The sequence below is a fragment of the Urtica dioica genome, chromosome 1 (genome assembly GCF_054948205.1).
Source record: "Urtica dioica subsp. dioica isolate 48M chromosome 1, U.dioica_male_clone48M_v1_H2, whole genome shotgun sequence".
Classification (NCBI taxonomy): domain Eukaryota; kingdom Viridiplantae; phylum Streptophyta; class Magnoliopsida; order Rosales; family Urticaceae; genus Urtica; species Urtica dioica.
In genome coordinates, this window is record NC_142756.1 from 53,936,408 (window position 1) to 54,008,496 (window position 72,089).

General features: G+C 43.2%; 2 protein-coding genes across 2 annotated transcripts; one reads left to right on the top strand and one right to left on the bottom strand.

Moving 5' to 3' along the window:
* Positions 1–10,026: 10,026 nt before the first annotated feature.
* LOC149408124 (uncharacterized) lies at positions 10,027–14,403 on the bottom strand. Its single transcript, XM_089628310.1, has 2 exons — positions 13,847–14,403; positions 10,027–10,649 (listed from the first exon to the last, which is right to left on the bottom strand). The coding sequence occupies exons 1-2, from the start codon at positions 14,180–14,182 to the stop codon at positions 10,461–10,463; spliced, it is 525 nt and encodes a 174-aa protein (XP_089484436.1). The 5' UTR covers positions 14,183–14,403; the 3' UTR covers positions 10,027–10,460.
* Positions 14,404–30,335: 15,932 nt separating this feature from the next.
* On the top strand, positions 30,336–42,021 carry LOC149408125 (uncharacterized). The gene is made up of 6 exons (XM_089623941.1): positions 30,336–30,591; positions 40,136–40,257; positions 40,350–40,426; positions 40,525–40,719; positions 41,623–41,683; positions 41,812–42,021. Exons 1-6 carry the CDS (start codon positions 30,336–30,338, stop codon positions 41,980–41,982), a joined length of 882 nt encoding a protein of 293 aa, XP_089480067.1. The 3' UTR covers positions 41,983–42,021.
* The last annotated feature ends 30,068 nt before the right edge of the window (positions 42,022–72,089 follow it).

Below are 72,089 nucleotides of genomic sequence, written 5' to 3' on the forward strand. Positions count from 1 at the left end.
GTGACTTCGAGACATAAGAGGTTAAATGGTTTGTTCTTATATTGTCTCTAGAAGTGCACTGGTCAATTCAGACATCATAGATTCTTCTAACAATCATACTGAGGTCAATAGTCCTTTGACCCTAAGATTGCGAATATATCGTTTTAAGCAAACTACGAAGAGTTTGTTCATGCAAATCTACATTTGTCTCTTCGTAAGTTGTTAAGTTTGTTTATGGACTAAAAGACTAAGGTTTTATCATAAAGCTTCAAACAAAGAAAGAATGAACGTTTCAACTTTATTAATGAATAGGCAATTACAAGCAAGAGTCTTCATGAGACTTTATTACATCAAATGTACAAAATAAAGACTACAACTCTTCTTGTGGGCACCATTGACAACAAACTCCCACTTGACTCAAAGAAGGTGTGTGTAGTCCTTCATGCCTAATCCCTCACGATGTTGGTCGAAGACCTTGTTCACTAGGGCCTTGGTGAATGGATCTGCGAGGTTGTCCACCGTTGAGATCTTCTTCACTTCCACGTCTCCGCGCTGCACGATCTCTCGAATCAAATGGTATTTCCTCTCAATATGCTTAGAGCACTTATGGCTTCTAGGTTCCTTTGAGTTACCGACAGCCCCACTATTATCACAATAAAGGGTCATGGGCTCGTCGACGTTTGGAACAACTTCCAAATACTTACGGGACTTTCTAAGCCATACAGCCTCTTTGGATGCTTCACAAGCAGCCACATATTCTGCTTCCATTGTGGAGTCAGCAATGCAAGATTGCTTAATACTTCTCCACACAACAGCTCCACCATTAAGGATGAACACAGATCCCGAAGTGGATTTCCTGGAATCCTTATCCGCTTGAAAATCGGAGTCGGTATATCCCGTCATAGTCAGGTCAGTACCTGAGTATGTAAGCATCAAGTTCCTAGTTCTTCGAAGATACTTAAGAACATGCTTAACAGCAATCCAGTGCTCGGGTCCAGGGTTGGATTGGAAACGACTAAATACGCCAACGGCGAACAGATGTCAGGTCTAGTGCAAAGCATAGCATACATGAGGCTTCCTACGGCAGAGGCGTAAGCAATCTTCCTCATGTCTTCAATCTCTTGTGCAGTCTTGGGAGACTGGTCCTTAGAGAGTGAAACTCCATGCCTAAAGGGTGTTTGACCCCTCTTGCAGTCTTGCATCGAGAAGTGATCCATCACCTTATCAATATAAGATGCTTGAGAGAGCGACATGGTCCGATTTTTCCTATCTCGAAAGATTTGGATTCCCAGAATGTATGCGGCTTCTCCTAGATCCTTCATATCGAATTGCTTTGCCAGCCAGACCTTAACCTCAGATAACTTACCCACGTCATTACCAATGAGTAGTATATCATCGACATATAGTACCAGAAACACAACTTTACCTTCGTGTATTAACTTGTAAACACAAGGCTCATCTATTGACTGTTCAAAGCCAAAGCTCTTTACAGTTTCATCGAATCTAATATTCCATGACCTAGATGCTTGCTTTAATCCATAAATGGACTTAAGCAACTCACAAACCTTAGTCTCTTGACCTTTATCCACGAAACCGTCTGGTTGAGCCATGTAAATGCGCTCGTCAAGATTGCTATTCAGAAAGGCTGTCTTGACATCCATTTGCCAGATCTCATAGTCGAGAGCTGCAGCTATGGATAGGAGTATGCGGATGGATTTAAGCATCGCGAATGGCGAGAAGGTTTCTTCATAGTCAATCCCTTCTTGTTGGGTATAACCCTTCGCCACAAGTCGTGCTTTGAACGTCTCGACGTTCCCACCAGGACCCCTTTTCTTCTTGTATATCCACTTACACCCTACGGGTTTAATCCCTTCAGGAAGGTCTACAAGTTTCCAGACTTTGTTGACATACATCGAGTGCATTTCAACTTTCATGGCGTCAAGCCAAAGGTTTGATTCAGAACAAGCCATCGCTTGGCTATAGGAAACAGGGTCATCCATGTCGGAGACGGCTACAAGAGAGTCTCCATAAGACATGTACCTGTCAGGCTATTGAACAGCCCTCCCACTACGTCGAAGTACTACTTGACGAGATTCTGATGAGTTAGGTTGTGTTTCAGTTGGGGTAAGAACAGTTCTTACAGATGAGGTAGAAGCTTCCTCACCCAACTTTTCTTCAAGCACAATTTTGCTTCTAGGTTTCGCATCCTCCATGAAGTCCTCCTCAAGGAAACGAGCATTCGTGCTAACGAAAGTCTTATCGTCCTCGGGACTATAGAAAATGAAACCTTTGGTTTCCTTTGGATATCCCACAAACAGGCACAATTCTGACCTACTAGCCAACTTGCTAGTCTTTTGCCTCAGCACATGTGCAGGGCAACCCCAAATTCGGATGCGGCCAAGATTCACTTTATGGCCAGTCCATTGTTCATAAGGAGTACCAGGAACCTTTTTAGACGGAACTTGGTTCAGAATGTAAGCGGCTGTTTCGAGGGCATATCCCCAAAAGGAAAGCGGGAGTGATGAGTAACTCATCATTGATCTAACCATCTCCATAAGAGTTCGGTTTCTTCTCTCTGACACTCCGTTTTGTTGAGGTGTGCCAGGTGCGGTAAGCTGAGAAGCGATACCTTCTTCTTTAAGAAAGTCATCGAACTCTCCACACATATACTCACCACCTCGATCAGATCGAAGGGTTTTGATCACTTTGCCAGTTTGCTTTTCCACTAAAGCCCTAAAGACCTTAAATACGTTAAAGGTCTCGGATTTGTGTTTAAGCAAATAGACAAACCCATATCTTGAGTAATCATCAGTGAAGGTAACGAAATATTCGTATCCTCCACGTGCCTGTTGGATGAGCGGACCACATACATCAGAATGTATTAGTTCCAGCAACTCAGTGGCTCTTCGACCCTTATCGGAGAAAGGTCGCTTAGTCATTTTTCCTTCTATGCAGGATTCACAAGTAGGTTGTGAACCTATTGCAGAGGCTTGGAGTGGACCATCCCTCACAAGTCTCTTAATCCTATCTAGACTGATATGACCAAGTCTTAAGTGCCAGAGGTATGTTGATTTTGTTAGATCGGAGGATTCGGAAAGTTTGATCCTCTTTGGCTCCCTAATTAGATCGTTATCTATTTTGGTGTCTAAAAGAGAAGGTTGAATGTGATAGATGTAAAAAAGACCATTCTTCATACATGCATCAGTGACAAAAGAATTAGAAAAAGAAATACGAATTCCATTCTTTATAAACTTTAAATAATAATCTTGCTCGAAAAGTTGAGCAACAGATACTAGGTTTTTCCCAAAGGAAGGAACATAATAAACATTATTCAAATTTAAAGTTCGATCTTCAAAAGATAGCGTCACGGATCCCACAGCCTTCGCAGACACCACGCTCTCATCACCCCACTTGAAGCAGAAGTCGCCATCCTCTAAGCTTTTGCTTTTCCTAAAACCAGTCAAGGAGCAGCAAATATGGTTAGTAGCAGCGGAGTCAATAATCCACGATGATACATTATCAGCTACTAAACAGGCTTCAGTAACAAGTACAATACCTTTTGCTTTGGTTTTGAGGTAGGCGGGACAGTTCCTACGCCAGTGACCAGGCTCGTTGCAGTGGTGGCACTTGTCTTTAGACTTGTCCACCTTCGGAGCCTTTGGAGCCTTCTTCTTCGTTTGAACCTTAGGTTGGTTCCTCTTCTCGTCATTGCGAGGTCTCTTCTTAGATCTAGAGGTGGAGGCAGTAGCATGTACTTCTCCTTGAGCCCTCTTTTTCTTAGTGAGTGCCTCAGCGGTTTGAAGTTCCTTCATGAGCTCGGTAACAGTGTACTCCAGCTTGTTCATGGAATAATTCAACTTGAAGGTATCAAAGGTTTCGGGGAGAGTTTCCAAGATCATATCTATTTTAGTCTCCCCATCAATCTCAGATCCAAGAATCTCCATTTCGTTTAGATAGCTAATGATCAGCATCATATGATCTCTAACGGGAGTTCCAGCCTTCATACGACAGTTCATGAATTGTCGGACCGCTTGTTGCCTAGCTTGACGTCATTGCCCTCCAAACATCTCATGGAGATTGTAGAGCATATCGGTGGAAGTTTCATAATCACGATGTTGTTGTTGCAACACATTGTTCATCGATGCCAAAATATAGCACCTCGCAATCTCATCGGATCGAAGCCAGGCCGGCAGAGCGTCTTTCTCCTCTTGCGTCGAATCTTCATTCGTTTGAGGACAGGGGGTGGTGAGAACCCATTTGTGCTTGTCGATAGTAAGGACTATGTCGAGGTTACGTTTCCAGTCGACGTAATTGTCGCCTTCGAGTTTATTCGAGGAAAGAATTGTAGAGAGAGGGTTGAGAGACATATTGCCTATAAAAGTTGAAAAAAGTTTATGATTAGTCTTTGGTTTAGGATTTAAGTTTTATTAAGACTTTTATAAAATCCAAAGGTGTTATAAACCAAACGATAATTTACTCCCTCAAGAGAAGGCCGCAAAAAATCTCCCTTTATAAGTAAATGACACATCATTAATGCTTAGCCAAGATGTCAATACATCAGCTTTGACTAGCCACCTTGTAAATTGGTTTGATCACTTATATCCTTTCGCAGAGCCTCAAGGGAGGATTACTAGGGATTGAGCCTAAGTGTATAACCAACCACTTAGTCCAAAAGATCAGCTTTGAAAAACAATCTCCCAAGGGGAGGCCTTGTCATCATTGCATCACTCTCGGACGTAGCTCATTGAGCAATGATCGAGGCAATAACGCCTTGGAGTACTCACATTTAAGTGAGGGTCGCAAGAGCGGCTCTTAGTCCCACGTTATTGCATCTTTCATTAGTGTTGGGGATCGTGGGTTACAAACAACGAATATAACCCTCCCACTTAGTTTTTGGAGTTGGTTCATCGACTCTTATAAGTTCGGAAACAGATTTCCTAGTTAGAGAGCGACAGAGCGGACAACTAGAAGAGAATCCTAGATCGACATGTTCAGAGTAGTATTAGTGCATAAAGGCACAAGGTACATACTCGATCTTTTCCTATTTTCTATTTCGGGAAAGTGTGTGAGGGAAGTGTGAACTTCAACTCACTCGAACACTTGAGAGTTTGAGATTACACATCTTTTTATTTTTCGGCTTGTCTACAAGGAGACCTCCCACTCAAATTTTCAAGAGCATATAGATTTTGAACATATGTGATATAGATATAGTTTTGAAAACATTTTGAAAATTTATTTGATTTGGATGACAAAATATTTTCAAGTTTGAAAGTGAAAACGGTTTTTCAAAATTCAAACTAGTTTTGTAAAAATTCAATTTCAATTAAACTTTCAAAAATCAAAACATTTTAATCTTACACATCATGTTTATAATCATATGAAAAACATTTTTGCTCAAGAAAATTTTCTCATTAGAGTTCTATAACTCATGGTAGTGGGGTTTGAAAATCCGGATTTCTAAAAAACTGGAGTTTCAGACAGCCGCGCACCTCGGAGTAAAATCGCCATATCTGGCGGCTCCGATGTCGTTTTGAGCCGAAACCGGTGGCATTGGACAGAGAACAGACAGAGCTTTAATTTGATTTAAGAATCATTAAATTTCGATTTCTGAGCAGAGAGTTATGCCACTTTTAATGCGGGTTTACTCCAGCTCGAAGAAAAAGAAATAAATTAAAGTTTGGTCCTTTTTAGGTGCGAAAAAGAATCAAGTGTAACGGAACGTTTTAAGATGTTGTTTAAAGATTTTATTTATGTTTTATTAGCAGGGTAATAACATAGAATAAAAGAAATAACAACAAGCATAAAACGATTCAAATAAAAATAAGAAACTAGCAAGATATCAAAACTAGTCACAAAATTTTACTCGAAATTTCTCAAACCTTTAAAACACGTTTTTCAATATAAAAAATTAAAAACTTTTAGAACTGATTCTAATGTGTTTTAAAAACATCCCAAACTCATAGAAAATCAACATGCTTTTTAATTTAAAGACAAGAGCATTAAAAAAATCTAAGATTACAATTCTAACTTGTCACAAAATTAGTAAACTTTCGAAAACGATTTTCAAGCTCATAATTTTAAAAACATGTACATGCTAATCTTTGACCATAGCTCTGATACCATTTGTTGGAATTGATCTAGGGTTTAAGAAAAAGATTAAACGCTTCGGGAAGCGGCGGAATTTTAAAAAATTTCTTTACAAGTAAAAACAGTTTTTACTAACCTAGACAAAGAGCAAGTACATGTAATTAAAAACTAATATGAGCTAGAAGTTTACTAACCTTTCTTGAAGCTTGAACTTTGAAGAAACTTTTGGAAAGTTTGCAACGCTCGTCTCCCCTCGCAGCACGTCTCTCTTTCTTTCCTCGGCACCTCGAGCAACCACGAAAGTTTCTATCTCTAAATCACTCGAAAAGAAGGAATCAGTGAGTGGGCACTTTTAAACACTACGACTTAAGAACGAGTCTCGAAGTCGTAGAGCTAAACACTAGGTCGAGTGAGGACCTAGGTGCCAAGACAAGAAAAAAAATCGAAAATAAACTAGAGAGAGAGAGAGGATTTTCGGCCACAAGTTCTAGAGAGCGAGTCTCTCAAATCTCTTAAACTTGTGTGGTATGAAATGGAATGAGAAGAATGAGGCTCCTATTTATAGGAGAGGTCTTACCTTCAATAAGGTAGTTTTCTCTTCTATAGAATATCACATATTCATGAGCAAAATAACCCTTATTTCTTATTCCATTTGGACGCCCAAGGCAGCCTTCTAGAAGGCTAGGATTTGTTTCCTTTTTTGTTCCTTGGCTTGCCTATTACTCTCTTGGCCGAAATACCTTGTGCATCCTTATGCAAATTTGTTTCCTCTTTTTCTTTTGGCAAGTATCTAAATACATTTATGCACAAAATAATTTCCCTTTCTCTTTGGGTAGTGGGCGCCTATTATGTCTAGAAAAAGGCTTCTAGAATTTTCTTCACTTGTTCATGACAACATAAGAAAAGGCCCATTTAGAATTTTCAATAAAATTCTTATGAAATGAAATTAATTCACAAGGCCCAATGATCAAGTTATGGCCGAGTGACATTAAGTCATCAAATGAACTTGTCAAAAAATTTATTGACATTGATTTCATCCTTTGTCTCAAAAGACAAAAATACCCTTTTAACTATTTTCGTTCTTGTTTTAACTTAGCTTCCACTTTAACTATTCCTATCGATGTGATTCGTGACAGTGACCTCATGGACCCAAATGAACAAAGCTTGAGCTAAACACTTGGACTCAAAAGTTCACAAACCTTTTCCAAGTTTAGCTTAATGCCAACTGACTCCACTATAGAGCTGACACTGAAAATCTCTCGGTTCAAATGAATTTATTTTCTACTCAAGAATTCGACCTAATTATGATGAGCGGATCCACAGAATATTATCTATGTTTACCCTTCATGACTGTCATCAGCTAGTCGGGATTTACTAAATTACCATTTTACCCTTCTAGCTGTTATTTCCTCAACTCCTTTGTCGCTTGTGAATAAGTTAAAAACAATGTATTGACGAGGAGCTAACAAGTCACATTGTTTCATCCAAAAGAGTCAGGACTCAATTTGGACACTGGCCAGTTCATTTATTCACACTCCAAGGAACAAAGCATGAGGTGACATACATTGCATTTCAGCAATCTTGTACATGAATTCCATATCTATGAGAACTTCACAAAGTTACTCATGACATTCTCACAACTTAGTACTTCACCAATAGGCCCTGTTCGGAATCACATAGTGAGTCCGAACTCTGACTTTCTCAAATGAGAATACTAAGGTGTGAAATGGCATGTCTCATTTCAGGATTAAGGTAAGCACAATGCAATTCATACGTAGTGACTTCGAGACATAAGAGGTTAAATGGTTTGTTCTTATTTTGTCTCTAGAAGTGCACTGGTCAATTCAGTACCTTCGGAAGATACCTAGAAGAACTATAGAGTCTCCAACTCTCAATGCCCCGTAACCAGACATCATAGATTCTCCTAACAATCATACTGAGGTCAATAGTCCTTTGACCCTTAGATTGCGAATATATCGTTTTAAGCAAACTACGAAGAGTTTGTTCATGCAAATCTACATTTGTCTCTTCGTAAGTTGTTAAGTTTGTTTATGGACTAAAAGACTAAGGTTTTATCATAAAGCTTCAAACAAAGAAAGAATGAATGAACGTTTCAACTTTATTAATGAATAGATAGGCAATTACAAGCAAGAGTCTTCATGAGACTTTATTACATCAAATGTACAAAATAAAGACTACAATTCTTCTTGTGGGCACCATTGACAACACCGAGGGCGCAAGGCGCGTGCGGACCGAAGGCCCGGTCGGGGGAGCAGGGCGCGCGCGGACTGGCATGTGCATGGGCCGGGAGCCCGATATGCGATCCGGCCGGCGAAGTCCAGCCGGCGCCGTTTGTTTTTGTTTCTTCGATTTCTCAAAAACGACCGGTAACAATTATCAAAGTGATATACTACGCTAGGTCTATTGAGGACCTATGTGCCAAAACAAAATAACAAGAAGAGAGAGAGAGAGAGAGAGAGAGAGAGAGAGAGAGAGAGAGAGAGAGAGAGAGAGAGAGAGAGAGAGCGGCTAGGCTAGAGAGAGAAGCTCTCAAATCTCTAAAACTTGTGTGTTGAACATTGTGAATGAGGTGTGATATTTATAGGAGGAGGGATAGCCTTGAAGAAGTAGTTTCCTCTTTTCTATTGAATATCACATATTCATGAGCAAATCCCTTGTTTCCTCTTTCTCCACTTGGGCATGTAACCTTGTGCCATAAGCACTTGGATTTGTTTCCTCATTTGTTCTCTGCTTTCTTGGCCGCCCATATGCGTCCATGATGCTATGGATTTGTTTCTTCTTTTTCTTTTGGCAAGTATCTTCATACAACAATGCACAAAATAAAATCTCTTTCTCTTGATGGTGTGTACGGTTTTGGACCTTCTAGAACATGTTTCTAGATGAGGACCAGTTCGGATCCATGACCCATATGGCTAAGGAGGTTGTGGTTGTTCGGACGAGCCCACCAGTGACCATTGATTAGGCTGGTACTTCAACCTCTCCACCTCCTGCCCACAAACTGACGACCATAAAAGTTTCTCTGATTCACCATTTCTCTCTCTCTCTTTTTTTTTTATATGGTTCATTTGGCTACCAAATAAACTACATCGACATACTATTTTGCACGGGTAGGGCAGTATGGTTTCGGTTGTTTTATTTTTTTTAAATATAATCTTATTCTGCTAAGTCCCCTATGTGGGTGAACTGGTAGAGTGCTATTTTGCCAGGGTGGGCCAGCACGTTTTGATTTCCTTTCTGAGACTTGAATACAATTTTGTTTTTTGTTACTTTATAAATTTCTTAGCTCGTAGCTCGATTTATAATTGTTGACTTGTTGAAATCATATGCGGGTTTAGCCCTGGCATGACGGTATGCGAACGTTGATTTCGGCTTGTGGCTATCATGTCCTATTGTCCTCTGGTTGCGGACTTAGAAGTCCAACTGTAGATGTGCGAGTGAAAATTCGGCTTGTAGATATGCGGGTGTGAGTAGCCCGCTTAGAGAGATGCGAGCGTACTAATTCGGCTTTAAGCGCGCTACGTCTACCGACGTACCCTTGTAGCAGGATCAAGTTATGAGCGTTCCAAGAACGCAGGACATGTATATCATTTAAGGTTCCCAGCTCGTAAACTCCGGGTTTGACGACGTTGGTTACCCTATATGGTCCACTAATTTTGTGGGTGAGTTTTAAGTGGGAAAATTACAAAATTATTACTTTTTTAGCATAACATTTTAAAAATTAGTGTAATTAAAGTCCTTGAGAAAGTACATATTTTCAAACTATAAATAATTATTTTTTCCTACTAAATTAAATTATAAACCATTATTAGTTAAATAGAGTACAAAATAGTAAACAATTTTTTTTTTAAAAGGGTCAACTACATAGAAAAAAAAAATTCATTGACCATTTACAAATTTAAAAAAACATGTTATGAAAGCTTTAAACATGCTGTTTCATGGCAAACTAATTTACAAGTAACACCTACAAGAAGCAATTTCCACATTCATTTCAAATTTCTAGTTCATGAAATGGGTCAGTATTTACCAATACGCGTTCTCCGGTAGATCGCATACACGTACTGCCAGTCACAGCATCACATTAGTCACATATGCCTATATATGGCCCATAACGACACTGAGCTGAGTTGGCCATAGATCTCTCATGAGTTATGACACACAAAACTATGAGTGACAAGACAAAGCCACAGCAACATTTGGATTCCTGCGTATCAGGCAAAAAAAATAGGGATTCACAAGCAGAAAAAAGAGACAGAACCCTCTTTTGGCGCGTGCGAATACCTAGCTACTACAATCAAACTGTTGCATGGTGCGTAGGGTTTTCTTTTAATTTTCCTCTATATCAATTGGGTTTTAAGCAAACGAGAAATTAAACACTAATTAACAATATTTTGTTGATGATAATTCTGTATTACGAGACATTGAGGCATTGCAGTAGTGTGTTGTTGCTGAAAAGGAATTGACATGTCCTCTCTAGAGCACGGTTGTGGCGCAGGATGAGCGATGAATGTTGGGGTTTCCTCTCCGGGCATCAACACCGACACTTCTTTCGCGTAAACTGTCATCTGATCAGAAACAAAAGGCCTTGTTTAATTCTTAATCGCTTCAACGCAGTTATTAATAGCATTAGTTAAAACAATATAGATAGAATCCGTTATTAGAATAAAGATAAAAATAATTTACATTTTGTTATCTGACAACGTTCTCTTATACTTGTAGCATTAAACTAGCTAATTAAATGAACTAGGGACATTTGAAAATATTTACGGACATTCATAAAATTGCTTTAATGAATTGATAACTAGCTTCAATTAATAAATAAAGGGACGTCTAAGACTAATATCTGGGGAAAAAAGGGCACACGTGACTATTTTTTGTAGGAAATTCCATACCTTATTGTATTAGAGAATATATATATTGAATCCCCATGTTTCATATTTTTAGAAATAAAGGTAAAACTACATATGCTAAGATAAAGAATTACTAATAACCAGTAAATCAAATTTAAATAAACATAGAATGCCATTTATAAAGAATTACTAATGACCAGTAAATCTAATTTAAATAAACATAGAATGCCATTTATATCTGAATAAACCAAGACCTGGTGATTATAACTCCCTAACCAAGAGATTTCCCAGCGAAGCAAAAAAGAGAAAGATTTCCGACGTGGGAAAGTTATAGGCTTAGAGCATCATAGCATAGCATGTGAAAAAAATATTCTTTTGAAGAAAGAACATGGTACAGTCACTAATATATCAAAGAGCGAGGACCGTATCAAGTCACTTTTCAAGCATGCAAGCTTGTTCATAATATAATGAAAAGTCATTGGTGATGTGATGGTGAACATTATAATTTTCTTTTAATTTCCACCGGAAAAGGTAAAGCAGTTTATTAAACCGCTGTCACAACAGGACACTGTAACAAACTTTATATAGTTTTGGACATTTTTTTTTTAGAGAGGGCTTTATAAGTAGTCAATCATACAAGATCGGATATTTACAAATATGGGGCTGGACAAATATAAGTATTTATTTCTAGAACAACACAAACACACCCCAAAAATAATTAAATGTGGACAGTGCGTCCGTCGTGATTCGATCAAGCGTCCTCTCCTTGGAAGGAGAGTGGTGTTACCACTTGGCCCAAGCTCGGGTACTTTTGGACATTATGTATACGTGAGGAGAGCAGATAACCATAATAGTTGTAGCTAATTATTTATTTTCTATGAATTTTGTCATCAAATTCCCAAACTCTTCCCATAAATCAAGGATTAAATTTTTTGTCATGGCATATGACATTTTCCAAGCAAAGATAAGTTCTGCATATATTAAATATTTTTTCAGAAAAGACAAATGAGTTGGTTTTGGGCCTTTTACGCCTAATAGCAACAGTTCAAAAAAGTGGGGAAAAAAAAAAGAAAAGGTGGAAAACAATCACATGTGGAGTACGTTGTGTCCAGGGAACATAATATAGCAATGGTATATAAATATTGTTTTTATTTCCTTCTTTTGTCACATATTGGTTATATAAGCATGTGCTTAGCTCTAAGTTTTGTAAGCGGTCAATCGCTTGCATATTACAACACCAGCTATTTTGTCCTTACATATAAATAGGCGTGTTCAATGATTCAAGACAAACCTTGGGATGACACAAATATGATTTTCATTATTGATTTAGTTTGGGCGATTATACTGTTTTAATTGGGAATTAGAAACCCCAAAAAAAAGTTTAAAAATCCCAGTTATTGGAAAATACAATAATTTGAGATGAACAACAAATTAACTGATATAAATTTTGGAGGAAGTGTGTTCTACACTGATTTCTAGCTATTTGTTTCGTTATGACTATTATTTATTTTCTTTTTTTCTAAAGGAAGAAAAAAATCTAATAGCTTAGTCCGTTGATTACTTAAGACAAAAAAATGAGCACTGAAGATTCTATAAATATTCTATTTGGATAAGCTTAGTGTAAATCATGGTTGGAATATTATGTAGGACTTGAACAAAGCCATATGATGATGAGGTTCCTTTATTAGCGTTATAGACCATAGGAAAAAGAAATTTCTTAACCCTTAAAAAACAGTATATGCATATGAATAATGAAAAATAATAGACCATAAAAGACATTAAAAATGAACTACTGCGTATATATAATTATATTTAAGTAATGTATACTGATTTAACTACCTTGTCCTAAATATATTAAAAATAAGACATAGATATCGAACATATGTTTATTTGCCAGACTGATATATATTTATATCTGTATATATATATACACACATATAAATATACATGTAAAAAAGAAAAGACAAACATAAATTATATTGAGTTTACATGGTGTGATTTATGAGTATATAATATCAAGGTTTATATGATTCGGAGATCTTTGAAATCAAATTAGGTTGCGTTAAAGTGCCGGCTGTTATTATAATACCTATACTCTTCTGCATAATGCGACCCACTATTGATTTTATAGGGATAATTATTTATAAATATATGTAGTCATTATTTTTCCATATGGGGAGATGAGGAAATAATTTAGATCAATTGGATCAACGGTTGCCTAGAAGATACGAAAATAAGAAAATAATAGGACAACAAAACAAAATACAGAGAATGTTTAAGATCTGATTGATAAGAAAACAACCGTGTCAACTTTGTATAAACATAAAAAAAAAAGGTTTGAATTAGAAAGGATTGTAAACCATGTATAAGAGTAAATTAGAAGTTAAATGAATGACCTGGGAAAAGAGTAGAAACGATAATTTACTTTTTGGGTGTTACTATATATGCCGAGTTGCCAAGAAAACCTGTGGTGTATGAGATGGACAATTTATAATGATAGGTCTTTGTCAAACTTTTTGACTCATATTCCTTTTCATTCTTTCTATGTTACTATTATAACCAAAACGAAAAAAAATGAACAAAAAAATAAAATAAAAAATGAAAACGATAATGAAGCTATTCTTTTTATCCCTAGCAAATGGATTTGCAAGTTGTTCATAATAATATTTTAGGAATATAATGACTAAACAAAAAAGCTTCTAAGTTCTTTTAATCACCAAATCACCTCTTATCATCCACTCATGTAAAAGTTAATATAGAACAAAACATTAGAAAAACTAGCCGTGACATACTTGAGTAAAAGAACCGTCAAGATCATTTATGTCTCCTAATTTATTATTTACCTATTGATTGCATTACCCAAAAACCAATTTTCCGTGAATGGATATGAAAAAGATATAAAGAGAGCTTACTTTGGGAGAAGGATAATCAAGTTTTCCATGACCATACACCATTTGTTGTTGCTGCTGTTGCTGTTCTAGGTCTAAGCGATTTGTACTGCTTTGGTGAGGATTATTATTATTATTATTGGAAGTCGAAGAAGATGAAGAAGGAGATCTTGACCTGAGAAATTTCTCAAATATAGCCATTAGAAGGAACATTGAAATGAGGATGGCCGTGGCTACGAACCCAAACGACACCGCATTGACCGAGTTATCAACGTGCCTCCAATAATCTTCTTTCTCTGCACTACTGTTCTCACTATTCAACCCTACCATTACAGGATGTGCCGGAGCTACACCTCCCATATTTCCCAATCGGTTCAACTCTAATTACTAAAAATACATATACGTATGTGTGTCTGTGTAACTAAAACTCTCTATGTGTTTGTCTTTCTCAAACTATGCAAAGGAGAGAGAGACATACTAGCTAGCTTATACTGTGATGACAAGGGAAGTGATGGTTGGAAGACTTGTTTATTTAAGGGTGCGTGAGAAAAAGGATAAATTGGTTTAATGTTGTCACACTTGAGAGACAATATATGTATATATATATATATATACATACACACACACACAACACATATATATACCCCTTTTTATATTTATTTTTATTTTTATTTATTTGTTGAAGAGTTTAATTAGAGCTTATAACGAGGAGGTAATTACTCAAGGATCGGAATACGTGTATCTTTAGAAAGAAAAAAAAATGCTTGTATCACTGGCTTTATTTTAGTTATAATACTGTGAAATTATTACATTCAGGTCAAATGTAAACACAAACTAGAGTGACCGGAGTGACAATGATCATATAACAACACCATTTGAGAATATGTGTTGAGGTACATTCGTAAATGACATCGAAGAACAGTGGTTCTATTTTACAGAGATGCCGAATTCGGATTACACTGACGACGAATTGAGTGATATATCAAAATTTTGGTAGAGACTAATTGCTTTTTCTTCCATATTTCTCACCCGTTTTGGAAATGAATACTGTGTTCGATACAAATGTTGGATGGATGGAGTGAGATTAGGATGAATGTCTAATCCATTTTACCATAAAAATTAATCTCTCCCAAATTCGATGGATTAGGAAGGATGAAATTTTTTTAATTAATTAAAAGGGATAAAATACATATAATTATTGTTGTCGTCGTTTTTCGGACAACGATTTAAGAGCCACAAGCGGTTAGACCCAAGGCCGGACCAAGTGGCCTCGCCTGGGCTCGAGCGTGTCGGACCTGGTTGCCCAGACCTTCCCTTGGCTGGCGATGGTGTCTGAGCTCGCCGGGGTACCTGGAAAGGATGAGAGAACCGTGAGCTAAGAAGGGAAAACAGAGGGGGTGCCTCTGTTTACCTCTCCGACGCTCAACATTAGTGGGATTGAGGTGGAGAATAGAGGGTTTAAGTGTTTAGGGACCGAGACTTGAGAGAAACGAGCGAGAGGTGAGTTCGGCAGCGTTTCAGTCCTCAAGAATGGATTACCTGGAGAAGGTGAGAGGCGCCTGTATTTATAGGCGACCAAGGGGCCATTGGCGGGCCCCCTTGGCCGAGGATAACACGGGCTCGGGCCTTGGCCGAGGATAGCATAGGGTGGCGTCACTGGTGGGCCCCTTGGCCGAGGATAACATGGGCTCGGCAGAGGATAGCATAGGGTGGCGTCACTGGTGGGCCCCTTGGCCGAGGATAACATGGGCTCGGCAGAGATTAGCATAGGATGGCGTCATTGGTGGGCCCCTCGGCCGAGGATAACATAGGTTCGACCCTTGGCCGAGGATAGCATAGGGCCGAGGATAGGCTCGTGAGGCCGAGGTCAAGCTCGTGAGGCCGAGGTCGAGCTCGTGAGGCCGAGGCCGAGCTCGTGAGGCCGAGGTCGAGCTTGGTCTTGGGCCGAGGCTATTGGGCCGGCCCTTGGCCGAGCCGGCCCATGGGCCGATCAATGGCTGGGGCAAGTTTGATCGCTGTTTTGCCTTTGATTTGCCACGATGGGGGTCGGGCCGATAACATTAGCCCCCCGAGTTTATCGTCGAGTGAAGCTTGTGCAGTAAACTCAAGATTCCCGTCATCGTCGGCCCACCGAAGCGACCTATCGCGAAAAGGTTCGACTCGAGCCTCTTTCACTATTTATTTTTCCTTTCTCTGGTTTCTTTTCTTTTTTTGCCTTGCTACACGTGCCAATGGTCCCCACCAACCACCTGTCGGGGCGTGGGTCCGTTGAAGATGACCTCTTCCCTCTGCTCGGGGATCAAGATGTAAACCTAGACGACCTTTGGGCACAATTCTCATCCCTTGTGGATACCCAAAACGCAGCGCCCCCATCACCGCCATCGGGCAACGGGTCGGTTGGGATGGCTGGAGGTGATCTTCGCTCAGTCGATGCGTGGCTGGCCGACGTGGAGGAGGGTACGCGCACCGGAGACGTCGCCAGAGGGGACCCCGACGTCGTCGGGGACGCGCGCGGCCTGGGGGAAGGTGCGCCCGCCGAGGTGAGTCCGCGCGAAGGTGGGCCGACCCCCGTCGGCCTTGTCTGTGCTGGAGGCGTTGCCGGGAGAGGCCCAAGCCGCGCTGGTGGAGCGCCCGCCCTGGAAGGAGTCGCGTCGGCCAAGCCGGGCGCAGGGAGAGTTGTGCCGGTCCTGGGTGGCGATGTCGGGACTGTCCAGCAAGCGGGCGGCGGCGAGGGAAGCCCGGGTACTCTGGGCCCGGCCTCCCCCGAGGAGGGATGCGCCGGTGGAGGTCGATCGGAGGCGGAGGGCGTCGATGGAGGGCCGCCGGAGGCGGGCGGCGTCGTTGGCGGCAACGTCGGCGCCAGAGACGAGGAGCGCCAGCCGGACAGCGCCGGCCAGGGGGCGGCGGCCGAGGCGCTGGTTGCCCTAGCCCTAGGGGTCGGCGGCGTCCCACCTGGCGAGTCGAGCCATGCCGCCGGGCCAGGCGCAAGCGCCAATGGGTCGGGTAAGAGCCCAAGGAGCCCGGGTGACCTGGGCGCGCGAGGGGACTCTCTGGCCAGGCCGGGCACCGACGGTGGGCCCGCTGCCGGGCCGGACAAGGGGGAGACAGGGCCGGCTGGCTCGGGCGGCCGCCGTAAGGGGTCTGCAATCTGTGGTGACCTGGACTGCTCGGGCGTTGATGTCCTGAGCTCGTTCTCGATCGTCAGTTTCACGAGTTTGAGGAAGCGTTACGACATCCCGGATTCGGTGTTGATCCTGAGGCCGTTGCCCGACGATCGCCCGACTCGCCCTCCGAAGGGACACGCGGCCATTCACGAGGCGAGTCTTCGCGGGGGGCTACGGTTACCCTTTCAACCGGTGATCCAAGAGCTATTGATTCGGTTAGGGGTGCACGCGTCGCAGATGTCTCCGTTCTTCTACCGGGCGGTCGTCGCGTGCCATATGATGCTCTACCGAGCAAAGAAACGGGCAGTCACCGCAGACGATATCCAAGATCTCGTGGTCGTTCGCGGGGTCCCGGGGAAACCAGGCTTCTACTGCGCGTGCCCTCGGAAACACATCTCCATCGTTACCAAGGTTACCTCGAAGCGTCGGTACCCTTGGATGTGGGTTTCCGAGTCGGCCTTCGGGTCCGCGCCCTTGACGTTTGGGCCCGCGGTCGACTTTCCCTCCGTTGGGGACGTAGAAGATTCCAAACTTGTATCCGTGATCAAAGCGATCCCAGATTCGAGGCGGCAGGGGTCACTGTTCGAGTCCCCGGACCTGATGGCGAGGACCGGGTGGTTCGTGCCTTGTGACAACGTCCCTCCGTGTCTTGGTCTCGGCGTGGAGGTTACGGAGGACCCTGTATCAGAGGCGTGGGGTTCGTCCGCCCCTCCCCCCGACGCGGGGGGTACTAGCCGTTCACATGCTCTCTCGTTATCGCGCTTTTTGTTGTATTACGCTTATCGTGCGTGTTCTAACTTACTGTCGTCTCTCTCTCTTTCAGATACCATGCCCAGACGACATCGGCCGCACACACACGTGCCGAAAGTGGCACCTATCGCTGAAGCTACGACCGCGGCTTGCCCCCGAGTTGAGGTTCGCCACCGTGGGCGGGGAACGAGGCAGTCTCTTCTAACAAGCGATCATCGTCGTCGAGTTCCTTCGGGCCACCCTCTAGCCACAAGCGCGCCCACACATCGACGGTGCCGGATAGCATGGATTCGATGCTCCTGGCAGAGGCGGCGGAACTGAGGGATCAGTGCTCCCGAGGGATTCTTGGGACCTCTCTGCAGGACTTCAAAGGTTTGCTGACGGCAAGCGATCTGGAGCATTTCTAAAACGGGATCGGCGATGCCCGAAAGGTACGATACGCCTGCTTATCTCATGCGTAACCATTATGCTTATTTCGATTATACGTATATCACTTGTCTCTGCAGATGCTCGCACGCCAAGAGTGAAGCGGTCGCATTCTCCGGGACCTGCTGCGGCGCATGCAGATTATGGAGAAGGACAAGGAGAGCACGGCGGCCGCCCATGCTGACGCTCTAGCGGGAGCCTGCACCGCTCAAGAATTTCAAGCACTCGAGGAGGAGCTGAGGCGAGCTCGCGAGGAGTCGGCGACCGAGAAATTGCTTCGCACGGCCGGGCAGGCGTCTCGGGAGAAGGCGGAACAGGCGGCCGACACCTTCTTAGGGGAGACGAAGAAGCTCCAGGCGGCGCTCTCGAGCCGGGACGAGGAGCTGAACATCGTCCACGCTTGGCTGTCAGTGAGTGAGATCTCCCGGGTCAAGGCCGAGAGGGAGAGGGATACTTTGCGGGCGGAGGTGGAGATCCTTGCCGAGGAGAAAGACGACGCCGTGCAGTCCAAGACGGACTTGGAGGATGATTGGGACCTCGCGCTGGAGGCGGCCCGTTATGAGGCAGCCAAACGGGTCCGAGATGCGACCGTGAAGGAGAACGTGTCTCGTGGGACCACGTTTTCCTTCTTCGACGTCATGTTTCCTCCCCTGGATTACGAGCCGACTGAGGACGACCTGCGCCCCCCCAGCCCCCGCGGAAGCCGCCCAGTCGACGAACCGTCAACTCGACGAAGAAGCCATCGGCGGGTTTGGCGCCCCCTGCCCCGAGGAAGACGAAGAGCAGATCGACTTCGGCTCGGAGTAGCCGAGTTTTCTTCGGTTTTCCGCGCACTTGTTTAGCGCTTGCGTCATATTTTCTTCCGGAATTTTGTTATGTCTTTCTTCCGTTAGAAGTTTGCCGTCTTCTCATACTTTTCTTTTTGGGTTGCTCGTACAACATTGTTTGCCTTAGTTAAAGCTTTTTCGTCTGTTATGCGTCTTATTTTCTCGACTTGCTATGCTTAGCGTAATCGATTCGCGCATTGTGATTGGTGCGTGTCTCACGAGCCCGGCTTGCCTTACCTAGCGTAACCGGTTTGCACGGCTTACTGCCGCACTTGGCGGCGAAGCTTCCCGCGGATGCTGGCTAGACCAGATTCGCCCGGCGGGTGCGACCTTCGGCCATCCATTCGTGACTCGTCGCCTGTCGGTGTGTGCGAGCTGGGTGGCCGTCGCGCTTGTCTTCCGGCGAGTACGCTACTTATCGGCGTGCGTATCGGGACGAGCTTGCAGTTCCCAGTGAGCGTGGTGCTTGTCGGTACGCGCGTCACGTTTTGGGTTTTGACTACCGAGATCGACGGTCCGGTGCGCGGACGCGATCTACCGACGCCCCGTTGCCTATCGGTGTGCGGGGCGTGGAATTGTGCGAAAGCGTCGCGCGGGGGTTGGAAGTCCGGTGCGCGGATCCGACTTGTTAATCTTTAGCTACCTTTCGGTGCGTAAAACCTGTCATTGTGCGAGCCCGACTAGACGAGGTGACGAGCTCGACTAGATGACGTGACGAGTTCGACTAGGCGAAGTGACGAGTCCGACTAGACGAAGTGACCAGCTCAAAGTGACGAGCTCGACTAGGCGAAGTGACGAACCCGACTAGGCGAAGTGACGAGCTCGACTAGGCGAAGTGACGAGCTCGACTAGGCGAAGTGACGAACTCGACTAGGCGAAGTGACGAGCTCGACTAGGCGAAGTGACGAACTCGACTAGGCGAAGTGACGAGCTCGACTAGGCGAAGTGACGAGCTCGACTAGGCGAAGTGACGACCTCGACTAGGCGAAGTGACGACCTCGACTAGGCGAAGTGACGAGCTCGACTAGGCGAAGTGACGAACTCGACTAGGCGAAGTGATGAGCTAGACTAGGCGAAGTGACGAGCTCGACTAGGCGAAGTGACGAACTCCACTAGGCGAAGTGACGAGCTCGACTTGGCGAAGTGACGAACTTGACTAGGCGAAGCGACGAGCTCGACTAGGTAAAGTGACGAGCTCGACTAGGCGAAGTCAAAGTCCCAACAATCCGTTAGCCCCCCAAGTTTTTCGGGTACTCGCAGAGGAGACGAGAAATTGTTACAAAATAAGGTAAAGGTTTCGAAGCGAAATGTAATTCGATTAAATGTTGAAACAGTTAAAAAATTACATTCCCAGGCCGTTTGGCCATACTTGAGATTTAAAAATGTCATTTCAAAAATTGAAAATGAAATGGCATAACAAAACATAGAGTAAGCGGGAACGGGCATCTATTGGTAGTACCGCCGAAGGTGTTCCGCGTTCCAAGGGTGCGTGAATACGAGTCCTTCCAGGTTCTCGAGTTCGTACGTGCCGTTGTGGATGGCTCGGCGCACGCGGTAGGGACCTTCCCAAGTGGGGCCCAAGACTCCCGCCCCTTGCATTTTGGTGTTTTGGAACACCCTCCTGAGGACGAGGCTTCCGTCGGCGAACTGCCGCAGCTTGACCTTGGAGTTGTAGTATTTTTCAACCTTCCTCAAGGCGGGTGAGCGCGTCCGCCCTCCTCTCATCTATGAGGTCCAGATCGAGCCTGATCGCGTTGTTGTTGGCGGCTTCTTCGTATTCCTCGATGTGCAGGGTTGGCAGCTTGGTCTCGACGGGTACCACGGCCTCGACGCCGAACGCGAGAGCGAAAGGAGTTTCTCCGGTCGCGTTTCGCGCGGTGGTTTGGTACGCCCATAGGACCATGGGGAGCTCGTCGGCCCAAGTCCCCTTTTTCTCCTCCAGCTTCTTTTTCAGATTCTCCTTGATCGTTTTGTTGACCGCCTCTACCTGACCGTTGGCTTGAGGATGGCGAGGGGAAGAGAAAGTCTTGCTAATGCCCAACTGCTCGCATACTTCTCGGAGGCGCGCGTTGTCAAATTGCTTCCCGTTATCGGTCACAATCGATGTGGGGATCCCGAAGCGGCAAACAATGTTCTTCCAGATGAAGTTCGTTGTGTTTATCTCGGTGATCTTTGCCAGCGGTTCGGCCTCTACCCACTTCGTGAAATAGTCGATTGCCACGATCGCATGCTTGTATTACCTCAGAGCCATAGGTAGCTCGCCGATGAGATCGATTCCCCACTTTGCGAAGGGTCGCGGCACGATGATCGGGCATAGCGGGGCAGGCGCTTGGCGCGGGATGTGAGCGAACCTTTGGCATTTGTCGCATTTCTTGGCCCACTCATGGGAGGTCTTTTTTAAAGGTTGGCCAAAAATATCCGAGTCTCAGTAGCTTTAATGCCAAAGATTGCCCGGCGGCGGGGTTCCCGCACACCCCTTCGTGCACCTCGCGGAGCGCTTTCTTCGCCTCGACCTCGGTCAGGCAGCGGAGGAGGGGCATAGAGTAGCCTCTCTTGAACAAGTTGTCCTCCCTCATCGTGTACTTCGGCGCCAAGCTTCTCAGCTTCTTGGCCTCTTCTTTGTCTTCGGGGACGACTCCTCGCTTAAGGAGTTCCACGAGCGGTGTCATCCATGAGGGAGGCGGAGTCTCGTCAACTACCCCTACGTTGCCTCTCGAGACGTAGGGTTGGGTCAACACCTCGATCGGGACGCTGCCTTCGCCCTCCTCGTCTATCCCGGACACGAGGCGAGCCAGGGTGTCAGCGTCAATGTTCGCCTCTCGAGGAACTTGGACGATCTCGAACCATGACAGGGCCTCTAGGTTCTTTTGGGTGTTGGACAAGTATGCGATCATGTTCGGCTCTTTAGCGGCGTAGTCGCCCTTCACCTGGTTCACGATCAACTGCGAGTCGCAGTGGATGCTTAGGTTTCGGACGCCTAGCTTGTTCGCCAACTCCAAGCCAACGATCAGAGCCTCGTACTCCGCCTCGTTGTTGGAAGCCTTGAACTCGAACCGCAGGGCATATCTCAGCTCTTCCCTATCGGGATTTGTGAGCACAACGCCGGCGCCAGCCCCCCGGGCGTTTGACGCACCATCTACGTGTAAGTCCCAGACCGGCCCTATCGGGCTGTTGGTCCTCTTCTTTAACGACTCGCCGTGGTCGTCCTCCTTGTCTTTCGTGCTCTTACTACTCTCATCGCCCTCGTCGGCCGGGGGCGCGCTTGTGAATTCGGCGATGAAGTCGGCGAGGGCCTGGCCCTTGATGGCGGTTCTCGGTTGGAACTCGACCCTGTACTCGCCCACCTCTTGGGACCATATCGCCATTCGAGAGGAGGTCCCTTTTTGAAGGGCCTTCTCGATGGGATGTCCCGTGCAGACCATAATGGGGTGCACTTGGAAGTAGGGTCGGAGCTTTCTCGCGCTCATGACAAGGGCGAGGGATAATCTCTCGATTTCCGGGTATCGGGTCTCGGCGTCGAGGAGCGCCTTCCTGACATAGTAGACCGGCCATTGCACCTTGTCTTCTTCGCGTATGAGAACCGCGCTCACGGCCTTGTCGGAAACCGCGAGGTAGATGTACAGGGTTTCGCCATTCTTTGGCTTTGCAAGGAACGGGGGGGAGGCGAAGTAGGCTTTCATTTCGCGGAATGCTTCCTCGCACTTCTCCGTCCACACGAACCCGTCGGTCTTCTTCAGTGCCTTGAAAAATGGTTGGCACTTGTCGGCGGCCTTGGACACGAATCGCGTCAGGGCGGCGATCCTTCCTGTCAGACTCTGAACTTCTTTCACTTTCTACGGCGACCTCATTTCTAAGATCGCCCTAATCTTCTCAGGGTTAGCCTCGATCCCGCGGCGGCTAACCATGTAGCCCAAGAATTTTCCGGACTCGACCCCAAAAGCGCACTTGTTGGGGTTGAGCTTCATCTTGTAGCGTCGCAGGATCGCAAACATCTCTCTCAGGTCTCGAACGTGGTCGTGGGTCTTGAGGCTTTTGACGAGCATATCGTCCACGTAGACTTCCATGGTTTTGCCAATTTGATTGGCGAACATTCGGTTTACCAACCTTTGATACGTCGCTCCCGCGTTTTTGAGGCCAAAGGGCATGACCTTGTAACAGTAGAGTCCGCGGTTCGTAACAAAGGTGGTCTTGATCTGGTCCGGCTCGTGCATGCGGATCTGGTTGTAGCCTGAGTAGGCGTCCATGAAGCTCAACAACTCGTGGCCCGCCGTAGCGTCCATAAGCTGCTCGATCCTCGGGAGGGGGAAGCTATCTTTCGGGCAGACCTTGTTGAGATCTTTATAGTCGATACAGATCCGCCATTTCTCGTTTGGCTTCTTGACCATCACCACGTTGGACACCCACTTGGGGTGTTCCGCCTCCTTGAAGAAGTCGGCGGCGAGAAGTTTGTCGACCTCTACACTGATGGCTTGGTATCTCTCCCCGCTGAACGTCCGTTGCGGTTGAACGCGTTCGGCTACTCTCTTGTCGTCGTTGAGACGGTGAACCATTATCTTGGGGTCAATCCCCGGCATGTTGGCGTGTGTCCACGCGAAGACGTCCTTGTGCTTGCGGAGGAAGGTGGCGAGCTGGTTTCGGACTTCTGACGGGAGCCGGGCGCCTACCCTGACTACCTGGTCGGGTTTGGCGTCGTCCAAAACGACGGGAACAAGGTCGTCCAGTGTCTCCACCTTTCGACGCTCGACATCGTCCCTTTGATCCAGCTCTCCGAAGATTCCTCCTTCCTCTATTTCGCACGGGAACTTGTCCCCGAGCTGGAAGACGGTGCCCACCATCTTCCCCTTTTCTTTCCCGTCCACGCCTTGGATGTAGCACATCCTTGCCATCGATTGGTCTCCCAACATCATGGCTATACCTTTGTCAGTTGGGAACTTCATCATCAGGTGGTAAGTGGATGTAATGGCCTTCAATCGATTGAGGGTCGGGCGGCCGATTATGATGTTGTTGGCGGAGGGTTGGTCCACGACCAAGAACGATACGATGTGGGTGATGTCGAGCCCCCCCGGTGTCCCGAAGGTCACCGGGAGGTCGATGGTTCCCTCCGTCATGACCCTCTCCCCGGAGAAGCCGAAGAGTGGAGTCGAGATCGGGGTCGGTCTCATCCCAGATAGCTTCATCCTGTCCAGCGCCGCCTTGAAGATTATATCGGCGAAGCTCCCATTGTCGATTAGGATTCTCCGGACGAGGTTGTTGGCGACCGGGGCTAAGACGACTATCGCGTCATTGTGTGGGTGGAGGACTCGCGCCGCCCCTTGGCCAGTGAAGAACATGGACTCGAATGGGGCCGGAGGAGGAGCCTCGTACGTATGGTTGATGTAGTGCGCTATTTTCCCTTGGGAAACTTCACGTGCGTACTTCTTCCTTTGCGTGGACGAGTCCCCAAACTCCGGGCCGCCCATGATTGAGCCCACGATGTGCAGTTGTGAGCTCTCCGGTTCTTCGATTGCTGCTCGGTCCGTGACGGTCACCGTTGCCGGACCCTTCCTTTCCTGCCGCGGACGCTCACCGTGCGCCGTGGCCGTCCCGATCGTTCTAAGGACGTACTCTTTCAGTTTCCCGTCTTGAATCAGGGCCTCGATCTGACGCTTGAGTTGATAGCATTCGGATGTCAGATGCCCGTGATCTTGGTGGTATTCGCATAACTTGTTTCGATCCCTCTTTGTAGGATCCTTTGTGAGAGGAGTAGGGCTCCCTAGCTTGTCGTGGTGCAGAGCTAGGATCCGCTCCGGTGGGGTGTTCAAGGGGGTGAACGTCGAGAACTTTCGGAAGCTATCGACGTGTGAGGGTCTCGGCCCGGGGAGGGAGCGGCCGTTAGGGGCCTGACCTCCCTTGTTCCTCCTCTTTCGAGGGTCGGGACGATCTCCATCTTGGTCATCGCGGCGTCGACTACCTTGCCCCCTGACTTCCGGCCATCTCGGCCATCGAGATAGTCCTCGATTCCCATATACGTGCGGGCTCTCGTCATCAGCTCCGTCATGCTCCGCGGGACTTTCCCAACAATGGATTTGAGGAAGTCGCTCGTGCGAACTCCCTCGGTGATCACCGTGATGGCGTCCTTGTCGTCGAACCCCTCGACTTTGTGAGACTCCTCGGTGAAGCGAGCGAGGTATTGCCTCAACGTCTCGTCTCTCCCTTGCCGAATGGAGAGGAGGTGGGTCTTCGTCTTCTTTTGTGCCACGAGCGTGGCGAAGCGGGCAAGGAAAGCCTCTTGCAAAGCCCGGAAGGACGGAATGCTCCCGGGTCTCAAGCTCCGGAACCATTCAAAGCCCGACCCCGTGAGGGTTGGGCTGAAGGCTTGGCATAGGGTCGTCTCCGGCTGCCCTTGCATCGTCATCCACGTCTCGTAGTGTTGGATGTGGAAGTTCGGGTCAGTCCGCCCATCATAGGGAGGGATGGACGGCAATTTGAAGTTCCCCACGCAAGGTTGCGCGACGAAGGGAGAGTACGATTCCTCGATCCCTCCATACGGCCTCTGCCTCCCCGACTCCCTCATCTCGATGATTTGGTTTTGGAGGCTCTGAATCATCGTGACCATGTCAAGCCCGTTAGCAGGGCTGACCGCCGGGGCCACGGGAGTTGCCGGCTGGCACTCGTTGGACGCTTGGTCCACGATATTGGCCTGAGGTTGGCCGAGAGTTCCGGCGGGGAGCGCGTCCCTCCGAGAGTTGAGCCTTTGGCGGAGATCCTCCCCTCGGGAGTTTCTCTGCGCCGTCAAGCGCTCTCTAAGGTCCACGCTCGGCGCGTGGTGGGGCGAGTTCGCCCTTGTTCGGGCCGCGCAGCGAGCGCTTCGGCTATCGGCCCCATCATTGCCCAGAGTCGCTCTCTCCTCGGTGCGGGGTCGTGTCCGGCCGCCTCTTGAAACCGAAGGGGCGAGTCCCTGGGAATGTGACCGTGCCTGTCGTCGCGCCGGACGCGACGGACCGGCCAAAGCACCACTGGGACTCTCGGACTGCGAGTGGGCGAGGCTAGGAGTCGCCTCGTCGGTCCTTGACTCCCCCACATAGTCGGGGTCGGAGTCGTGATGGGCGGATCGATCCTCGACATCGTAGCCGAGGAGATCGGCAATGAGCGAGCTGTCGACGCCGGGACGGTCTAGAAGCTCTGCAAGCCGCCAAGCCGTGTCCTCTCGGAGCGTGGCCTCGGGTGTTGGAATTGATCTAGGGTTTAAGAAAAATAATTAACACTTCGGTAAGCGGCGGAATTCTAAAAATTTTCTTTTCAAGTAAAAAACAGTTTTTTACTAACCTAGACAAAGAGCAAGTACATGTAATTAAAAACTATTATGAGCTAAGAAGTTTACTAACCTTTCTTGAAGCTTGAACTTTGAGAAGCTTTTGGAAAGTTTGCAACGATCGTCTCCCCTCGCAGCACGTCTCTCTTTCTTTCCTCGGCACCTCGAGCAACCACGAAAGTTTCTATCACTAAATCACTCGAAATAAAGGAATTAGTGAGTGGGCACTTTTAAACACTACGACTTAAGAATGAGTCTTGAAGTCGCAGAGCTAAACACTAGGTCGAATGAGGACCTAGGTGCCAAAATAAAAAATCGAAAATAAACTAGAGAGAGAGAGGAAGGGGCGGCCAAAGTTCTAGAGAGAGAGTCTCTCAAATCTCTTAAACTTGGATGAATGAAAAGTGTGGAATGAGGCTCCTTTTTATAGGAGAGGTCTCACCTTCAATAAGGTAGTTTCCTCTTCTATAGAATATCACATATTCATGAGCCAATTTCCCTTTTCCTTCAAAGAGTCACACGGCCAAGACTTGCCAAGCAAGTCCTTGGATTTGTTTCCTCTTTTATTTGCTTCTCTCTTGACTCATTTGGGCGCCCACCTTGGTTTCCCCTTAGGGGAAATTTGTTTCCTCTTTTTCTTTTGGCAAGTATCTTCATACATTCATGCACAAAATATTCTCTCTTTATTTGGGTATGTTGGGCGCCTATACCATCTAGAAAAAGGGCTTCTAGAAGCTTTTCCATTTGTTCATAACAACATGAAAAAGACCCATTAAGAATTTTCAATAAAATTCTTATGAAATGAAATTAACACACAAGGCCCAATTAATCTTATTATGGCCGAGTGTTACTTGTCATCAAATGAACTTGTCAAAAAATTTATTGACATTCATTTCATCCTTTGTCTCAAAAGACAAAATTACCCTTTTGACTATTTTCGTTCCCGTTTTGACTTAGCTTCCAGTTTAACTATTCCTATCGATGTGATTCGTGACAGTGACCTCGTGGACCCAAATGAACAAAGCTTGAGCTAAACACTTGGACTCAAAAGTTCACAAACCTTTTCCAAGTTTAGCTTAATGCCAACTGACTCCACTAAAGAGCTGACACTGAAAATCTCTCGGTTCAAATGAATTTATTTTCTACTCAAGAATTCGACCTAATTATGATGAGCGGATCCACTGAATATTATCTATGTTTACCCTTCATGAATGTCATCAGCTAATCGGGATTTACTAAATTACCATTTTACCCTTCTAGCTGTTATTTCCTCAACTCCTTTGTCGCTTGTGAATAAGTTAGAAACAATGTATTGACGAGGAGCTAACAAGTCACATTGTTTCATCCAAAAGAGTCAGGACTCAATTTAGACACTGGCCAGTTCATTTATTCACACTCCAAGGAACAAAGCATGAGGTGACATACATTGCATTTCAGCAATCTTGTACATGAATTCCATATCTATGAGAACTTCACAAAGTTACTCATGACATTCTCACAACTTAGTACTTCACCAATAGGCCCTGTTCGGAATCACATAGTGAGTCCGAACTCTGACTTTCTCAACTGAGAATACTAAGGTGTGAAATGACATGTCGCATTTCAGGATTAAGGTAAGCACGATGCAATTCATACGTAGTGACTTCGAGACATAAGAGGTTAAATGGTTTGTTCTTATCTTGTCTCTAGAAGTGCACTGGTCAATTCAGTACCTTCGGAAGATACCTAGAAGAACTATAGAGTCTCCAACTCTCAATGCCTCATAACCAGACATCATAGATTCTCCTAACAATCATACTGAGGTCAATAGTCCTTTGACCCTTAGATTGCGAATATATCGTTTTAAGCAAACTACGAAGAGTTTGTTCATGCAAATCTACATTTGTCTCTTCGTAAGTTGTTTAGTTTGTATGGACTAAAGACTAAGGTTTTATCATAAAGCTTCAAACAAGGAAGATTGAATGAACGTTTCAACTTTTTTTATTAAATGAATAGGCAATTACAAGCAAGAGTCTTCATGAGACTTTATTACATCAAATGTACAAAATAAAGACTACAACTCTTCTTGTGGGCACCATTGACAACATCGGGGTCGTTCGTCGGGTCTTGGGGCTGGCTCTCGTTATCACGAGGTTGCCCTTCAAGACGGTGAGTGAGGCTCCGGAGATCGTACCTTGAGCTTGTCGCTCGAGTGCCGGCGGAGGTCGCCGGAATGTGACTCATCTCTCGAGAGTCGTAAGAGTAGTGAGAGTGTGGAATGGAAGGGAGAGAGCGCTAAGGTCGGTGGTCCCCTCCTTCTAGCGCCAAAATGTTGTCGCCGTTTTTCGGACAACGATTTAGGAGCCACAGGCGGTTAGACCCAAGGCCGGACCAAGTGGCCTCGCCTGGGCTCGAGCGTGTCGGACCTGGTTGCCCAGACCTTCCCGTGGCTGTTGATGGTGTCTGAGCTCGCCGGGGTACCTGGAAAGGATGAGAGAACCGTGAGATAAGAAGGGAAAACAGAGGGGGTGCCTGTGTTTACCTCTCCGACGCTCAACATTAGTGGGATTGATGTGGAGAATAGAGGGTTTAAGTGTTTAGGGGCCGAGACTTGAGAGAAACGAGCGAGAGGTGAGTTCGGCAGCGCTTCAGTCCTCAAGAATGGATTACCTGGAGAAGGTGAGAGGCGCATGTATTTATAGGCGACCAAGGGGCCATTGGCGGGCCCCCTTGGCCGAGGATAACATGGGCTCGGGCCTTGGCCGAGGATAGCATGGGCTCGGGCCTTGGCCGAGGATAGCATAGGCTCGGCCGAGGATATCATAGGGTGGTGTCACTGGTGGGCCCCTTGGCCGAGGATAACATGGGCTCGACAGAGGATAGCATAGGGTGGCGTCACTGGTGGGCCCCTTGGCCGAGGATAACATGGGCTCGGCAAAGATTAGCATAGGATGACATCATTGGTGGGCCCCTCGGCCGAGGATAACATAGGTTCGACCCTTGGCCGAGGATAGCATAGGGCGGAGGATAGGCTCGTGAGGCCGAGGTCGAGCTCGTGAGGCCGAGGCCGAGCTCGTGAGGTCGAGGTCGAGCTCGGTCTTGGGCCGAGGCTATTGGGCCGGCCCTTGGCCGAGCCGGCCCATAGGCCGATCAATGGCTGGGGCAAGTTTGATCGCTGTTTTGCCTTTGATTTGCCACGATTGGGGTCGGGCCGATAACATTTATCATATAAAGATAAGGCCAGTATAGTAGTTTTATTATAAAAAAAAAAAAATAAAAAAAAATTATCACTATATTTATTATTTATACCCATCATCAACAAGATGGATTATAATCTTTGTTCAAGTAAATACCAATTAGTCTCGCAAAACTTTTATCCATTTTTCATAAATAATTATCATATACGCATGATATATTAACAATACCCCCTTATTAAAAATTGAATGTTGAATTATCCAACTCCAGTTAACAATAAAAATATAATAATATAACAATTTGTTTTTCATTTGAATTTTAGGTATATCTTGTCGAAAACTGAACAAACACTTTTTATAATCAAAATAATTCTAATGACTACAAAAATAACATGATACGTTCGGCTGCATACAAGCATGCATATCGTAATACTTTTATTATATTTTTTAACTTTATAACTCGCGAGTCGTATTTTTATAAATTTCTAATATATATATATATATATATATATATATTACAACATAGATTATTAACAATAGTATGATTAAAAGATCTTCCATAATAATAATATGCTACTAAATGAGTTTTGGTCCAGAACCATTTAGTAGCAACTTATTGTTTGACCGAGCTAAGTAACGTCTTTGTTTATCTTTTTTGTTTTTTTACGAAAATTAGTTAAGCTTTGTTTTAACTCTTCTTTCTTAGCAAAACTTTATCTTAGGAAACCGATGAAGTAATTTCTTTACATGAGAGAATTGACACACTACTGGAAAGTGAGGGAGAAATCCCGTAATCAGCAACCGTAAATTAGTACCAATGACAAAACTTTGTTTGTTTTCGGTGTCCTGTTTGCGACCTCATCAACGATATTTGAAAACTAAATGAATGCTTTTGATCTCGATGGGCTCAAATATCAAACGTACAGTGATTCACGTAGAAAATTATTGTACGGTTATGATTTAAGCTTAATCACTGATTTTTGGAGTGTGTTGCATTATTATGACCAGTCAACGTCTTGGTCGCTGACCATAAAACCTGAATTACGTGCACGAGATTCTGTGTGGCTGAGGCCTGAAGTGTGGGCCCAGTGTGTGAGGTCAGTTCAAGTTCAGAAGTGGGCCCATGGACCCGTGCGAGGTTTGGTTTAGGCCCATGTGCAACAGCCCCTTCCCTTTTCTGTTCAGTCATCTTTCTCTTCTTTTCATGCTTTATCTTCTTACTTTTCGGTATCAAATAATTAATCCTTTGTTTATGTGCCATGACGGCACTGCAATTCGAAAAGGGATTAAAAAAAAAAAGTCTTGGCAAAATTAAATTAGCTTGTAAATACCGTACTAGATATTTCTCACTTTTCGAACCGTTGCAAGAAGTAGGTTATAAACTGATATTCCAAATACAGCAAAAAAATTAAAAATATTTATAAATTGATTATTTATGCAAATACTAAAGGAAAACTTGATAAACCAAGCACAGTGTAACATCTGATTTGAAAACCAAGCCATACTTTAGATCCTTTAGGGAAACTAAGCATTTGACCATGTGAATTGTCCAAATTACCTTTAAATTAAAAATCTTTTCAAAATCAAGCCTTTCTCTCCACTCCCATTCCCTTCACGCGTGCCTTTTCAATTCAAAAACAATAAAAAAAAAACGTTCAGCCCGCACAATCCATCTCTCTTCACTTCTCCCCGTCGGTCATCCTCATGCACGCACGGCCATCGTCGCAAACCCCCACGCACGGCAAACCCCGACGCACGGTAAACCCCGAAGAAAAATGGATAAGTTTCGATCCCTAATTCGATGATATTTTGTAAGAGATTTGTTTGATTTCTTGAAAAAAAGAGTTTGAGTTCGTCATGTTGGATCCAGAAAAAAGTTCGAAATTGTTGTCTGTAATTTCGAACTTTATAGCTGTTATTTCCATTGCATTTCCAAGGTTACGATGCCCACGCCCTAATTCGTTTAAACTCAAATTTTTAGGGCCTTCTATGTAGTTAACCAGTTGAGAGAAGAAAAATGAGTAAGTTTCGATCCCTAATTCGATGATATTTTGTAAGAGAGTTGTTTGATTTCCTGAGAAAAAGAGTTTGAGTTCGTCATGTTGGATCCAGAAAAAAGTTCGAATTTGTTGTCTGTAATTTCGAACTTTATAGCTGTTATTTCGATTGAATTTCGAACTTTTTAACTTGTACAGATTTGACTTCTAATGTATACTTTTTAACTTCTTAACAGGTACGCAGACTTCGTTCACCCAAGTACCATCAAATAAACAACATATATTAACGTTTAAACCTGTTAAGAAGTTAAAAAGTATACATTAGAAGTCAAATCTGTACAAGTTAAAAAGTTCGAAATTTAATCGAAAGAATACCTATAAAGTTCGAAATTACAGACAACAAATTCGAACTTTTTTCTGGATCCAACATGACGAACTCAAACTCTTTTTCTCAGGAAATCAAACAACTCTCTTACAAAATATCATCGAATTAGGGATCGAAACTTACCCATTTTTCTTCTCTCAACTGGTTAACTACATAGAAGACCCAAAAAACTTGAGTTTAAAAGAATTAGGGCGTGAGCATCGTAACCTTCGAAATGCAATCGAAATAACAGCTATAAAGTTCGAAATTACAGACAACAATTTCGAACTTTTTTCTGGATACAACATGACGAACTCAAACTCTTTTTTTTTTTTTTTTTTCAGGAGATCAAACAAATCTCTTACAAAATATCATCGAATTAGGGATCGAAACTTAACCATTTTTCTTCGGAGTTTGCCGTGCGTGGGGGTTTGCGACGATGTGCGTGCGTGCATGAGGATGACCGACGGGGAGAAGTGAAGAGAGATGGACTGTGCGGGCTGAGCATTTTTTTTAATTGTTTTTTAATTGAAAAGGCACGCGTGAAGGGAATGGGAGTGAGAGAAAGGCTTGATTTTGAAAATATTTTTAATTTAAGGGTAATTTGGACAATTCATATGATCAAATGCTTAGTTTCCCTAAAGGATCCGAAGTATGGCTTGGTTTTCAAATCAGATGCTACACTGAGCTTGGTTTATCAAGTTTCCTATACTAAAAATATACCGAAAATATCAAAATTCTAATTATTTAAAAATATTTATATTGATTTATTTGTTGCTAATACATCTTGCATTTTACAATTTTTTTTGTGATTTACTCATTCGGTAACGGTTTACGATGCTATACGAGTTACCTATAAAGTTAGTCAAATACCACGATATACCATGGTTAATATGCGATATACCAATAAAATTAAAGATGTTCCAACGTTACCTTAATCAAAGATACCTAGGCAAAGCACATGCATTCAATAACAAGGTCGTATGACCAGGAAAGTATTGATTTCCTTATCTAATAGCAGTATCATTATCAAAGACAACATTCCCAACATTCTCATTCTCAAGATTCAAGGCTATTCCTTTCTCATCGCAGGTTCCTTCAAATTCAACCATTTCCCCAGCTTGAATCTCGTTCAATCCATAAACACGTACAATCCCATCTCCAACTGAGACTAACCGCAGTTCGCAAAGCAGTATTATAGCAATTGGTGTGATGCAATCTAATGTAATCACATTCCTTAAAAGTTTTATTAAAATAATCATATTTTTTTAGAATGTATCGTTGTAGAATTTAATTTTAAACGGACTTCTGAGTTTTGAGTTTGATGCAAACAAAAAAGAGATTATTTGGAATGTTACATGATAGTGTAATTAAGAAATATAAAAGATTATAAGAACTCCTTCAATGCATAAAATGGCCTAATTTTAACAAATCACCATACTTTTTTTTTGTCATCCACCACTACTACAAATGTTAGATTCAATAACTCATATTTTACAACGCTTACAACTAAGTGTTGTAGAAACTTGAGATTCTACAACACTTAAAATAAGCGTTGTAGAAACTGGGTGTTTCTACAACGCTTATGGCTAAGCGTTGTAGAAGCTTGGTGTTTCTACAATGCTTACTTTAAGCGTTGTTAAATTTCACCATATTTTAGATCTCCCACAACGCTTAGACTATCCGTTGTAGAAGCCTCGCCGCGGCGACATGTTTTTATCGTCGCGTTGAGAACTTTCTACAACGGATAATCTAAGCGTTGTGGGATTAGTAACATTTAATGAACCTCGTCGTGACGAGAAGTATTCCAGGGAGCCCTTTTTTAGGAAGATAATCGTGTCACGACGAAGGCTATCTCTCGTCGCGGCGAGGCAAATTATGGATTTACTTTTCAGCAGTCTCGCTCTGGTGAGAAATAGCCTTCGCTGCAGTGAGAGTTCTACAACACTTACTCCCGCTCTAATTTTAGACTTATTCATTTTTTCTTCTTCATTATTCTTCTCCACTCTCTCTCTATCTCGCCACCCCCCCCCCTTTTCTCTCTCTCTCTCTCTCTCTCTCTCTCTCTCTCTCTCTCTCTCTCCGCCCTCACTCTTCTTCTCCTCCCTCACTCGCTCTCCGCCTTCACTTCTCTTTCTCTCTCCGCTCTCACTTCTCTCTCTCCGGTGCACCCTTCTTCTCCTTCCTCACTCTCTCTCTGCCATCACTATTCTTTTCCGCGCCCACAAACTCACAAAACCCTAAACACAAACCAACAAAACCCACAACCACAAATCCACAAACCCACAAAATCCACCACCCACTCACACAAGCTTACGCATCTCCGGCCACAACTCCGACTCTCTCTTTCTTCCACGCCTCTGTGCTCGTCGTCTACACTACAGGTTAGTTTTTGGTTGAGAATTATGTATAATTTAGGTTGAAAATAAGTGTTTGTTTGAAATTGAGAGTATGGATTGATATTTAGGGTGAAACACCATATTTGTTTGATATTTAGTTGGAATTGAGTTTGCATTTGATATTTAGTTGGGATTGAGATATAATTTTTATTTGTCTCATGTTGGAATTGATATTTGAAATTGTGATTGAATTTGATTTGGAAATTGAGATTATGTGTTGAATTGTGTTTCTTAGATTTCATGTCGTCCATTACTACTATTTCTAGCGGTAGCGGTAAAAGAAAAGTTAGAACACAACTACCTCAAAATATACATCGTCGCGACAAGAATTGGGGCAGAACCCAAATATTTCTTACTGAGGCGGTGTATATTTTTCGCCGCGGCGAGACAGTTCTACAACGGATGTCTTATCTGTTGTAGAATACCTCGCTGCGGCTAGAAATATGCATCGCCGCAACGAGAAATTCTGGAATTTTAGAAAATTGGACAATGAAACTGTATCGTTGTAGAAGATTCTACAATGCTGGATTCTACAACGCTTGATAAGCATTGTAGAATCATTCTACATGCTTTTATGTGTTGTAGGATCTCAGTCAGCCACTCGCCCCTCAGCCAGTCGTCCATAGACCGACTGGGTCTCAGCCACAGACCACATGATGTTGGCTTTGATACCCACAAGAAGAGTAGTAGTTATTACTTATATGCATTTAATGTAATAAAGTATCGCAGATACTCTTGCTTGTAACTGCTAAATAATTAATAAAGAGTTGAAACTTTCATTCATACTTCCATGTTTGTTTGAAGCTTTATGATATACCTTAGTCTTTAGTCCTTAAACAAACCTAACAACAAATGAAGAGTCAAATACAGATTTGCATGAATAAACTCTTCATGGTTTGCTTAAAACAGTATATTCACAATCTAAGGATCAAAGGGCTATTGATCTCAATATGATTGTCAAGAAAACCTATGATGTCTGGGTATGAGACATAGAGAGTTGGAGACTCCATAGTCCTTCCTAAGTATCTTTTGAAGATACTGAATTGACCAGTGCACTTCTAGAGACAGTATAAGAACACACCATTTAACCTCTTCTGTCTCAAAGTCACTATGTATGAATTACATCATGCTTACCTCAATCCTAAAATGAGACATGTCGTTTCATAGCTTACATACTCTCATTTGAGAAAGTACGAGTTCTAGATTCACTATTTGATATAGACAAGACCTATTGATGAAGTAATAAGTTATGAAGATGTCATGAACAACTTTGTGAAGATCACATAGATATGGAATTCATGTACAAGATTGCTGCAATGCAATGTATATCACCTCATGCTTTGTTCCTTGCAATGTGAATAAATGAACTGGCCAGTGTCCAAATTGAGTCATGACCTTTTTTGGATATATTAATGTGACATGTAAGGTCCTCGTCAATACATTTTTTCTAACTTATTCATAAGTGCAAATGAGTTGAGTAAATAACAACTAGAAGGGTAAAATGGTAATTTTAGAAATATCATCTAGTTGATGATATTCATGAAGGGTAAACAGATAATTTTCAATGCATCCACTCATCACAATCAATTAGAATTTTGAGTAGAAAATATATTCATTTGAACCGAGAGATTTTCAGCGTCAACTCTTTAGTGGAGTCAGTTGACATTAAGCTAGAACTTCAAAAAGGTTTGTGAACTTTTGTGTCCAAGAATGCTAGCTCAAGCTTTGTTCATTTGGATCCATGAGGTCACTACCACAAGTCATTAGAGTAAGATTTGTTAAACTAGTAGCTAAGTCAAAACACGTTCAAGTGTTGAACTAGACGAATTTTACGAAGATTGTCTAAAGGGTAATTTTGTCCATTAGGATATAAGATGGTATAAATGCCAAAATAAGATATTGGACATTGTCATATGATGACAATGTGATTTAATCCACGTGGCCATGAATAGGATTTGTGCCTTGAGGATTGAATTTCATTTTATCGGATTTTATGTGAAAATTCTATGTGGGCTTTGTTGGAATTGATCTAGGGTTTAAGAAAAAGATTAAATGCTTCGGGAAGCGGCGGAATTTTAAAAAATTTCTTTTCAAGTAAAAACAGTTTTTACTAACCTAGACAAAGAAGCAAGTACATGTAATTAAAAATCAATATGAGCTAAAAGTTTACTAACCTTTCTTGAAGCTTGAACTTTGAAGAAGCTTTTGGAAAGTTTGCAACGCTCGTCTCCCCTCGCAGCACGTCTCTCTTCCTTTCCTCGGCACCTCGAGCAACCACGAAAGTTTCTATCACTAAATCACTCGAAATAAGGGTATTAGTGAGTGGGCACTTTTAAACACTACGACTTAAGAACAAGTCTTGAAGTCGCAGAGCTAAACACTAGGTCGAGTGAGGACCTAGGTGCCAAGACAAGAAAAAATCGAAAATAAACTAGAGAGAGAGAGAGAGGATTTTCGGCCACAAGTTATAGAGAGAGAGTCTCTCAAATCTCTTAAACTTGGATGAATTAATTGTGAGGAAATGAGGCTCCTATTTATAGGAGAGGTCTCACCTTCAATAAGGTAGTTTCCTCTTCTATAGAATATCACATATTCATGAGCCAATTTCCTCTTTTTCCCTTTGAGACACTCGGCCAACACAAGGCTTCTAGAAGCCTTGATTTGTTTCCAATTTTGTTCATGGCTTGCCTTTTCTCTCAACATGGCCGATTCCCTTAGTCATGCATATGCAAATTTGTTTCCTCTTTTTCTTTTGGCAAGTATCTAAATACATTTATGCACAAAATAAACTCTCCTATTTCTGTATAGGGTAGGCGCCCAAGTCTCTCTAGAAGGAGCTTCTAGAAGCTTCTTCATTTGTTCATGACAACATGAGAAATGCCCATTAAGAATTTTCAATAAAACTCTTATGAAATGAAATTAATTCACGAGGCCCAATGATCAAGTCATGGCCGAGTGACATTAAGTCATCAAATGAACTTGTCAAAATTTATTGACATTCATTTCATCCATTGTCTCAAAAGACAAAAATACCCTTTTAACTATTTTCGTTCTTGTTTTGACTTAGCTTCCAGTTTAACTATTCCTATCGATGTGATTCGTGACAGTGACCTCATGGACCCAAATGAACAAAGCTTGAGCTAAACACTTGGACTCAAAAGTTGACAAACCTTTTCCAAGTTTAGCTTAATGCCAACTGACTCCACTAAAGAGCTGACACTGAAAATCTCTCGGTTCAAATGAATTTGTTTTCTACTCAATAATTCGACCTAATTATAATGAGCGGATCCACTGAATATTATCTATGTTTACTCTTCATGAATGTCATCAGCTAGTCGGGATTTACTAAATTACCATTTTACCCTTCTAGCTGTTATTTCCTCAACTCCTTTGTCGCTTGTGAATAAGTTAGAAACAATGTATTGACGAGGAGCTAACAAGTCACATTGTTTCATCCAAAAGAGTCAGGACTCAATTTGGACACTGGCCAGTTCATTTATTCACACTCCAAGGAACAAAGCATGAGGTGACATACATTGCATTTCAGCAATCTTGTACATGAATTCCATATCTATGAGAACTTCACAAAGTTACTCATGACATACTCACAACTTAGTACTTCACCAATAGGCCTCGTTCGGAATCACATAGTGAGTCCGAACTTTGACTTTCTCAAATGAGAATACTAAGGTGTGAAATGGCATGTCTCATTTCAGGATTAAGGTAAGCATGATGCAATTCATACATAGTGACTTCGAGACACAAGAGGTTAAATGGTTTGTTCTTATATTGTCTCTAGAAGTGCACTGGTCAATTCAGTACCTTCGGAAGATACCTAGAAGAACTATAGAGTCCCAAACTCTCAATGCCTCATAACCAGACATCATAGATTCTTCTAACAATCATACTGAGGTCAATAGTCCTTTGACCCTAAGATTGCGAATATATCGTTTTAAGCAAACTACGAAGAGTTTGTTCATGCAAATCTACATTTGTCTCTTCGTAAGTTGTTAAGTTTGTTTATGGACTAAAAGACTAAGGTTTTATCATAAAGCTTCAAACAAAGAAAGAATGAACGTTTCAACTTTATTAATGAATAGGCAATTACAAGCAAGAGTCTTCATGGGACTTTATTACATCAAATGTACAAAATAAAGACTACAACTCTTCTTGTGGGCACCATTGACAACATGCTTTTCTTGTATTGTCTTGAACAAATAAAGAAACATCTAGAAGCATGTTCTAGATAATTACTACTACATAAAGTACATTAGAAGACATGGGATTTAAGACGTTCTCTAAAATGCACGACTTTAATAATCTAAATTTTTGTTTGGATTTTCAAGTCATTTAAAAAACGTCTCAAACAAACATTTGAAGTCAATAAAATAATATCTTCAAAAGATATATAAAAAATATTTTGAGTCATTTAAAAAATGATTTGAAAGGCATATATATTTTTAAGACGTTTAAAGAATGACTTAATAATTTATTTGAAGTTATTTATTAAATGACTTAATAAATTAAATCATATAATTTAAGTCATTTAATAAACGTCTCGTAATATATATAGAAATAATTTTACAATTATTTTTATATATTATTTTTTAAATTATTGTAAATTTATTTGTAATTTCCACGTAGACAAATAAATCTCACGTGGCAATGAAAAAATAATTCCACATGATATATGTGGGCTGTTACATATAAAAACAAGGTCAAAATTATTAAAAGCAAATCTTTGATTTCGTAGCAATTGTATCCATTCGTAATATATGTCGCTTTACGTTTAAAAACAACAACAGTTTTTCTTAAACACACTTATACTTATCCTATCCTGTTGTTGTAACAAAAAAAAACAATTCTCCTCCAATCTCTCGCTCACCACGACGAACACTGATGAATCCTCGTCACCACGAACGTCAATCTCTCGCTCCAATCCAGAACAAGACGAAGCCGAGGATTTTATTGTCCACCACCAATTCGCCCTTCAATCAGTTCCTTCCACTCCAACTCAATCTTCTTCTCCGAAACGGAGGAGCCTCGGAATACTAGTAGCGGTGAGAGAGCCTACCCGTGGAGCCTGAGCGACGGCGACCCGACCCGTCCGAAGCCGTGGTCGATGAATCCGAAGAACCCTCTGTCGGACGACAACGCGCGGCGCAGGGGAACGCGGCGTACCTGTCTCGGCTGCGGCGGAACCAGGGGCCCTCGGCACAGACTCCGCTATTTTTCTATGTATGCCTTGTATGATCGGTATTACTTGTTTTTTTTTGGTGCAGCAAATCAATGACCATCCGATGGTGATCCAGGCGAGGCAATTTCCAGTCAGGATTGGGCGGTCAGGATGGTGATCCGATGGAATCCTCTAGGTGCTCGACAAAATGTCTGAGACAAAAAACAACGTTTCTCAGACTCAGAGGTTTGTTTCCTAGAAAAGAGAATTGTATTTTTATCCCCTGCCCCTTTGACACTTTTTTATTCAATCATACCCTTCTTTATTTCTTCAACAAAAATATTCACTTACTTGCCAATCCATTTTCCAATCTCTGTTCAAGAAAACTAGGGCAGGAGCAACTAGGTTTGACTGAGCAAACGTAATAGAAGAGTAAAGAGGTAAACTTATTCTTCTGATGCATTCGAAGTTGATCACCCGTTATTTTCTTTACTCTGATGAAAACGATTTAAATAGAAGATTACAATTCGGACGTGTTGTTAATATACCCACGTAAGTCAGTTTCCTTTAAAAAAAAAGGTCAGTTTCCTTTTTTTTCTCTGAAGATGGTTTTGTAGGACGTTCTTTTTTTTATTAACGTAATTAGTTTCCTTTAAAATCATATATATATTCAATTTTTTTTATTATTAGTCTTTCAAAAAATAGAGAAAAAAAGGGAAACCTAATTTTTCTTTGTTCTGAAACAGTTTTCCACGTTCTGTGCCTTCACTGTGCCCCCGTCCTTCACGATTTTTTTCGGTCCTTCCCATTGTTCGTCGAGTACGTGCACACATTGTTTCTCTTCTGCCAACATTTGCTGATTCCAGTGGTTAGTATATATCTGTACGTCTCTTGTTTCTTGGTTTTCGGTCTTGCTTACATTACGAGTTACAACCATCGCCTTGTTTGAGCTTGATGCAGGGTACTTCTTCGTCAACGAAGCCGGCGGCTGAGACACATGGGAAGCTGATCTCCGTCGCGGGTCCTACCGAATGCACGTATATCTTTTATTTTTGAATTATATTTTTAAACCCACTATTATAGTTCTCTTAATCTAAGTTCCTAACAGAGTTACACTCTGATTTTGATTTTGCAGGTGGCGGAGAGAGCTTTGTTCTTGCGGAACAACGATCAGGAATAGGAACGTGATAAGACAGAACAGGAATGTGATTCTGCCGATAATCTTCCCATCGCTCGAGAGAAAAACGAAGAGCCACTGGAACCAAGCTGTGCAGAACCTGACTCAAGTACTGCCTCAGTCCGTCAATTACCTCGCTCTCATACCTGCCAGGTATTTCTTTGTCTTCTTTGATTCCTCGTTTCCTTACTTGATTCCAGTTTTCGTGGAAACGGTGTGAGCCTGGTTAAGCTTTAGTAGAATGAAAAATCACCGGTATCTTAAGAAGTTTTGGAAGATTACTTTGACCATGTTTATGATTCAGAAGTGGAAAAATTATTGTGTTTATATGATACAACACACTTCCAAATACTTTTGGTTTGATGCTTTTCTGGAAATATCACATTTTGAAATTGAAAAATCAAAAGTCATAAACCTGCTTGAGGACCCAATGTTATGACATTGCAAAAAAAAAAAAAAAAAAGAGGGTGTGATACGTACTATTAATAACAGAACAGCAATCAACTTAGCTTATACAAGAAATTCTAGGGTGTCATAACAATGGCTGTTGAGCATTCGAGAGGCTTGGAGAATCTCTAAACAAGAGCAAGCTCAGTTACAAAATATTCCTTTACGATCCTCATGCACGCCACACGATCGTCAAAAACCCACCTCAGCATAAAGACAAACTGAAAAGAAAAACCACCCATACCCATCACACATCAGTGCTCTTATACTCGGATATTCGCAGCTTTCATCTTTTAATACGTTGAGTTTGTCGTAGCATACCAATAATATGTCTGTGATTCTAATGGCCAAATGAAAGGAAAAAAAAGAGTTGATTGAAGGACTTTATGATGTGAAAGTGGATATATCAAATGTTTGCATGGTTGAGATGAGTTTAATCTAGAAGTCTGGTGAATCACATGGGGAAATGAGACAGAATTAGTGTACTTTTTAGCAATAGTATACATGAGAAAATTCTGTTTTCAAGTACTAATGAGCTTGTTTCAATTTTCATTGGTTTGATGCTGGAGCTGAACGGTAATCAAAATCATTCAAACTCCTATTTTGTAGGACGATCCCTTTTGCGTGGAATCTCATCACAGCTGGTTATGTTGAACAGTCGGTACATGGGGTATGCACTTTTGTAATTCTTTTTATGTCATTATTATGATTGTACATTTCCCTGAATGTTCATAACCCGTGACCTTTAAGTTTCGTTTATCAAAATCATATTGAATTCCACACTGGCTCGTTTAATAGGTTTTTCTGAGCACGCTGGGTCTTCTCTTCATCAGAAAGCTGCTTGAACCTGTCTGGGGTTCTAGGGAATTCTTCAAGTTCATCTTCGTCATTAACTTTCTGACTTCAGTATGCGTTTTCATTACTGCTATTGCATTGTACTACATTACAACGCAAGAAAATTACCTGTAAGTTGTGACATCAGTAGTGTTATGCTTTTATTTTGTGGAATCCATTTTAGTTATTTTTCTTCTTTCGAATATCTATTTCTCCGCTTCTGATATTATAATATGTTTCACTATATTCTGGTATTGTTTAGTCTGATCATGTTTATATTTTTAATAATGCTACAGAAATATCCACTCGAAATGTCTTTTAATATTTTTTTTTTGTTATGCCATTTGTAATTATAGATAAGGTGTTGAAAATATGATCAGGTATTAATATATTATGAAAATATTTAAATTTCTCAAAATTAATAATTTGGCGCATCCACGTAAGCATCCCAAATTGACTAATAAAAACGTCTTCTAAATTGTACCCATTTAAAAATAACGTCTTCTTTATTAAAAAAAAATAATAACGTCTTCTTAATATAATTCCACGTCAGCGATATGCAATTAAGACATAAGAAAAATGTCTTAAAAATGCGTACATGTCAGCAACATTGATAATGTCAGCGTTTATTACGTCGCTTTTTAAAGAATTATAGACTCTTATAAAACGTCTTCATAACTTGTCTACGTCATCTTTTATTGATGACGTGGAACCATTTCAAGTCGTTTTATAAAGAGATTTAAGTCATTTTTTAAAATTCTACAAAGACATATAAAAAATGTCTTTAAAGACACCTCCACGTCAGTATTTCTTTGTCTACGTGGACACTTTTCTAAGTCGTTCTATTCAAATATTAAGTCATTTTTTTAGGTGATTTAAAGACATTTAAAAAAACGTCTTAAAAACTATAGACTTTTTAAGTCACTCACCTAGAGGTCGTTTTCTGGTACGACTCGGAATGTATTTTAAGTCACCATTTTGATGTCTTAAAATGTGCTTTATGTAGTAGTGAATATTTGCGTGGCCTCCATCAAGAGAAAGAGGGAAATTATTGTTGGAATCGATCTAGGGTTTAAGAAAAAGTTTAACGCTTCGTTAAGCGGCGGAATTTTAAAAAATTTTCTTTTTAAGTAAAACTAGTTTTTACTAACCTAGACAAGAGCATATGCATGTAAATAAAAACTAATATGAGCTATAAAAGTTACTAACCTTTTTGATGCTTGAACGTTGATGAGCCTTTGGAAGGTTGGCAACGTTCGTCTCCCCTCGCAGCACGTCTCTCTTTTCTTTCCTCGGGAACTCGAGCAACCACGATAGTTTCTATCACTAAATCACTCGAAAAGAAGGAATTAGTGAGTGGGCACTTTTAAACACTACGACTTGAGAACGAGTCTCGAAGTCGCAGAGCTAAAGACTAGGTCGAGTGAGGACCTAGGTGCCAAGACAAGAGAAAACCGAAAATAAACTAGAGAGAGAGAGAAGAGGACTTCGGCCAAGTTCTAGAGAGAGAGTCTCTCAAATCTCTTAAACTTGGATGAATGAATTGTGAGGAAATGAGGCTCCTATTTATAGGAGAGGTCTCACCTTCAATAAGGTAGTTTCCTCTTCTATGGAATATCACATATTCATGAGCAATTTCCTCTTTTTTCCCTTTGAGATACTCGGCCAAGCTAGGGCTTCTAGAAGCCTTGATTTGTTTCCTATTTTGTTCAAGGCTTGCCTTGTCTCTCTCTTGGCCGAATTCCATATAGCATCCTTATGCAAATTTGTTTCCTCTTTTTCTTTTGGCAAGTATCTTGATACATTTATGCACAAAATATTCTCTCTTGGTTGGGTATGTTGGGCGCCCAAGGCCTTCTAGAAAAGGCTTCTAGAAGCTTTTCCATTTGTTCATGACAACATGAAAAAGGCCCAATAAGAATTTTCAATAAAATTCTTATGAAATGAAATTAATTCACAAGGCCCAATGATCAAGTCATGGCCGAGTGAAACATGTCACAAAATGACCTTGTCAAAAAATTTATTGACATTCATTTCATCCTTTGTCTCAAAAGACAAAAATACCCTTTTAACTATTTTCGTTCTTGTTTTGGCTTAGCTTCCAGTTTAACCATTCCTATCGATGTGATTCGTGACAGTGACCTCATGGACCCAAATGAACAAAGCTTTAGCTAAACACTTGGACTCAAAAGTTCACAAACCTTTTCCAAGTTTAGCTTAATGCCAACTGACTCCACTAAAGAGCTGACACTGAAGATCTCTCGGTTCAAATGAATTTATTTTCTACTCAAGAATTCGACCTAATTATGATGAGCGGATCCACTGAATATTATCTATGTTTACCCTTCATGAATGTCATCAGCTAGTCGGGATTTACTAAATTACCATTTTACCCTTCTAGCTGTTATTTCCTCAACTCCTTTGTCGCTTGTGAATAAGTTAGAAACAATGTATTGACGAGGAGCTAACAAGTCACATTGTTTCATCCAAAAGAGTCAGGACTCAATTTGGACACTGGCCAGTTCATTTATTCACACTCCAAGGAACAAAGCATGAGGTGACATACATTGCATTTCAGCAATCTTGTACATGAATTCCATATCTATGAGAACTTCACAAAGTTACTCATGACAGACTCACAACTTAGTACTTCACCAATAGGCCTTGTTCGGAATCACATAGTGAGTCCGAACTTTGACTTTCTCAAATGAGAATACTAAGGTGTGAAATGGCATGTCTCATTTCAGGATTAAGGTAAGCATGATGCAATTCATACATAGTGACTTCGAGACATAAGAGGTTAAATGGTTTGTTCTTATCTTGTCTCTAGAAGTGCACTGGTCAATTCAGTACCTTCGGAAGATACCTAGAAGAACTATAGAGTTCCTAACTCTCAATGCCTCATAACCAGACATCATAGATTCTTCTAACAATCATACTGAGGTCAATAGTCCTTTGACCCTAAGATTGTGAATATATCGTTTTAAGCAAACTACGAAGAGTTTGTTCATGCAAATCTACATTTGTCTCTTCGTAAGTTGTTTAGTTTGTTTATGGACTAAAAGACTATGGTTTTATCATAAAGCTTCAGACAAGGAAGATTGAATAAACGTTTCAACTTTTTATTAATGAATAAGCAATTACAAGCAAGAGTCTTCGTAAGACTATATGACATCAAATGTACATAAATAGACACTACTACTCTTCTTGTGGGCACCATTGACAACAAACTCCCACTTGACTCAAAGAAGATGTGAGTAGTCCTACATGCCTAATCCCTCTCGAAGTTGGTCGAAGACCATGTTCGCTAGGGCCTTGGTGAATGGATCTTCCAGAGATCTACTTCACTCCACGTCTCCGCGTTGCGCGATCTCTCGAATCAAATGGTATTTCCTCTCAATATGTTTAGAGCGCTTATGGCTTCTAGGTTCCTTTGAGTTAGCGACAGCCCCACTATTATCACAATAAAGGGTCATGGGCTTGTCGACGTTTGGAACAACTTCCAAATACTTAAGGAATTTTCTAAGCCATACAGCCTCTTTGGATGCTTCACAAGCAGCCACATATTCTGCTTCCATTGTGGAGTCAGCAATGCAAGATTGCTTAATACTTCTCCACACAACAGCTCCACCATTAAGGATGAACACAGATCCCGAAGTGGACTTCCTGGAATCCTTATCCGCTTGAAAATCGGAGTCGGTATATCCCGTCATAGTCAGGTCAGTACCTGAGTATGTAAGCATCAAGTTCCTAGTTCTTCGAAGATACTTAAGAACATGCTTAACAGCAATCCAGTGCTCGGGTCCAGGGTTGGATTGGAAACGACTAACTACGCCAACGGCGAAACATATATCAGGTCGGGTGCAAAGCATAGCATACATGAGGCTTCCTACGGCAGAGGCGTAAGGAATTTTCCTCATGTCTTCAATCTCTTGTGCAGTCTTGGGAGACTGGTCCTTAGAGAGTGAAACTCCATGCCTAAAGGGTGTTTGACCTCTCTTGCAGTCTTGCATCGAGAAGCGATCCATCACCTTATCAATATAAGATGCTTGAGAGAGCGACAGGGTCCGGTTTTTCCTATCTCGAAAGATTTGGATTCCCAGAATGTACGCGGCTTCTCCTAGATCCTTCATATCGAATTGCTTTGCTAGCCAGACCTTAACCTCAGATAATTTACCCACGTCATTACCAATGAGTAGTATATCATCGACATATAGTACCAGAAACACAACTTTGCCTTCGTGTATTAACTTGTAAACACAAGGCTCATCTATTGACTGTTCAAAGCCGAAGCTCTTTACAGTTTCATCGAATCTAATATTCCATGACCTAGATGCTTGCTTTAGTCCATAAATGGATTTAAGCAACTCACAAACCTTGGTCTCTTGACCTTTATTCCACGAAACCGTCTGGTTGAGCCATGTAAATGCGCTCGTCAAGATTGCCATTCAGAAAAGCTGTCTTGACATCCATTTGCCAGATCTCATAGTCGAGAGCTGCAGCTATGGATAGGAGTATGCGGATGGATTTAAGCATCGCGACTGGCGAGAAGGTTTCTTCATAGTCAATCCCTTCTTGTTGGGTATAACCCTTCGCCACAAGTCGTGCTTTGAACGTCTCAACGTTCCCATCAGGACCCCTTTTCTTCTTGTATATTCACTTACACCCTACGGGTTTAATCCCTTCAGGAAGGTCTACAAGTTTCCAGACTTTGTTGACATACATCGAGTGCATCTCAACTTTCATGGCGTCAAGCCAAAGGTTTGATTCAGAACAAGCCATTGCTTGGCTATAGGAAACAGGATCATCCATGTCGGAGATGGCTACAAGAGAGTCTCCATAAGACATGTACCTGTCAGGCTTTTGAATAGCCCTCCCACTACGTCGAAGTACTACTTGACGAGATTCTGATGAGTTAGGTTGTGTTTCAGTTGGGGTAAGAACAGTTCTTACAGACGAGGTAGAAGCTTCCTCACCCAACTTTTCTTCAAGCACAATTTTGCTTCTAGGTTTCGCATCCTTCATAAAGTCCTCCTCAAGGAAACGAGCATTCGTGCTAACGAAAGTCTTATCGTCCTCGGGACTATAGAAAATGAAACCTTTGGTTTCCTTTGGATATCCTACAAACAGGCACAATTCTGACCTACTAGCCAACTTGCTAGTCTTTTGCCTTAGCACATGTGCAGGGCAACCCCAAATTCGGATGTGGCCCAAACTTACTTTACGGCCAGTCCATCTTTCATAAGGAGTACCAGGAACCATTTTAGACGGAACTTGGTTCAGAATGTAAGCGGCTGTTTCGAGGGCATATCCCCAAAAGGAAAGCGGGAGTGATGAGTAACTCATCATCGATCTAACCATCTCCATAAGAGTTCGGTTTCTTCTCTCTGACACTTCGTTTTGTTGAGGTGTGCCAGGTGCGGTAAGCTGAGAAGCAATACCTTCTTCTTTAAGAAAGTCGTCGAACTCTCCAGACATATACTCACCACCTCGATCAGATCGAAGGGTTTTGATCACTTTGCCAGTTTGCTTTTCCACTAAAGCCCTAAAGACCTTAAATACGTTAAAGGTCTCGGATTTGTGTTTGAGCAAATAGACAAACCCATATCGTGAGTAATCATCAGTGAAGGTAACGAAGTATTCGTATCCTCCACGTGCCTGTTGGCTGAGCGGACCACATACATCAGAATGTATTAGTTCCAGCAACTCAGTGGCTCTTCGACCTTTATCAGAGAAAGGTCGCTTAGTCATTTTTCCTTCTATGCAGGATTCACAAGTAGGTAGTGAACCTATTGCAGAGGCTTGGAGTGGACCATCCCTCACAAGTCTCTTAATCCTTTCTAGACTGATATGACCAAGTCTTAAGTGCCATAGGTGTGTTGATTTTGTTAGATCGGAGGATTCAGAAAGTTTGATCCTCTTTGGCTCCCTAATTAGATCATTATCTATTTCGGTGTCTAAAAGAGAAGGTTGAGTGGGATAGATGTAGAAAAGAGCATTTTTCATACATGCGTCAGTGACAAAATAATTATCAGGAAACGAAATACGAATTCCATTCTTAATGAACTTTAAACAATAATCTTGCTCACGAAGACGAGCAACGGATATTAAGTTCTTCCCAAAGGTAGGAACAAAATATACATTATTCAAGTTTAAAGTGCGGTCTTCAAAAGACAGCGTCACGGATCCCACAGCCTTCGCAGACACCAGGCTCCCATCACCCCATTTAAAACGGAACTCGCCTTCCTCTAAGCTTTTGGTTTTCTTAAAACCATTTAAGGAACAACAAATATGGTTAGTAGCAGCGGAGTCAAGAATCCACGTTGATACATTATCAGCTACTAAGCATGCTTCGGTAACTAGTACAATACTATGTTCCTTTGCTTTGAGATAGGCAGGACAGTTCTTTTTATCGGCCTTGTAAAGTCTGTTCTTAGTTCCAGAGGCGGAGGCTTTTTGCTTAGTAGCATGTGCCTCTCCTTGATTCCTCTTTCTCTTAGTGAGACCTACAACAGTGTGAAGTTCCTCCATAAGCTTGGTAACAGTGTACTCTAGCTTGTTAATGGAGTAGTTCATCATGGAGGTATCAAGAGTTGCGGGGAGAGTTTCTAAGATCACATCTATGACATTCTTCCCATCAATCTCAGATCCTAGAATTTCCATTTTACTCAGATGACTAATGATCAATATCATAAAGTCTCCAACAGGAGTCCTAGCTTTCATGCGACAGTTCATAAACTGTCGGACTGCTTGTTGCCTTGTTTGACGCCTTTGCCCTCCAAACATCTCAAGGAGATTGTAGAGCATGTCAGCGGCAGTCTCGAAGTCACGATGTTGCTCTTTCAGCATATTGTTCATAGATGCCAAGATATAGCACCTCACAATCTCATCGGATCGAAGCCAGGCCGCTATGGCGTCATTGTCCTCTTGAGTTGAATCATTATTCGTCAGAGGAGGACATGGGGTGGTGAGTACCCATTTGTGCTTGTTAGCGGTAGGTATTATGTCAAGGTTACGTTTCGAGTCTATGTAGTTTTCGTTTTCGAGTTTGATCGAGGAAAGAAAGATTGAGAGATGGTTGAGAGACATATTGCCTATTTAAGTTGAAACAAGTTTATGATTAGTCTTTGGTTTAGGATTTAAGTTTCATTAAGACTTTTGTAAAACCCAAAGGTGTTATAAACCAAACGATAATTTACTCCCTCAAGAGAAGGCCGCAAAAAATCTCCATTTATAAGTAAATGACACATCATTAATGCTAAGCCAAGATGTCAATACATCTATTTTGACTAGCCACCTTGTAAATTGGTTTGATCACTCACATCCTTTCGCAGAGCCTTAAGGAAGGATACTAGGGATTGAGCCTAAGTGTGCAACCAACCACTTAGTCCAAAAGATCAGCTTTGAAAAACAATCCCCCAAGGGGAGGCCTTGCCATCATTGCATCACTCTCGGACGTAGCTCATTGAGCAATGATCGAAGCAATAACGCCTTGGAGTACTCACATTTAAGTGAGGGTCGCAAGAGCGGCTCTTAGTCCCACGTTATTGCATCTTTCACTAGTGTTGGGGATCGCGGGTTACAAACAACGAATATAACCCTCCCACTTAGTTTTTGGAGTTGGTTCATCGACTCTTATAAGTTCGGAAACAAATTTCCTAGTTAGAGAGCGACAGAGCGGACAACTAGAAGAGAATCCTAGATCGACATGTTCAGAGCAGTATTAGTGCATAAAGGCACAAGGGACATACTCGATCTTTTCCTATTTTCTATTTCGGGAAAGTGCGTGAGGGAAGTGTGAACTTCAACTCACTCGAACACTTGAAAGTTTGAGATTACACATCTTTTTATTTTTCGGTTTTGTCTACAAAGAGACCTCCCACTCAAAATTCCAAGAGCATATAGATTTTGAACATATGTGATATAGATATAGTTTTGAAAACATTTTGAAAACTTATTTGATTTGGATGACAAAATATTTTCAAGTTTGAAAGTGAAAACGGTTTTTCAAAATTCAAACTAGTTTTGTAAAAATTCAATTTCAATTAAACTTTCAAAAATCAAAACATTTTAATCTTACACATCATGTTTATAATCATATGAAAAACATTTTTGCTCAAGAAAGTTTTCTCATTAGAGTTCTATAACTCATGGTAGTGGGGTTTGAAAATCCGGATTTCTAAAAAACTGGAGTTTCAGACAGCCGCGCACCTCGGAGTAAAATCGCCATAACTGGCGGCTCCGATGTCCTTTTGAGCCGAAACCGGTGGCATTGGACAGAGGACAGACAGAGCTTTAATTTGGTTCAAGAATCATTAAATTTAGATTTCTGAGAAGAGAGTTATGCCGCTTTTAATGCGGGTTTACATTCTAGCTCGAAGAAAAAGAAATAAATTAAAGCTTTGTCCTTTTAGGTGCGAAAAAGAATCGAGTGTAACAGAACGTTTTATGAAGTTGTTTAAAGCTTTTATTTGTGTTTTATTAGCAGGGTAATAACATAGAATAAAAGAAATAACAACATGCATAAAACGATTCAAGTAAATAAACGAAACTAGCAAGAAAATAAAACTAGTCACAAAATTTACTCGAAAAATCTCAAACCTTTAAAACACGTTTTTCCATATAAAAAATTAAAAACTTTTAGAACTGATTCTAATGTGTTTTAACATCATCCCAAACTCATAGAAAATCAAAATGGTTTTTAATTTAAAGGCATGAGCAATAAATTAAAAAAAAATCTAAGATTACAATTCTAACTTGTCACAAAATTAGTAAACTTTCGAAAACGATTTTCAAGCTCATAATTTAAAAACATGCACATGCATTCCTTTGACCATAGCTCTGATACCATTTGTTGGAATCGATCTAGGGTTTAAGAAAAAGTTTAACGCTTCGTTAAGCGGCGGAATTTTAAAAAATTTTCTTTTTAAGTAAAACTAGTTTTTACTAACCTAGACAAGAGCATATGCATGTAAATAAAAACTAATATGAGCTATAAAAGTTACTAACCTTTTTGATGCTAGAACGTTGATGAGCCTTTGGAAGGTTGGCAACGTTCGTCTCCCCTCGCAGCACGTCTCTCTTTTCTTTCCTCGGGAACTCGAGCAACCACGATAGTTTCTATCACTAAATCACTCGAAAAGAAGGAATTAGTGAGTGGGCACTTTTAAACACTACGACTTGAGAACGAGTCTCGAAGTCGCAGAGCTAAAGACTAGGTCGAGTGAGGACCTAGGTGCCAAGACAAGAGAAAACCGAAAATAAACTAGAGAGAGAGAGAAGAGGACTTCGGCCAAGTTCTAGAGAGAGAGTCTCTCAAATCTCTTAAACTTGGATGAATGAATTGTGAGGAAATGAGGCTCCTATTTATAGGAGAGGTCTCACCTTCAATAAGGTAGTTTCCTCTTCTATGGAATATCACATATTCATGAGCAATTTCCTCTTTTTTCCCTTTGAGATACTCGGCCAAGCTAGGGCTTCTAGAAGCCTTGATTTGTTTCCTATTTTGTTCAAGGCTTGCCTTGTCTCTCTCTTGGCCGAATTCCATATAGCATCCTTATGCAAATTTGTTTCCTCTTTTTCTTTTGGCAAGTATCTTGATACATTTATGCACAAAATATTCTCTCTTGGTTGGGTATGTTGGGCGCCCAAGGCCTTCTAGAAAAGGCTTCTAGAAGCTTTTCCATTTGTTCATGACAACATGAAAAAGGCCCAATAAGAATTTTCAATAAAATTCTTATGAAATGAAATTAATTCACAAGGCCCAATGATCAAGTCATGGCCGAGTGAAACATGTCACAAAATGACCTTGTCAAAAAATTTATTGACATTCATTTCATCCTTTGTCTCAAAAGACAAAAATACCCTTTTAACTATTTTCGTTCTTGTTTTGGCTTAGCTTCCAGTTTAACCATTCCTATCGATGTGATTCGTGACAGTGACCTCATGGACCCAAATGAACAAAGCTTTAGCTAAACACTTGGACTCAAAAGTTCACAAACCTTTTCCAAGTTTAGCTTAATGCCAACTGACTCCACTAAAGAGCTGACACTGAAGATCTCTCGGTTCAAATGAATTTATTTTCTACTCAAGAATTCGACCTAATTATGATGAGCGGATCCACTGAATATTATCTATGTTTACCCTTCATGAATGTCATCAGCTAGTCGGGATTTACTAAATTACCATTTTACCCTTCTAGCTGTTATTTCCTCAACTCCTTTGTCGCTTGTGAATAAGTTAGAAACAATGTATTGACGAGGAGCTAACAAGTCACATTGTTTCATCCAAAAGAGTCAGGACTCAATTTGGACACTGGCCAGTTCATTTATTCACACTCCAAGGAACAAAGCATGAGGTGACATACATTGCATTTCAGCAATCTTGTACATGAATTCCATATCTATGAGAACTTCACAAAGTTACTCATGACAGACTCACAACTTAGTACTTCACCAATAGGCCTTGTTCGGAATCACATAGTGAGTCCGAACTTTGACTTTCTCAAATGAGAATACTAAGGTGTGAAATGGCATGTCTCATTTCAGGATTAAGGTAAGCATGATGCAATTCATACATAGTGACTTCGAGACATAAGAGGTTAAATGGTTTGTTCTTATCTTGTCTCTAGAAGTGCACTGGTCAATTCAGTACCTTCGGAAGATACCTAGAAGAACTATAGAGTTCCTAACTCTCAATGCCTCATAACCAAACATCATAGATTCTTCTAACAATCATACTGAGGTCAATAGTCCTTTGACCCTAAGATTGTGAATATATCGTTTTAAGCAAACTACGAAGAGTTTGTTCATGCAAATCTACATTTGTCTCTTCGTAAGTTGTTTAGTTTGTTTATGGACTAAAAGACTATGGTTTTATCATAAAGCTTCAGACAAGGAAGATTGAATGAACGTTTCAACTTTTTATTAATGAATAAGCAATTACAAGCAAGAGTCTTCGTAAGACTATATGACATCAAATGTACATAAATAGACACTACTACTCTTCTTGTGGGCACCATTGACAACAATTATTTTGTGCATTAATGTATGAAGATACTTGCCAAACGGAAAAGAGGAAACAAATTTATAGCATGAGCTATTGATGTTGGACGTCCAAGAGAAGAGAAAAAGGGAAACAAATTTCCAGCCTTGGTATTTTTATGATAGGAATGGGAAACAAATATTGTGCTCATGAATATGTGATATTCAACAATAATAGAAAAGAGGAAATTGCCTCTTCAAAGCAATCTTTTCTGCTATAAATATCAAACCTCATTCACAATGTTGAAATAAGTTTTTGGGGAGACCTTCTCTCTCTATGTTGGCCGTCCCCTCTCTCTCTCTCTCTCTCTTCTTCTTGCTCTTTTGTTTTGGCACCTAGGTCCTCACTAACGTTTTATATTAGCTCTTTGGCTCTAAGACAAGTTCTTGAGTAATTGTGTTTAATAGTGCCTACACACTAAATCCTTTCCAAACTCAAAGACTCTAGTGGTAGACACTATCGTGGTTGTTGTCGGTCATTTTCGGAAAACCCGAGACACCGAGAAGGTACGTCGCTCAAAGGGCCGATGGTCAGGCCGGAGGTCCTGAAGAGCAGCAAGCCTCCAAACTCTCGTCCAAACTCTTGACTCCTTGAGTCGAGCTTAGCCCCTCGAGTTGAGACTTGAGTCAGTTCCTCGGGTCGAGCCTCGCTCTTCGAGTTGAGCCTTGAGTCGGTCTCCTCGGGTCGAGCTTCGCTCTTCGAGTTGAGCCTCGAGTCGGTCTCCTCGAGTCGAGCATCGCTCCTCGAGTCGAGCATCGCTCCTCGAGTCGAGCATCAACTCGGGTCCTATCCGTCAAACAAACATTTGTGTCATAACCCAAAATACCATGACCACAATATCTCAACGGGCCTGGAAGCGAGACGATCGCGAAAAGCCCGCCGGAACGAAGCCCAGCGCCCGCCGCGCCAGTAGGTCCGCGCGCCGCGCATTGAGCAGCGCTGCCCGCGCGCTGGGGATAGCGCGATGCGCCCGGCCAAGGCCGCGCCGCGCGCTGAGCGACACAGATCGTGCGCCGCGGATTCTGCGCCGCGGGTCGCGCGCCGCGCGATGAGCACCGCGGGTTATGCGCCTCCTCTTGAAAAGAGGCGCGTTCCTAGTCCCACATGGACGCCAAAGGACCCCCTTAGAGCCCTCAAACACCTATATAAACCCCCTCCCATCGAGGGGAAAATCATCCCTTCATCTCCCATCGACACGCTCGATTTCTTACTCTTCTTTGCTTCTCTTGATGCCATTTTTGGCCTGAAGCAGTCTCTCTTCTCTCTCCCCCGTTCTCAGAGGTTCCGAAGCACCCACGGGGACTTCCCGGACGTCGCTCCCTCTGACCGAACGTTCTCCGGTGCTCAAGCACGCCCCTAGAGTTCTCGACTGGAGTTCCCCTCGCGCGTCTAACACGCTAGGCGCGTACGCGATCTCCGAGGTTCTGAGACACTACCGAGGACTCCTCGCGCCCCGTCTCCTTCGTCGAGCACGCCTTTCCACCGAGGTTATACGCCTCATACTGCGTCTTTCACGCCTGAACTACGTTCTGACCTGATCCCACGCACGGTTACGTAGGCAGCCGACAACCAAGGCACGGTCACTCCTCCTCTTCACCCCCTACCTCTCCCGAGAGGCGGGTAGATCAGAGAAAACCCTAGCTCGAGACTATCGAGTTCACACTCTTGGCCCGGGTGCGATCACTTGGTCCGGCCTTGGATCGAACCCCCCGAGGTTTTAAATAGTTGTTCATTTTCGTGCGACAACATTTTGGCGCTAGAAGGAGGGGGCTTCCCGACCTATTCAGCCCGAAATCCCTTCTATTCATCTTCTTCTTTTCTTCTGCGAACTCAACTTTCTCGAACTTGAGTAACGATGAGTAGCCAACCACCCATACGTTCTAAGGGCGTGAACAACCCTGAAAACGTCACTGGGACCAAGAAATACTTCTTGCGCTCCCGAGCGCATGGTGACGAAGAGTCGCTCCACGAAGAGAGCTCGACCCGCTCACCATCTCCATCTCCTGATAGCAGGGACAACCGCATCATGGAGTTAGAGGAGAGTATCCGCCGACTGAAGGCGAGGAACGCAAGGTACCACAGCCGACTGGCTGCGAAGCAACCTATGCATGACACGGTAATCCCCAACGGGGATCCTGAGAACCTCAACGAGGAAAGCCGTGACCGCGACCCTGATTACGAGGGTACTGGTGAGTCGGAGGATATCGAGACTTCTCTCACGAAGGACGGGGGACTCCCCGCCGTGTTTGAAGCCGGTCCGTCGAATCCCTTACCCCGAACAGGCGATGCGCCGATAGCTTCTCAAGAGGGGAATTCCCGACGTTCAGCTCTCGACCGACTAGGTCCAAGGGAGAATGTTGCGGAAAGTCAGGGCACGCAGAGAGCGCACCGTCGCAGACGGAGCCTGCGCCTCCGTACGACCAGCCCTGACCTTAGGGACCGCCTCACTGTTCAACGCATTGGGCGTGGCAATGATCTGAGAGAGCGACTAAGCTCTAGACCCAATATCCCGCTGGCAGCCCCAACTAACGGGAACCGCCGCGCAGGGCAATGGTCTAACGAGAGGCTGCAAGTGACTCCTCCCGAACAAGGGGTTACTCCAACGACCGCTCTCGATGTGGTCACTATGATCCACAACCTTCGAAATGAGGTACGAGATCTCCGAGAATACGGAATAGGTGGAAGCGCCTATGGGGTCGTTGAGGAGAATTCATCGCCTTTCACGGCTCAGATACTGGCTGAGGTTTGTACGGGGAATTTCAAGCTCCCGAACCTCACTCCCTATGATGGGAAGGCAGATCCTGCTTACCACATCCAACACTATGAAACCTGGATGACGATGCAGGGTGTTTCTCCTGGCGCCATGTGCCAAGCTTTTAGTTTGACTCTCGCCGGACCCGGTTTCGAGTGGTTCAAGAACTTAAGGCCAGGAAGCATCCACTCGTTCAAAGACCTGAAGGACATGTTCCTAGCACGGTTCGCTACATCCATGGTCCAAAAGAAGACCAAGATGTACCTGTGGTCAATCAGGCAAGAGAGTGGCGAGTCTCTTAGACGATACCTTGCCCGATTCACTGAAGAGTCAAACAAGGTCCACCGCTTTGACGATGGTGACGCAATTGCCGCTATCATAGAAGGCTTGCGCACAAGTGACTTGCTCAAGTCCGTCGTCGGCCGTGTCCCTTCTACCATGGCCGAGTTAATGACTCGAGCTAAGACCTTCATGGGAGTCGAAGATTACCTCGACGGCCGCAAGAGCACTAATCAAAGCTCTCGTCGTCGAGAAGAACCTAGCCACGAGCAGAGCGAGCCTCGTAAAAGACGAAATAAGGGGAACCAGGTTTCTAGTAACCAACCCCCTGTACCCCAGAAGCCGCGACTTGCGGAAAACTTCAAAGGGTACTCGTCGTTCACGCCGCTGAATACAGCGCCGGAAAGGATCCTGGCTCTAGCACGTGACAAGTTCACGCCCCCGGCTCCAATGAAGAAGGATCCCGCAACTCGCGATCGATCCAGGTATTGTGAGTTCCATCGGGAATACGGTCATTTGACCTCGGAATGCTACAACCTCAAAAGGCAAATCGAGGCTTTGATCCAACGGGGTGAGCTGAAAGAGTTTGTGTACACATGATTAGCGCTGCGGGCCCCACCACGAACAGACAATAGTCTGGTAAGGGAGGAGGAACAGCCGCTTCTGCCGACCGAACCACGGCTACTGCCAATGCCAACCCACAACTCCACGTGGTAACCACCATACTGGGAGGTCCACAAGATGGAGATTCAGCCCGACAACGGAAGAAATTCCTTAGGGCCGTGACTCAGGAAGACGCTGCTATGCACGTCAACTTCACATATGAAGAACCTCCGTCCGTGCCTCACGAGACGATGTATTTCACCAATGAAGAGGCCAAGCGAGTTGTGCATCCGCACAATGACGCGATCGTGCTCAAAGCCCAAGTGGCCAATAACTTGGTGAAAAAGGTTCTCATCGATAACGGCAGCGCTGCCGACATAATTTTCAAGTCCACCCTAGAGCGCATGAAGCTCGGGGGGCTGCGCCCGACTCCGACCCAAACGCCATTGTTTGGGTTCACTGGGGAAAAGGTTATGACCGAGGGGATTATCGACCTACCGGTAACCTTTGGGACCCCTGGAGGAATTGAGGCCGTTCACATGGTCCCATTCCTAGTGGTCGATCAGGAGTCGCCTTATAACTTAATCATCGGGCGACCCACGTTGAACCGGCTAAGGGCAATCACTTCCACTTACCACCTACTGGTGAAATTCCCCACCGAAGAGGGAATTGGCATTATGGCTGAAGACCAATCCCAAGCCAGAATATGCTACGTACAAGGAGTTGATGGCAAATCCGCGGGAAAAACGGTCAACACAATCTTCCAACTGGAAGACGATTTCCCATGCAACCCAAAGGATGCAAGGAAGTTCGGAGAACTTGACCCCTGAGATGAAATCGAAAGACTCAAGGTGGAAACCTCCGATGATCTTGTCACTACTACAAAAATAGGATTCTACAACGCTTAAAAAACGTTGTAGAATCCTGCGTTGTAGAAGCTTCTACAACGCTTAAAAATCCGTTGTAGAATCCAACAGCTTTCTACAACGCTTAATTATCCGTTGTAGAAACTACGCTTCTACAACGGAATCTTAAGCGTTGTAGAAGCTTCTACAACGGTCTAATTCCATTGTGTAATTTTAAAATATTTTCACACATGTCGCCGCGGCGACGTATATTTTTCGCCGCGGCGACGTGCTTCTACAATGGATTGATTTTCCGTTGTAGAAGGACCTCGCCGCGGCGAGAATTATACGTTGCCGCGGCGAGTTATTTGCCGCGGCGAGGTACGTTCCAAGCCGCGGCGAGAACATTCTACAACGGATTTTCAATCCGTTGTAGAAGCACGTCGCCGCGGCGAAAAATATACTTCGCCGCGGCGACGTCAAATCTTAGCCGCGGCGAGATGATTCTACAACGGATATAATGCGTTGTAGGAAGGCGATGAATTTTTTTTAAAAAACTCGCCGCGGCGAAGAAAAAATCTCGCCGCGGCGAGACTAAGATTTCTAATTTGCTTGCTCTCGGTATCTTGTCTCGCCGCGGCGAGAAGTATAGTTCGCCGCGGCGAGAATCATTTATTTTCAATCCACAATTTGTTTTTTACACGATACTAGCACCTGAAAATAATCTTCAATACAAAAAATATCTAATATATACATTCATCTCAAATATCCTCATCTTTAAAACATTCAAAATCTAATATATACATCTTCGAAAAAACTAGCTAATCGTCACAGTTAATAAATGTTTGTACATAAGTTACCCATTCTTCCCTAACTCTCTCTAAATCCTCTTTTGTATAGGATTTCTTATTTTCTAATTTTCCTACACCTCCTACGACTATATCACGCATATAAGAAATGACAAAATACCCGCATTCCGTGTTTCCCGTTTGTCTCGGAGCGTCCCAAGCCTTGATGTACGTTGATTGCCCGTTACTATTGGCGTTTTGATGCTCGAGCTTGAAATCAACAAGAACCCTATATAACACGGAGATTATAAGAGAAAAAACATCTAGAACGGTTTATAATAAAAATTATTTAAGAAATCAAAATATTACCTTTTTATCAATCGATTTAAATCCGTTGGGATTTTATTTCTCAACGGGTCAAAGAACATAGCGCTATTTCTCCAAAGGTCGAAAAATTTCGAGTCTTCTTCGCCTTTTCTAGCCTCGATCGTAGATAGCTATGACAAACAAATATTTAGTTGATCAAAACACTAAATATTGAATATTGATATTAAAAAACGCATATAAAGAAAACTCTTACTCCATATAAACCGTTATGCTCCCCGCGCCAATTTCCAAGTATTGCAAAAAATCGGAAATGTCTTCAAATGACACCGGAATCGGGATAGCCGCGAGACTTGGACTAACATTGACCATAATCACATCCCCTTCCGGTAACATTACTTTGTTGGCATGTTGAGCGAGCAATCGATACTTTGGATTAATCACCTTGTACGGAATCTTCTTAGCATCATCGATGCTAGCTTCACTCTCAAAACCGAGCTTTGAGAGTTGTTTGACAACCGGACCGCGACTCTCTATTCCCGAGTCCATTTCCATGAGTCTCTTCGGCCACGAGACAAACCCGCCTATAGCATCTTCAACGGTTTGAGCTTCTTCGGTGGGAATTGGCAATTTTGCTTTTTTAATCAAAACCCCCAAAACGGCCACGCGTAAATTTCCTTCCTCCAAAGGTGAGAAATGAACTACGCCTCCATTCATGTACGCTCGCCCATTTGCAACATGAATTGTGCCTCCGAACTCGGTGTCATCAATGAAAAGAAGACACTCGACGCTTTCATCCGAACTCGGTGTCACCGGCGTGGTTGGATTCAAAGAGCAACTAGCACAGACACTATTTGGTTTTTCCACAACAATAGGATCGATCTTCGGACGATCATCAACAATGATAGGATCGATCTTCGGACGATCATCAACATCGTCGTGTTCTAAGCGAATCAAGAATTTTATCAATAACTTAATACCAAAACATTTATCTTTAATAAATAGATAAAAAAAAAATTGAACATACCTAAAGAGACCGCTTCATTGACGTGTTCTTCAACATTTGCCATCTCTTTATCATCAACAACCTTCGCGTTGAGATTCTCTTTCACTTGCTCGACACTAGGCGACTCGACATTAATGCTACCATTTCCACCGAATGCCTTCATCACCAAAGACTTTAACTCGCTCATTTCCCGACGCATCTTCATTACTTCTTCGTTGGGCGTTGGAGGAACAAAGTACTTAAAACGCGACGTGTGTTTGGATTGACCGCAAACTCGCGACGTTCCCAAAGCTTCTTGCAAAACACTCTTTCCCGATTCCGGCAACCATGTCCCTTGCGATGCTTGTTGTGATAATGTTTTCTACACATAAAATTATTTGAAAATAAAATTACAAGGTTAATTGTTATAACAAAGGTAAAGAACTTACGATTTTTTCTCCCATCAATTTGTCTTTCTCATCCTTGTAGTTATCTACGTCTTTCATTCGCGAGTCAATCCAAAGTTCCTCTTTCGTAGGCCATTCCCCCGTTTCGTCATGCTAGTAAGAAGTAATCATATAATAAATTAAAAAATAATTGCAACATTTGAAATAACTAAAAGAAAAAAATGAATCTAACCTTTTCTTGATCAAGCTTTCGATATCCATTTCGGCCCGTTCGAGATTTGTACACACTTTTTCCGATATTTGATTTCCCATGTTCCGATGTTTGTTTGAACATTTCGGTTCGTCTATACTCAACAAATGCTATCCAATCTTCTTCGGTGATACTTGTATAGTATTTCAAAATACAAGCCGGTCTCTTTAAGGCGATTGGTTCGTTGATTATGTCTTTGAGTAGATCGTTGTATATCTCATGACGAAATAACCTTGCGGCTTCTTCGACTCTCATAAGGCAATCGTGTTTTTGTTCGATAGGAATCGTAAATCCTTCTTGCATTTCGTTCCAAATCCGTTCTTTAATTTGGGCGTTGTCTTTACATCTCCAATCACGCATTGAAAGTGGAACGTGTTCTCTTGCTAACACGCCAAAGTAACTCGACAACTCATCACCCTCTTTACCGATTGGTTGCCCTTTATCATCAAATTGTACCGGGATTTTTTTACCAAGTGTTTTAGCCTTATTAACCCGACCCATAAGAGTGTTTCTTCGTTTTCCTTGTTCATCGGAGTTAAGCGCTAGTTGTCTTCTAATTTTTCTTTTACCACTACCGCTAGAAGTAGTAGTAGTGGACGACATTGAATCTAATAAACAAAATTCAAATCATAATTCAATTTTCAACTCAAATGTTATCACAATTTCAACTCAAATGTAACAAAAATCAAATATAAACTCAACTCTAATCACAATATAAACTCAAATCCAATCCGATTCTAAACAAAAACACAATTTCAATCTCAATTCAATCTACTATCAAATATATTTCTCAAATCAAATCAATATCAAACTTCAATTCAATAAACTCAAATCCAATACAATATCTCCTAATTTCAAATCAATATCGAATTCACACTAAATAAGTCCATGTACAAATGTTCAAAAACATTACCCGGAGTTGGACGAGCACAAGGGCGGCGAAGAAAAAAGGTGGTGAGGCGAGGTGAGGGCGCGCGGCGAGGGAGGGCGGCGTGGGCGCACGGCGAGGTGAGGGAGGGGGCTCAGCGAGAGGGCGGCGTGGGCGCGGCGCACGGCGAGGAGAGGGAGGTGAGGGTCGGAGAGAGGGAGAGAACGCGCGGGGCGAGGGCGCGGTGGCTCAGCGAGGTGAGGGACGGAGAGAGAGAGAGGGGCCGAGAGAGAGAGCGTGGTGGCCGGAGAGAGGGGCGGGGCGGCAAGAGAGTGGCGGAGAGAGAGAGGGACGAGAGAGATGTGAGTAATGGAGATGAGAAGAAATGAGAATGAGAAATGAGAGGGAAAAAAACGCTAAGTATAGATATGAATGGGCGCGGGTAGTTAAAAAAATTTGAAACTTTCAGATTTTTTAACGCTCCTACAACGCTTATTCTAAGCGTTGTAGGAGCTCGCCGCGGCGAAGTGTATTTCTCGCCGCGGCGAGATGATTCTACAACGCTTAGAATAAGCGTTGTAGGAGCCTCGCCGCGGCGAAACCAAATTCTCGCTGCGTCGAGAGTTACCCAGAAACGTCTCGCCGCGGCGAAAATGTGTCATCGCCGCGGCGAGGTAACCCTAGATGTCCTCGCCGCGGCAGTATACAATTTCCGCCGCGGCGAGACCTTTCTACAACGCTTAAGCAAGCGTTGTAGAAGCCTCGCCACGGCGAAGGCTAATTCCTGCCGCGGCGAGGAATACATTCGCCGGGGCGGGAATTGTATGATGCCGCGGCGAGAGTATATGTCTGGAACATGGTGCTCTCGGTAAGTTTTTCGCCGCGGCGACGACTTGTTCCCGCCGCGGCGCAGTGTTCCTGCCGCGGCGGGATTTGTACCTCGCCGCGGCGTGATATGTCGCCGCGGCGAACGCATATTTTTGCCGCGGCGAGGACATTCTACAACGCTTATGGTAAGCGTTGTAGAATGTCTCGCCGCGGCGAAGTAGAAAGTTCGCCGCGGCGAGTGACACGAGACTGGTGATATAAATTCTCATTTCTGGTCTTTTTCACTTTGAACTCTCTCATAACCTCACTCGAAAAAATATTTCCAGTACCTTTTCTACTCATTCTAGAGCGTCCTCGTTTACTAGTCTCATCTACACATTCAAATCTTGTAAGTTCTTCTTTAACTTCTTCTAATTGTTGTTCTCTTGATAGTTTATACTAATTAGAATTGGTAATTTTTTGTATAATTAGGGTTTTTCTATGAATATGAGGAAGTGGATGTGGGAGAATAGATTGAATGAGATATATCGGAAAGGTGTAGATGAGTTTTGTGATTTTGCTAGAGAGAACATGGTATATTTGAAATCTATTCGTTGTCCTTGTATTAAATGTGGAAATCATAGACATTTTTCGATTGATGTTGTTCGGACCCATTTGTTTGCATATGGAATAATGACCTCGTATCAAAGATGGTTCTACCATGGTGAGGTTTTTCGTTCTACGGCAAATGAGGATGATGTTGAAGATGATATTGATGATATGTGCGGCATGATGAATGATTTGGAGGACGATTTTGTTGAGCGACCGGAATTGTTTGAGTCCATGATGAATGATGCGGAGACACCATTATATGAAGGGTGTACAAGCTATTCGAAGTTGTCATTTTTAGTTACATTATTTCATTTGAAGGCGTCGGGGGGTTGGACTAACACTAGTTTTACTCTATTGTTGGAAACACTGAAAGAAGCATTTCCGAAAGACAATAAAGTACCTTTAAGTATGTATGAAGCAAGGAAGACTTTGGGTACATTAGGCATGAAGTACGAGAAATTCCATGCGTGCCCAAATGATTGTGTTTTATATAGACACGAGTATGAAGATCTAGATGAATGTCCGACGTGCAAAGAGTCACGGTGGAAGAAGGGTAAAATTCCATGTAACGGGGTTAAAGGAGTTCCAGTTAAGGTACGTACATTTTCATCACTTGATTAGGAAATACATGTAGCTCATATTCATTATTTATTACTGATTTTCGTTAAATATATTTCAGTCGTTATGGTACATTCCTCCAATGCCGCGCTTTCGTCGAATGTTTAATAGTGTCAAACACGCGAAGAACATGGTTTGGTACTCCGAAAAGCGTATCGATGATGGTATGTTGAGACATCCTGCTGATGCTGCACAGTGGAAATCATTCGATTTAGAGTATAAGGATTTCAGTGTTGATACTGGAAATTTGCGCCTTGGTCTAGCTTCTGATGGAATGAACCCGTTCAGCATGATGAGCAGTAAATACAGTGTTTGGCCGGTTATACTTGTGAACTACAATCTCCCTCCAAAGCTATGTATGAAGAGAAAGTTCTTGATGTTAACGCTTTTGATTTCAGGACCGAATCAACCAGGAAATGATATTGATGTCTATTTGGCACCGTTGGTCGATGATTTGAAGATGTTATGGGAGAAAGGGATGGAAGTCAAAGACGCTTACCGTGGAGATTCGTTCAACTTAAGGGCAATGTTAATGTGGACTATTAACGATTTTCCGGCCTATGGAAACTTGTCAGGATACTCTGTGAAATGCTCGATTGGTTGTCCGATTTGCATGAAAGACACATCTTCCATCCGTTTGAAGCATGGTAAGAAAACTGTTTTTCTGGGTCATAGAAGATTCTTACCAAGAGATCACTCGTATAGAAGATTGAAACAAGCGTTTGATGGAAATTCAGAAGAACGACCCCCTCCTAGAATTTTGTCTGGTGAAGATGTCTATGAGATGGTTAAAAACGTCAATGAAGTGCTTGGGAAAAGAAAGCGGAGTGCTAGTACTAAAGAATTGTTCAAAGAGAATCCTTGGAAGAAGAAATCGATTTTCTACGACCTTCCTTATTGGAAGACACACTACGTCCGGCATTGTCTGGATGTTATGCACATCGAGAAAAATGTTTGCGAATCGCTTATTGGTACACTTCTTGATGATCCAAATAAATCGAAAGACGGAATACAATCTCGATTGGATCTCAAAGAGATGAATATAAGAAGCATTTTGCATCCCGAGGAGGGGGGTGGGAAAAAAACAAAATTACCACCGGCAAAGTACACTCTAGATCGAAAGGAGAAAAAGAAATTGTGTAACTGGTTTGCTTCTATTAAAGTCCCCGAAGGTCATTCGTCAAACTATAAGAGGTTCGTGTCTTTGAAAGATTTGAGACTTACTGGAATGAAGACGCACGACTGTCATGTGCTGCTACAACAAATGTTGCCTCTTGCTTTACGAGGAATTGTGCCAAAAGATGTGAGGTTTGCAATATCAAAGATATGTGTATTCTTTAACTCGATTTGCTCGAAGGTCATCGATCCAACTCGATTGGATTTAATGCAGTCAGAATTGGTGAAAACTCTGTGCTTGCTCGAAAAGATCTTTCCACCTTCGTTTTTCGACATAATGATCCACTTAACCGTCCACTTGGTACGTGAAGTGAAATTAGGAGGGCCCGTGTTTTTACGGTGGATGTATCCAATCGAACGTTATATGAAAGTGTTGAAAAGCTACGTGAAGAACTACAATAGGCCGGAAGGGAGCATAGTTGAAAATTACATAGCAGAAGAGTCGGTTGAGTTTTGTTCTGAGTATTTAGCTAAAACAGACGAAATTGGGTTACCCAAGAATACCAATTTTGATTCAAAAGCTCTATCTAAAGGTATTTTTTTTAACACTTTATTTGTTTATTTAAATTATATATGAACATTATTTTTATATATAGGTAGTTATTCGATCGTCAACCGAAAAGAATGGGAGCAAGCAAGTCTCCATGTGCTACACAACGTTTCCGAGGTCAAGCCATTTGTGGATATTCATTTGAATGATTGAGAGTGAATAATCCAAAGAAGGGTAGAAATGAAAAATGGTTGCAGGAAGAGCACAACCGTTTGTTTCAGAACTGGCTTGGAAAACGCATATTTATAGAGGCAGGACATTCATCTACGTTGAGTAAACTATCTGGCGGGCCGTCCTCAATGGTTACAAGGTACACTGCTTGGTCTGTTAATGGTTTTACATTTTACACAAGGGAACGAGACAACAAGCATCCCGTACAAAATAGCGGTGTTACATTGTTTGCTGAAGCTTTACATGTTTCGTCGGCAAAAGATAAGAATCCAAAACATGCTTTTATGAAGTATTACGGATACATTGAAGATATTTGGGAACTTGATTATTGCGGGTTGCGAGTCGCATTATTCAAGTGCAAATGGGCAGACAATAATCACGTTAAAGTTGATAATGAAGGAGTTACAATTGTCGACTTTAGACGGATTGGCTACGAGAATGATTCATTTATTTTGGCTTCGCAAGCAAGTCAAGTGTTTTATGTTTCCGATCCAGCAAATCCTGAGTTATCGTTAGTGGTTCATATGAAAGCGAGAAACGGTAACGAAGAAGAAGACGAAGACATGTCTAGCATTCCTCCGTTCACATCAGGATTACCGCCAATTGATCAAGAGGTGGATGATTTTAATGATGACGATGTTTCACATCTACTTCGTAAGGATATAGATCCTATTTTTGTTTGATATTGAACATTTAGATAATGTATTTTCATTTTGGATTTTATGTTATTCTCCTGTGGACAACGTTATTTTTCATTCAAAATTTCTCTATACAATGTCATTTACATTTCTCCAACATCGCCGCGGCTGAGTACATCTCTCGCGGTGGCAGGATAATCTCGCCGCGGCGAAATACAAATCCTGCCGCGGCGAGGGACCTTCTACAACGCTTTAACAAGCGTTGTAGAAACCTCGCCGCGGCAACGTATATTCCATGCCGCGGCGAGGTCATTACGCCGCGGCTGGAATATCACCACGCCGCGGCGAGACAAGTTCTTAAAAAACACAGACTCTCGGTATAAAAATATCAAACTCTCGCCGCGGCGAGATACAAATCCTGCCGCGGCGAGGACCCTTCTACAACGCTTAAAAAAGCGTTGTAGAAACCTCGCCGCGGCAACGTATATTCCATGCCGCGGCGAGGTCATTACGCCGCGGCGGGAATATCACCACGCCGCGGCGAGACAAGTTCTTAAAAAACACAGACTCTCGGTATAAAAATATCAAACTCTCGCCACGGCGAGATACAAATCCTGCCGCGGCGAGGACCCTTCTACAACGCTTAAAAAAGCGTTGTAGAAACCTCGCCGCGGCAACGTATATTCCATGCCGCGGCGAGGTCATTACGCCGCGGCGGGAATATCAACTCGCCGCGGCGAGGATATGTTCCCAAATATGAAGGCTCTCGGTAAGTTTCTCGCCGCGGCTATAGCTTATTTGCGCCGCGGCGACACGTTTTCGCCGCAGCGAGAAGACTACGCCGCCGCGGCGAGATTCTGTTTTAAAAAACGCATGCTCTCGGTAAGTTTCTCGCCGCGGCGACGTGTAAGTTTCGCTGCGGCGACGACTTTCTACAACGCTTTGGAAAGCGTTGTAGAATGTCTCGCCGTGGCGAGGTAGAAAACACGCCGCGGCGAGAGTTATACGCCGCGGCGAAATGTCTAAGTCGCCGCGGCGAGATTAGAATAGAATCACCTCACCCTACACATTTTTACTTTCTTTCCCATTTTAAACTTGGTTTTCAACAGAAAAATTATCATTCAAGTAAAAAACCATCACACATTCAGATTTCATAATTTTTAAATATTAATCAAGTCTCAAACACACATTAACTAAAACACGAGTCTTAAACATAAACAAACCATGCGAGTCTTAATTTAAATTTAAAATGAAGCTTAAACAAACCAAACGAGTCTTGAATTTAAAATTTAAAGTTGGTGTTGTTGGTTTAGTCGTCATTCGGTGGTGGTGGTGGTGGTGAGTGCGCCGGATATTGAGGAGGTGCCATATGCGGTGGCCACTGTGGTGGTGGGTACGGATAATCGGAGTATTGAGGATATGGAGGAAATAACACCTGGTTCTCTTGGTTGATGTCCCACCGAGAGTAGAGATCGTTCAGTTGGTTGATGTGAGAGGCGCCATACTCCGCTTGTTGGTGCATGTACTGTTGCGTGTGTTGGAACCCGCCGACGAGATAGTTGGAGCATTGAGCTATGTAGTCGATGGTGGCGGGGTCGACTACCGGAGGTGCTGGTAAGAACAATCGAGGCTCGTTGACTGGTGGTCCCTCTTCCCCTTCCTCCTCCTCATCCTCCGCTTCCTCCTCTTGTGGTTCCTCCCTAATCTTGTAGCGATCGATGATGTTATTCGTAATAGGCCCCATAGGACCCTTGATCGTATCCCTTTTCGAGCGTCCTACCCCCGCATTTGTACAAAGGCCGGTAATGATCGACGGATATGGCAAACCGTGGCGTTCATTAGTATAGTCTAGACTCTTCATCCAATTGTAGATGAATCGACCGACATTGATAGAATGACCTTTTATGATGCAGAACAACACCTGGATACGGCCCTCGTCAAGAGTGGTGAAGTGCTTGATCGGATAGAGGCGAGCGCAAACAAAGTAAATCCAAGCTTTAGCAATCCTGGTGAGTTGGTCACGCTTGAGTACCCTTTTCCCTTTTTCAAGGACCCAATCCTCTCCTGGAATGCACAGCAACCTCGCCATCTCCTCGTGGCTGCAAGTTCTCAACCATTCCCGATAGCCTTCATTCTCGAAAGGCACATCTGGGGTCCCAAGCAAATCGTTGATCGCTTCGATGCTCACATCGACCTTTTTACCTCGGACCGTCACAACATCTCCATTGTGATCCGGTAAGTTTGCGTAGAATTCGTACACGAAGTTTAAGTTCGTCTCGAACTCGGGAACGGCACAATACTTCACCCATTCATGACCAAGAATACTGTTGCGGATTGACACTCCTATCTCGGTGTTAGAGCTCACATTGAATCCCCGCTCAGGGATCACACTGCGCGATGAGATTTTGTCGTAACGATCCTCCGCGGCCTTGCTGGTGAAGATATTCGTGTTATAATCTGCTTTAGGAGACGATTGACGAGCTCGCTTACTTTTACTTTTACTAGGACCTTTGGAAGTGCTCGGAGCCGTGGCGCCCGCCGGATTTTTTGTTCGAACCATTTTTCACCTTCACAAAGCATAATCATAAAAAATTCAATCTCGACATCTACAATCAACATAACCATTTTAAATACTAACAATGTCACAACAATCACAAATTCTATATCAATTCCAACTTCATTTAAACATAACAATATCAAATTCATAAACAATTCCATTCTAACACAAATTCTAACTCAAATTCATTCTAACACAAATTCTAACTCTAATTCATTCTAACACAAATTCTAACACAAATTCTAACGTCTCAAATTCATTCTAACACAAATTCTAACTCAAATTCATTCTAACACAAATTCTAACTCAAATTCATTCATAATAAAATAACAAACCCTAATTTTGTTAAATCAATAACCACCTTAAATCAATAACCCTAATTTTGTTAAATCAATAACCACAACATGCAACTCGGGGAAATAACATGAAATCCATATTCAAAAACACGAAATCCATATTCAACAACACGAAATTAAATCAATAACCACCTTAAAAACTTAGAAAATCATACCTTTAAAAAGAGAGTGAGAGGCGGTGAGAGAGAGAGAGGCGCGAGAGAGTTGGGCGGCGAGGACGTGGCGAGCGAGAATGGCGGCGAGGATGTGGCGAGCGAGAATGGCGGCGAGGACAAGGCGACGGCGAGAAATCGGGGCGGCGAGGACGTGGCGAGGGATTTTGGAAGAGAAAATGAAGACAGAGTCGGCCGAAATAGTTTGTCTCGCGTTTGTATTTTGAGGAAAATGAGAAAAAAAACTGAAAACTGGTTTATATAGTGAAAACCTAAAAACCTCGCCGCGGCGAGAATATGTCTTCGCCGCGGCGAGAAGATCCTACAACGGATTTTCTAACCGTTGTAGGATCATCTCGCCGCGGCGGGAGTCCTACATCGCCGCGGTGAGGCAGTTTCATAGAAAACTGCTAGGCCACAGTATCCTTCTCGCCGCGGCGGAGTATATTTCCAGCCGCGGCGACATAATCTCGCCGCGGCGAGGGAGGACCATCGCCACGGCGACTCTATTCTACAACCCTTTAAAAAAACCGTTGTAGAATTTGTCGCCGCGGCGAGGTTTAAATCGTGCCGCGGCGAGGTCCATCCTTCTACAACGCTTTGAACTTGCGTTGTAGAAAGTTGTCGCCGCGGCGAAAATCACATGGTGCCGCGGCGAAGGTTCTACAACGGGTTGTTGTAACGTTGTGGGAAATCTGAAATTTAAGTTCTTCTACAACGCTTTTGTAAAGCGTTGTAGAATCACCCAGATTCTACAACGCTTATCCATAAGCGTTGTAGAAACACCCAGATTCTACAACGCTTTTCCATAAGAGTTGTAGAATCACCCAGATTCTACAACGCTTATGTAAAGCGTTGTAGAATCCCTAGTTTCTACAACGCTTATGTTAAGCGTTGTAGAAAGTCCGTTGTAGAATCTCATATTTGTAGTAGTGTGTGCCAATCGTCCTGGACGAATCTAAGCCTGATCAGGTTGTAAAAGTCGGCACCCGACTTCCACTCGCCATCAAAACTCAGCTTACTGCCTTCCTTAGGGAGTTCAAGGATGTTTTTGCATGGACTCATGCGGACATGCCCAGAATCGATGCCGAGGTAATAGTGCACCGATTGAACGACGACCCAAAGGTTGCCGAAAAAGTGCAGGCTAGACGAATGTTCAACCCAGAACGATACCTGCCCTAAGGACTGCTTTCCACTCCCGCGCATCGAACAACTGGTGGACGCCACGGCCGGCCATGAACTTCTAAGCTTCATGGACGCCTATTCGGGCTACAACCAAATTCGAATGCACGAGCCCGATCAAATTAAGATGACCTTTGGCACCGATCGAGGTTTCTACTGTTACAAGGTCATGCCTTTCGGCCTTAAGAACGCGGGAGCAACGTACCGGCGCTTGGTGAATCGGATCTTCACCGATCAAATCGGCAAGACAATGGAAGTATACGTGGATGACATGCTCGTTAAAAGCCTACTGGCAACCAATCACGTACGCGACCTAAGGGAGATGTTCACAATCCTCCGCCGATATAAAATGAGGCTCAACCCCAACAAATGCGTATTCGGGGTTGAATCCGGGAAGTTCCTCGGTTACATCGTCAGCCGACGAGGCATAGAGGCGAATCCGGAAAAAATCAAGGCACTCCTTGAAATGAAGTCGCCAAGACGAGCAACCTGAAAAAGAAGCTCGAAGACAAGAAAGGCGCCTGGGCCGAGGAATTTCCATTCGTCCTATGGGCGTATAGGACAACCGCGCGAAACGCCACCGGCGAGACGCCATTCTCTCTTGCATATGGGGTCGAGGCCGTGGTTCCGATTGAAACCAAGATACCCACGTTCCGAGTCGACACGTTCAACGAAGCAGACAACGACGAGGCCATGCGCCTTGAGTTGGACCCGATCGATGAAAAGAGAGTGGGAGCATTCAGACGCCTCGCCGCACAGAAGCGCAAGGTCGAAAGATACTACAACTCCAAGATCAAAAGGCGAACCTTTGCCATCGAAAGCCTCGTCCTCAGACGAGTGTTCCAGAACACACAAGTCCAAGGCGCCGGCGTCCTAGGCCCGAACTGGGAAGGTCCTTATAGAGTCCGCAAAGTCATTCACGACGGAATGTACTACATCGAGCACACGGACGGAACTCCGATTCGCCACCCGTGGAACGCGGAGCACTTGAGGCAGTACTACCACTAGCTAGCAATCCCCGCATTTTTATCGCTTTTATTCCCCATTTTCAATAAGGCCTACGAGCCAATGTTTTAGGATTTTAAATTTCTCGCAAGTTTTTCCCAAAAGTAATAAAACTCGAGTTTTCCGTTTCGAATTTTGAAATGTGCAAGTTTTCTGGTTATCAAAAATCAAACTTATAACCCGAAAACTTGGGGGGGCTAGCTATGGTAAGGAAACTCTCAAGAAAACACGCTCCACCAAAACAAACAAAAAACTAAGACGCCTACATGGCGCAACCTAAGACGCCTACATGGCGCAACGTAAGACGCCTACATGGCGCAACCTAAGACGCCTACATGGCGCACCTAAGACGCCTACATGGCGCAACCTAAAACGCCTACATGACGCACTTAAGACGCCTACATGGCGCAACGTAAGACGCCTACATGGCGCAATCTAAGACGCCTACATGGCGCAACCTAAGACGCCTACATGGCGCACGTAAGACGCCTACATGGCGCAACCTAAGACGCCTACATGGTGCACTTAAGACGCCTACATGGCGCACGTAAGACCCCTACATGGCGCAACCTAAGACGCCTACATGGCGCAACCTAAGACGCCTACATGGCGCACGTAAGACGCCTACATGGCGCAACCTAAGACGCCTACATGGCGCACTTAAGACGCCTACATGGCGCACGTAAGACGCCTACATGGCGCAACCTAAGACGCCTACATGGCGCAACCTAAGATGCCTACATGGCGCACGTAAGACGCCTACATGGCGCAACCTAAGACGCCTACATGGCGCACATAAGACGCCTACATGGCGCACGTAAGACGCCTACATGGCGCAACCTATGACGCCTACATGGCGCACTCAAGACACCTACATGGTGCGCTTAAAACGCCTGCATGGCGCAACCTAAGACGTCTACATGGCGCAATCCGGCGCACATAAGGTGCATACGCGGCATGGCTAACTCGCAGTCGAAAAACTTAAGAACGCGAACCATCTGAGTGACTGGCGCGTCAGAAAAGGTATCCTGCTGAGGTAAAAGAATCGACAAGACCATTGACACAAACACTTGCCTATCTAAAAATGCCATGACAAACGAATGAGCAAAAACATTCATAAAAATAAATATATCACTTCTCATAAAAGAAAGGGGCAACTGCCTCAAATCCTAGAAAAGCATGCACTAAGACAAGTGCGCTAAAGGGAAAAATCCTAGTAAGCAAGCGCTAAAACAGGTGCGCTGAACGGAAAAACCTAAAAAGCATGCGCTAAA

Excerpts from the sequence above, each read along its gene's own strand:
- LOC149408125 (XM_089623941.1), top strand. The coding sequence starts at position 30,336 with ATGAATGCTTTTGATCTCGATGGGCTCAAATATCAAACGTACAGTGAT. Across the intron at positions 30,592-40,135 it reads GGCCCATGGACCCGTGCGAG|TTTTCCACGTTCTGTGCCTT; the intron begins GTTTGGTTTAGG and ends GTTCTGAAACAG. Across the intron at positions 40,720-41,622 it reads CTCGCTCTCATACCTGCCAG|GACGATCCCTTTTGCGTGGA; the intron begins GTATTTCTTTGT and ends CCTATTTTGTAG.
- LOC149408124 (XM_089628310.1), bottom strand. The coding sequence starts at position 14,182 with ATGGGAGGTGTAGCTCCGGCACATCCTGTAATGGTAGGGTTGAATAGT. Across the intron at positions 10,650-13,846 it reads TTGATTATCCTTCTCCCAAA|ATGACAGTTTACGCGAAAGA; the intron begins GTAAGCTCTCTT and ends GTTTCTGATCAG.